General features: G+C 35.4%; 3 protein-coding genes across 5 annotated transcripts; 1 reads left to right on the forward strand and 2 right to left on the reverse strand.

Annotated features, from left to right (window-relative positions):
• Positions 1-15,013: 15,013 nt before the first annotated feature.
• LOC121738293 (roquin-1) lies at positions 15,014-39,278 on the reverse strand. 2 transcript variants are annotated; one of them, XM_042130257.1, is made up of 16 exons: positions 39,199-39,278; positions 37,823-37,985; positions 36,584-36,776; positions 35,363-35,526; positions 29,110-29,247; positions 28,654-28,761; positions 28,075-28,408; positions 27,510-27,665; positions 25,333-25,396; positions 22,411-22,589; positions 20,536-20,623; positions 19,163-19,434; positions 17,820-17,890; positions 17,061-17,117; positions 15,661-15,732; positions 15,014-15,135 (listed from the first exon to the last, which is right to left on the reverse strand). In XM_042130257.1, exons 2-16 carry the CDS (start codon positions 37,982-37,984, stop codon positions 15,070-15,072), a joined length of 2,124 nt encoding a protein of 707 aa, XP_041986191.1. In that variant the 5' UTR covers position 37,985; positions 39,199-39,278; the 3' UTR covers positions 15,014-15,069. The 2 variants fall into 2 exon arrangements, with proteins under 2 accessions (XP_041986191.1, XP_041986190.1); XM_042130256.1 differs by having other exon boundaries at positions 25,333-25,399.
• On the reverse strand, positions 32,799-53,765 carry LOC121738296 (uncharacterized protein CG1161-like). Of its 2 annotated transcripts, XR_006037267.1 has the most exons (6): positions 53,534-53,765; positions 52,896-53,011; positions 51,727-51,841; positions 51,081-51,206; positions 50,591-50,794; positions 32,799-32,821 (listed from the first exon to the last, which is right to left on the reverse strand). XR_006037267.1 is itself a non-coding variant. In XM_042130265.1 (5 exons), exons 1-5 carry the CDS (start codon positions 53,585-53,587, stop codon positions 50,648-50,650), a joined length of 558 nt encoding a protein of 185 aa, XP_041986199.1. In that variant the 5' UTR covers positions 53,588-53,765; the 3' UTR covers positions 49,985-50,647. The 2 variants fall into 2 exon arrangements, 1 of the variants encoding a protein (XP_041986199.1); XM_042130265.1 differs by lacking the exon at positions 32,799-32,821 and having other exon boundaries at positions 49,985-50,794.
• LOC121738297 (uncharacterized protein CG1161-like) lies at positions 43,199-49,022 on the forward strand. Its single transcript, XM_042130266.1, has 5 exons — positions 43,199-43,419; positions 43,760-43,878; positions 44,087-44,201; positions 44,341-44,466; positions 48,886-49,022. Exons 1-5 carry the CDS (start codon positions 43,366-43,368, stop codon positions 48,931-48,933), a joined length of 462 nt encoding a protein of 153 aa, XP_041986200.1. The 5' UTR covers positions 43,199-43,365; the 3' UTR covers positions 48,934-49,022.
• Positions 53,766-72,089: the final 18,324 nt, after the last annotated feature.

A 72,089-nucleotide genomic window follows, 5' to 3' on the forward strand; every position in this document is an offset into this window, starting at 1 on the left:
TCGGCTAAACGATTTACGTAAAAAATAATCACTTGTAGTTATCTACTAATGATCAAATTATAATAAGAAAATACACGACATAGGTTATTTTTATGCAAAAAATAGTAAACATTGAAATAAATCAAGCAAGAAAACTTACTTTTGACAGTTAAAAAGCAATGAAGGCCCCTGATAACGTTATCGTCAAGTGCTGGCGGAAGCATTGCTAGGAGAAGCATTCAGACTTGCAAGACGCGTCTTTCTCTCTTAGCACCCGTCCCCATATTCCGTATAGTTTCGCTGTTATGACGACTGTCACAACCGCACCCTGGCACAACCGTGCCCAGTCTACCCTACTCGGTACACAATTATGTGTAAATATAGGAGTGACAATTTATGTCAACGGCTTTATTTCGTAAATTTGACTGTATGTGTTTCGTTGCTAATTATATCATATTTTAGTGTGCGAAAAGGAACCAAATTCAAAACGGTTAAAGTATGGGAGTAACGTTTCCTTAGTTTTTATTATTCGTAGGTCTATAGACTATAGGCACAGTTCGATGTCTTACGAAAGCTGACTCTACACAAATACAATATTTTGAAACGTTACCTAAATACGACAATGCTCCACGAATCCGTATCCATACTTACTTACCTTCGTATTTAATTGGGGGTGTAAAGTTGAAAAGCATTGAAAAACGTTCAATTTTAATTTTTATTATTGACAAATAGAACCCATTTTCTAGCAAAAAGCCCTTTACATGCGCCCTTTTAAAAATTCGTGTGATATGATCCATCCACTGGTATAGACCCTGGAATCGTATTAGTTTGTATGTTTTGGGAGTTCAAGTTACGTTGGTATTTATAGTTCGAATGTTTTCTTGATCCCTCGCAGTATAGTCATTAAAACCCTTTTCATTTAAGTGTGTTTTCGTGCAATTACAATTAGTAGGTCTTGTCGTATATTTAATGCCCGAATCTTTGAAAATAATATTTTCTGGTTGCATTATTTTAGTAATAAATAATCCATGCTGGTTGTTTGATGGGTTGTTTGTAAATAAACTTGTTTTTGCTCGTCGGCTATGTCGATGTTTTTTGTTTGTTTAAGTATATGGTTTTAATGCCTTGATGCTGTTTTGTGTTACGTAAATTAAAGTTTAGTTCTGTGTTCAAAAATATAAACAGAGTAGCATAAAATAAACTCCTCCTTTTTTGAAGTCGGTTAAAATAAATTGTAAGTTATTTAATTTTAACAATGTTATATTCTTTGAGGAAATAAATGTCTCTACTTTCTAGACCTAAGTTATATTATATTTGCATGGATAAGAAAAATATTGCTCCTTTGAACCGCAGCTGTGATATGAGTTTTAAACATAAAGTTAATATTCCGCTAGGTATATATTAACTTTATGGTTTTAAATCTAGTAATTATTACGAGAAATGCAGGCTGTAAGTATAATATTAATATAATAAAGTTATAAGCACGACGCGGTGCTTATAACTTTATTATATTATGCACATCTACGGTGCATAATATAATAAAGTTATAAGCACCGCGTCGTGCCGGACGGAACCGTATACGTTCTTCCAGGATGAAAAGTATTCTATGAACTTTTCCGGGTTTCCATACCTACCTCTCAGCGAAATCGGTTTACATGTTTGGGCGTAAAGTGGTAACAGACACACTTTCGCATTTGTAATATTAGTATCGATTATACACTGTAAGTATATCTAATAATATACAGATGTTATTATATACTTACAGTATGTTTTGTCCTTGTGTGTTTTATGTTTCGACCTGTCGATGGAGCTACAAATTCATGTTTTTAAACCAAATTTGCTTGCGGTCTGTCTCTACCAGTCCATGCAAATCAAAAGCGCAAATCGCGAATAACAAAGACTGTGCAAATAAAAAACGTATAGCTGCACGTCCTCAGCCAAAGGGCGGTATTATTCGAGTGTACGGTTGAGGACATTCGCAGTGAATAATTTTAAACTTTATTAGACTAGTAATAAGGCCGAAGTACGGAATGCACTCCGGAAATGTTCGCGACTGTACCTACTTGTTACGCATAATAACCTCGAGTGATTGCTTTGACGTTTGACAGAATGTGGGTAGTCTGAAAACACCGGATTATGCGATAAGTCTGCTCGTTTTGTGAGTCGGATAAGTATGTGGGGTATGAATTGTACGGTTTTAAGTGTGGGTATGTAAACAGGGAAAATGTCTATAGGTAATCCTACCAGGGAAATAGTATGGAAAAATGTAAAGACAAAGGTCTCAGCGTTGGGCTATCTATAATTACCGATAGTTATGTGTTTTATCATGATCACCATATTTATTGCGAAGCTATAGAATACATGTGCAATCGATATTACATCTAGGGTTTAAATCAGCTTGCATTGTCCTAATCAAACTTGGAAATTTAACGTTTCCAGCGCAAGAATTGAAGGCACGACCTCCGAGTCAAGACTCGATCCAGCGGTTTAGAGCCTGCAGGCTCTTGACTCAAGACTCAAGAGTCACGCTTGAAGTCACTTTCATTTTTTCTTATAATTTCGGTGTAAATTATCATATCGGTGGTTAAGATGACCACCGATTACACCGATATGAGAGCAGCGAAGTTGGTTACAGATAATGAAGCTTAATCACTTAATACATTCATTAGAACCAAACAACAATTTTAAAACTATTAATTACATTTAAAAATTCAATCACCGATATTATAAAATAATTGCCCGAGAACATTTTAATGGCATACTTATATTGTTGGCACGAATATGCAGCGGTTTGACGAAAATCTGTCTTGACTGCGTGGAAGCACACACTAAGGAGTAAATTAAAATTGGGGTGGGGAGACTGTCCGACTCGTCGATGAAAAGTAATGCTCAAATTTCTTTTATCCAGCGATATGAGGAAAATTCTCAGGACAAGTACATTTGTGCCTCTAAGTAACTATAATCGTTAATTATGTAATAAAATATGGTATATAATAATAGATTAACTAATATTCTACGAAATAATATAAGTTATACCCTTAAATTATTCATATTTTCTAGTATGTAAACATTTTTGTTTGTAAAAAAAGTAGAGGGACAGCACCGATTTGATAAAAATAGATATTCAAGTTATTTATTTCTACCTTTGTAATAGTCCTAGGCATATTATATTTTGCCACAATCCTATAGCTACCCATTGAATAGTAGGTAAAACAAATAATTTACAACAATATTCCCTTTTTTTAATAGTAATTTCAACGAAGACAAAAAAAAGCCGTTTGGGAAATTCACCCATTACCTATTATGACTCTTCCTCTATATTCGTAATCGTTTGACCATCATGGGCTAGTGTCATACGCCAGATAACCGCCGGAAACGTGAGATTTCTATAACTCAAAATTGAAATTTAATACTTCGATATAAAATTGGTAAAAGTACAATAACAAAACTCTTTTTAAACATTGAATCTACCATGAAATAGAAAATATTCAGTATTTTTTTAGCCGCAAACAAAACAGACGCGCCGAAATTAACAAAACCAGAATAATTAACAATATCCTAAAGAAAAACAGCTTATGGTCCTTTACGTGGTTTTGAAAGCATTTAAAGGGAAGTTGTCACGTCGGTCGTTTATCACGAAATTAGTTTGTTTATATTTATGGGCGAAGGTGCGAATACCCTGTTCGTAGTAAGGGGTGTACTGTTGTGATAAGGGAGTGACTCATACTGTGAATCACTGGTATGAATGTTCAAACGATTCGGTAAGGGTTTGCAGGGTTTTTACTAAAATCAATACTTTCAAAGAAAGAATTCTTCTGAAGCAGTTTTCGGAGCCCTCGTAAATATCACCCATATAAAAGTACTGATTTGTGAGTTTTGACTAGATGGTATGGTCAAATGACCATATTTAATCAGAGCGAATGCACAATATTCGAAAGTAGTGCGTATGTTTACACTCATAATCGACAATATTTTATACAATTTTTATACTTTTTTTTAACAAACATGTAACCAATTTAACATTAACATTTACCACGGATGAATCACTGCAAACTGAACGCGAATAAAACTACAGTTATGGTCACGGAAAAAGTCAAGAGAAGAGCAAACAAGAAGCAAGTGGGGTGCAGGGTTTGGTCCTTCGAACTTAGAGATGTTTGCCTACTTACCCCTTGGACTTTTCAATGTCTCATACTCTTCACAAAGTGGCGAAAGTAGTAATATATTTTACTTCAGACAGTATATTTGCATCATCTGAATATATTTGGTAATAAACTGTAAATTAAACTTATTTCATATTACGTAAGTATAAAATATAAATATAATATTCTAACAACAAAACAACGTTCTTTGGTTAAGTGTGAAACACACACACAAGGGCAACGTAAAATAGTGGCTTGTAGCTCAGAATCTACCATCGCCACATAACCGATATGCAATAGCCAAGAAACTAATTGAAACTTTGTGTGGACGCTGACTTCCACAGTAAAACGTCGGGTACGTTACATGCCCTTTTGATTTTACGCACCGCGAACGTTTTGTACGGTTCAGAAGAGTGTCTATAGACGTCGTGATGTCCTTTAACGTGCATGTTAAAAAGTTATTGTGGACGGAAATTTAAAAGCGTCTTCATATATTTTCATACATTTTACTTCTCTATGTTATGGTTTTACCGTGAACGTTCACGATATTACCGCCACGTCCCAAATTATAAAAGCGTACATTCTCTCTCCTTCAAATTCGATTCGATATCTGATCGGATAGTGTAAAAAAACCGGCCAAGTGCCTGTCGTGCCATGCGCAATATAGGATTCCGTAGTACCGCTAGTTTTTGATAATTTTTGTATGGTCAATAAATGCACATTTACAACGTGTTTTACAGGACTAACAACATCATCTTAGTTACGTTTCAAAGGAATTTGAACGAAAAGTTCCTTTGTATTCTACGAATTCATTTTTTAGTTGATCGACTATTACTCAATAACTTATGAAGTCTTCTTGGCCGTGATAGTTTTCTTTTTAAATTCAGTATCTATATTTCCTACTCAAGTTAATTTTTTCACATTTCCAGAAGCAACCGTTTAGCTGGTAGAAGGGGGGGGGGGGGGGGCACTGGACTGTAACGATTTTTTCCACTAATTTAAAACTTCATATTTCACAAATGGATTCCTAAATCAGAAAATGATCTTTGAATACTCGTAATATTTAAAAAAAACCTATCCAACGACACCCCAGTCCCCACACGGTAGTGTGGACGCGAAAAAAATCACCCCCACATTTACATGTATGTACTATGGGAGAAACCGTATTTTTTTTAAAGATTTTATATTATGTAACCATTTTGTCGGCGTCATTAAGATTCATGCCGAATTTCGGCTTTGTAGGCCCTATAGTTCTGAGCAAAACCGCGGTCAGACAGACGGAAGGACGGACAGACCGAAACTATAAGGGTTCCTTGTTGACTACGAAACCCTAAAAACGTTTTGAGGGGGTGCACTGCTTGAGCAGTTAAAACAAGAGACAATAAAACCAAATAACTCCCAAAAAACGTTTTAATTAAAAGGTTTAAACAATCAAGCAACAAAATTATGACGTAGGAAAATGCATCTCTAAGAGGCTAAACACCTTTAAATTAAACGAACTAGTCTAGTTAGGGTGCGTCCAGACTACTGTGACCGTGACCGTAACATTACGAAGAAGAAGCGTGTGTCAGTACAGTGGGTACATAGATATTATGTCACGACATACATCCATCAGGGAAATGTCCGCTGTCCGGTCACTGTCACGTCTAGGGGTCAATTCAGACCGCAACGCGACGCGTAGTTGTATTTCTAAATTTGTATGGATTCGACGGATTTGCAAGACGGTCTCACCCTCACGAAATATCAATTCAGTACAAATTTAGAAATGCATCTACGCGTCGCCTTGCGGTCTGAATTATTGACCCTAATCTGGACGCACCTACAGTTCGCGACAGTCGGGACGTACACACGTCAAAATACGCAACGCGAAAATTAGCAGGCAACACACCGGGTGATATTAATTAAAGACCAAATATGATTTCGGCCGCAAAGGAGAATCATTATTTATAATGACCTTATATTTTCAAGTTAAATTAAGATACATAATAGTTATGCCTATATAACGTTTTGTAAAATGACTGTCAGCTGACTTAGCTGACGATGTGGGGTCAGTGGCATCACCTTTATGGATATAATTTTTATTGACTTTTTACTTTGTTTATTCATAATAAATGACTAAACATAGATATGCCGTATAGTCGAAACTACGAGACAATTCAAAAAAATTCATAGAATTTGTTATAATATTGATATGATCTTTTATGACTCGCCTCGTAACCGTACCCGAGAAGTATAATATAACCCTGCTATTAATCCTACAAAACGTTACATTTCTCGTATACATATTTGATCATCAATTTATATCATTTGGTAGAATTGACGTTAAAATACGCAGCAAATCGAAAAATATCACGTATATCTATATGTATCATAATAAAAAGAGACATAAACATGATATGAAAGGGGTTCAGTTCTTGGCAATGCACTACGTATTTTCGTCCAGTGTGTAGCCTATGAAATAAGATTAAAGGTAAGAGCGCATTAGGCGACATTACGTTGCGGCGGGGCAATGCGACACGGCACGACCAAATATTCTTTCAATGAAATCGTATGACCGAGGTATGACCTAAGCCGCACCATGCGGCAGCGGCGCTACCCGACACAAAACGTCAGTGCTATGGAACGTGAAGTGTCGCGTCGCTCCGCTGCAGCGTAGTGTCGTCCAGTGCGGTCTCGCCTATAATATTTATCCATCATAATACGACTAGCGCTTTCGACGCCAATAAATATATCAAAGGAAAAAATCTCTATGCATTCTTAAACAAATGCAAACATTGACACTCGATCGGGGGCCCGTGCCTCCAATAATTTTATAAAAATAAAACTGAAAGACGCAACCCGCCGCCAGATTTGTCGTGCGTGGAACCAATTGTTGTTCTACTTTAATGAAAATATCATTTACTATAGTCCGGTCGACGCACGCAGACATTTTGATCTCACTCGCATCTTTATTGCTATCGTGATTTCATTAGAGCGAGTGGTCTAAAAAATTCCTCCATGCTGACCGAACTTTACATTATATTGTCAACGAAGCCTAAGTTCGAAGACATTTATTGTAAAAGCTATCATTTCGCACAAACTTCAGAAAATATAATATTTCAGAAAAAGCCAGCGAGACCATTATTTTGAGAGGATTCTAAAAACTTGGTGTTTACATTTCGCTTCACCCAAAATTGCGGCTTTCACATCACAATATACAAGTACCGCTACATATAATGTAAGAGATCCTTTCCATTACTTATTTTAAGGAAGCTATCACAAGATCCACTTGCATGACCATCGACAAATCTAAGCTAAGTTTAAATAAACTAACGGCAAGACGACACTAGTTACGCTATGAACTTTTTAGGTAACTTTCCGATCTTTGCATCTTTGCAACAGGCAAATGTCCCGCAAGTATACGTGTAAATACTAAATACGTAGTTCGATGACGTTCGATGACGTCTGCAGTTGTTGCGATATCTTTCTGGTATAATATATCTACATCTTGCCCTGCTTGTCTTTTGTCAGCGCCTAACAAGTGGACTTTAGTATTTACATTGTTTTACAATAATCATGTTTCTATAAATGAAATAATATTTGTTAAGAGTAATCTTCTACAATACGGACGTCGAACGATTCCACGACACTCACTCTTAATCTAACAATAAATACGTCTAATGCCATAAATACAACGATGCAACTGTACAGTTCGATCACAGTAGATACCTTTAAAATACTCCTGTCCATATCGGCGCACGCGCCAGCGTTTACATATTTTATAAGACCGAACTGTAAGTTCTATCGTCGTGTAGCACGACTAACAAAGCAACACTGCGTCGAATAAATTTCTTACAACACAAATTAATATGAAACAAATCCGAGGTTCGCATTAGGGTCTTTAAACAGACCATTGAGAGTATAATTTTTCCTAGAAAAAACATCTAAAATAATTTAGTATTAAAACTATTTTACAATAACATTACATAGGAGTAACAAACACAGTTCATTTTCAATGGTTTCATTTCAAATTGCCCTTCTATTCGTGTCGTCATCTATTTATAATTGTAAACTGTTAATTTGCCGCCCACTAGCGCCAGCTCAATCCTGCCTTCTCTTTCATAAATATGAGTAACGACTAACGAGGGAGACATGAAACCAGTCTGGCATGTGGGTCTCTTTAGGCCTTCAATATGAGTGAAAATTAAAATTCAAGTAAAATACACTACCATCTATTACTGGAATAGAGCAAGGCACTATTGAAATGTTATACGCAGAAATCAACTTGCCACCTACGTCCATCGGGTTTCCTTAGAACGAGGTGCCTATTTAACTTCTGCGCTTTATATATTGCACAGTATTATTCTACGGAACCAAATTGAGCCATCGAACATGTGATTTCATTGCACAATAAAATACCGAACTAAATATATATCATTTACATAAAACAATTTTCAGCGTCTATTTTTAAGTTATTTAAAAAATAAATAAGAAACAATATTTACATAATGAAGACGGCGTTGAGTCTCTCAGCTATATATTACAGCCTTACTATATTTATACACATTCCTCTATATATAGAATTACAGATGTATCACCAGCCTTATTCGTCGCTGCCCATTACCCAAAAACATTAACACTCTAATGTTATAAGACAAGCGAGTCGATCTAGTCTAGATAATACTAAACTAGTTAATTACATTACCTGCCTAAATAGTCGCATGCGTTGTTGCTATGACTCTGATGGACTAAATATGCTATGTTGCCAGGAAAAATTATAAGTGATGAGTACATATTAAACAGCCCGAATCGGATGCACGCACACATTGGCGTGAATTCAGATAGCTTGAAGTAACAGTATCACAAAACATATCTGTGTTGGGCGAGTTTGATTTAAAAGACACGGCTGAGTTTCTATATAATGAATTTTTTTACTCACTACATGTTGCACCATTTAAAAAATGCAATAGTTACATTTTTAAAGGCTTCTGAAGGCTAAGAAAAATTAACAAGGTGTCACATTTTCCTGGCAACCAAAGTATAATGGGTCCAAACAGTAGAACTACTTTATTATAAACTAGCATGCGTTTCGTGCAGTCTTGGGACTTGATAATTAAACTACTGTTATTGGCCACATGAAACCCACATTCTGCTATTAAAATACAATATTAATACAGCAATGATTCAGACATTAAAATAGTATTATTTCGCGATTCTTACAAACTTGCATCAAAGTTTGACTATAGCCTGTAGTTTGTCAATTTGACTTCAAGTAACATAGACTAAAATAGCATAGTAGAAAACTGACTTTCGCTAACACTGCTAATAGGTTAATAATAATTTATAATTAATAGTAAGTTTATAGTGTAAGTATTATAACAGAATTGGGGTACTCGTGTGTTGCGACTGCGTACAAAATATCACACTGAAAGAGCACAGGGTACTTTGTCAAATTGCGTTCGATAATTTCGAAATCTATTTTAGATATATCACCGATTTGACACACCGCATCGATAAGTGACAACGCATTCGAACACGTTAATTTTTGACATCTAATCTTCTTGTTGGAACTTGGAACTATCGATTTTGACTAAGTACCCAACTTTGAACATGGTAAGGCTCACTCACAATAACTACATCCCTTAGGTCTGCCCGATATCGTCTATATTTAAGGTTCGTCGCATACGCACGTTTTCCGTATTCTGAATTCCGTGAGACGATTCGTTTTTTTCACGCGCGATCGCGTTGGTTTGCACTTGAAACGTACGAGCGGATTTCGTTACGTTCGGAACAAAGCGAACGTGTGCGCCAGTTAATGTATTTTATATTGATTATATGCATTCGGATTTCCGAATACGGAAAACGAATTCAGAATCGTATGCGGAAAACGTGTGTATGCGACCAGCCTTGAACTTCGGTATAATTACAATAACAATAATTGTCAAGAGACATCATAAAGGTAGTTTTAATGCTTATGGTCTGATTGAAATTACATTTTACAGCTAAAATCTATTTCAAACAGACCAAAAATTTATGCAATATTTAGACCCGAAATCCGAATGCTGAATTTTTTCTAAAAAAAAAACCGTCAACCTTACAATAATTCTTTTCTATCATAAAACTATTTGACTATCGACCATCCAGATACATTGAACATCTATGTTACAATAAAGGAAATTTATATAAATAAAGAGTACAAAACTGTGATAACTACATAGCATAGTAAGTTATTTTTTTATGATTTACAATTATAATTTTTGGGAAAATATTCTTACTCTAAATATATCAAAAGAGGCGAAAAGACGCTTTGGATTCAAATCATATGAGATTAAATAAGTAACGTTGTTGTTTTACATAATTTCACAAAGGGCAAGTTCACAATGAAAAGCAAAAAGTACTGTAGGTAATGATCAACAATTCAAATAAAATGCCTCATTATGGCAAAGGCTATAATAGCAGTGCCGGATCTATATTTTTTATGAGTATAGGCGACTACCGCCCCCTAGGACGCTGCTGTCTCCCTAGGAAGCTTCGGCCCCTAGGCCGCAGCCCATGCGGCCTATTCATAAATTCAGGGCTGGTCTACAGGTTTCATTTTGCTCTACGCCACTACGAATCAGTGGCAGCACCGGTCGCTAGACCAATGTCGGTTTGTCATAGAGCGGCATTTTATTCGAATTTTTGTCGGTCGCGGTCGCTTGCAACAAAAAATACAGCGCCCACCAAACCGTTTTGAGACTCAAACAATCGAACGAGAATGCTGCGTCCTGCTCTAACAAACGTAAAACGACATTGTTAGAGCAGGATGCGGCATTCTCGTTCGATCGTTTGAGCCTCAAAACGGTTTCATGGTTGGCCTCCTGTTTCGCTGCGAACTAACCCTTATAGAAAGAAAACTATTTCTGTATCACATCAACTCATAATTTTTACCTATATTTTATAATAAATAACGAACGCTAATTTCTAGACAGAAATTTCATTAAACGTTTTTAGAAAAGATAATTTCTAAAGCTAAACTAATTCTTCGTTTAAACTTTAAAGATTATACTAAAGTATTAGGATACGCAAAAGAATTTAACTAGTCGAAGAAAAGTCTAATAAAGTGTATCTATATTTTATAAATAATATTATGTGACTTAAAATTGATGATTAACAATAATAATTAATAATGAATTAACCGCTTAGTTATTATATGAGTCAATATTTTGCAACGTCTACACATAATATTGTACAAGTAATTATTTCATTTTAATAGCGAATTTCCGCGAGGAAGAAGATAAAAACTTTGACGATTTAAAAACTTATTCGTAAGGGAAGAATGCGTTGGATGGAAGGATATAATAATAAAGTAAAAATGTCTAAATTATAAGCAAGTCTCCGAAGATACATTTATAAAATATTTGGCTAATCAATAATAATAATTTATAGATTATTGTGACCTGTAAAACTTTACAAAAGAATCCATACAAAAAATTAACGTATGTTTTTTTTTGCTCGATATTGTGATATTTTTTATTGCCTTAAAATTTCATTCATTGATATTAGTTAAAACTTTAAATAATAGTATCATAAAATATGACCTTCCCTAATAAAAATGGAAGAAAAAACTAAAACATCAGGTAGGATATAGAAGGAAAAATTACGTTATCTTAGGCCGATTTAGGATTATGTGGGCAGTATTGGCATATAATTATCCCAATTTTGCCATTTTAAACCATAATTAATACATTTTCGATCCTCCTCGGATTTTGTAATGCTAAGTACTCACATACGGTTTTTCTCGATAGTTTTACTCCGAATCCAAGGAAATGACATATTTGACATTAATTCCATCGAGCCTGCTCGAAGCGAGCCTTCGAGCTGTCAGTTTTGCGGTCCACACGGTGGTTATTGCTCGATTTGGAGTAAAACTATCGAGCGAAACCGTATGTGAGTACTTAGCATAAAACAGCAAAATTATATTCTCATACTAGCTGTTGCCCGCGACTTCGTCCGCGCTAACATAGTATAATAACAAAAATGGATAGTCCGCTAATAAATATGAAAAAAGTAAAATATAACCTCCTCTTTTTTGGAAGTCGGTTAAAAAGTAGCCTAAGTTACACCTTACTACATCAGCTATCTACCACAAAAAGTCCCGAAAAAATAGCTCCAGCCGTTTCAGAGATTAGCCGGAACAAACAGACAGACATACAGACAAAAATTAAAAAAAAAATGTTTTGGTGTATGTATCGTATATAGATTCATATGCATGTACTAAAAAACGGTTCTTTCAATATTACAAACAGACACTCCAATTTTATTTATATGTATGTATGTATAGATGTCACACAAACGTCAAATGAATGATAATATAAGAATACAATTAAAAATCTTTATTATACCGAGACTAAACCGAAACTGCATTGATGCTGGTTTAAAAAAGCAAAATCGGAGTACACGTGTACAGTCTGTACAGTCTGAGTCGAATTAGGCTTCACACTTCACAACGTATCTATACTAAATACTGAACTATATTTATAAGCTAATCTTTATGATCGCACAGTTCTGAGAGAAATGTGTAGGTGCCCTTACATGGTCTATGCTATAATCATAAAGTTAATATACCTAGTGGAAAAGAGAAACAAAGGGCTGAGCAAGATAGATGTCACTATCAGTAATACTGCGTGGTAAGAAGAGACGTGTGATACATGACAGCTACACTCTTTTTTTGACGTTCAGTCGGCACGTGCCGCACGTTGACAATTTAATCTCATAGAAATGTTCAATCATTCTTGTGTAAGTGTATACGTACACATATTTTTACACACAGATGAAACCAATTTCGGTTTCGTTTGACAGCTCGAGATTGTTGCTCTATTCCGCTAGGTATATTAACTTTATGGCTATAATCAACACAACGAAGTTTTATAAAGTTTCGTGCCTCGATTCGCCGCCCGATATCACAAAAGTGTCCGGTTTCTAAGATTTTTTTGACAGCAGTTCTACTTCTCAGCAAAATCAAGATGATTCACGATTCGAAGTAAGCCAACTTTCCGTTGCAAGATTTAAGAGACCATGTAAGAGCCTTTAGACCATATATTTAAATATTTCAGCTAACAAAATACTACTTTAAATATAATAATCACGAGTTTTATTGAGTGTTTTTCATAACAGCCGAGTGTGATATGGACGGCAATACTAAATAAACGATTTGAAAGTTATTCCAATTACTCGAATTCTTATTATTCTTTAATAAATTCTTATTAAAAGTGTCATTTAGAAATCCGACTTTCCGTTGGGTATTTATTACACTTATATTTTTCCTAATTAAAAAAAATATTTCAGACGCTAATCCACGTGGCTGTCCTTTTCTGTCAAGTGGTTATTCCAAAGTGTAAGACAAGGACAGCAATATGGACCAACGATGTTGTAATATTTTATTATTTTCGGTGCTTATAAATCTTTAGCAAAAATTGTATTCGAATATATTAATGATGCGTCTTCGTCACACTTAGGAACCGATAGAGTTCTTATATTACATTATAATTGTATTTGTTATACAATCTGTCGCAGAAATATTATATTATATCACATTAATATCTATTTGTAGGTTACCTTGGTGTTTTAGTTTTTCTGTAATAGCACGTTATCACATAGCTTTTGCATTAAATATACTGAAGAATACAAGACTGCATTAACCTGCATCGGAATCGGGCCGTGCGCTCAAAACGCGCTGTCCATATTCAGTACTCACAAAATGCCGATTTATTGAAAACTCACTTTAATCGCTTGTAATAAAGCTCATTTTAATACCTGAAGCTTCCGGATCCAGAATCACGTGGTCGCTACGGATGACGTCCTGCGGGGCTAAAATGGTCGCTTTGTAGAATCATAATATGAATCGTAATATGATTCATTTTCTTAAAATTGCAAAATGGTCACTCTGCTTGCAATTCATGTCTACCGATCGACAAGGCTTTATATGAACGTGGCAAAAAAAGGAACTATAAAGGCCGCTATCATACAAAAACGTCATTTTTGACAGTTCTCCTTTACGTGCAGCTCACGTTCATAAAAAGTCTTGTCGATCTATAGTAAATCGTACTAATTTGACATTTGTCAGTTTGACAGTTTTGACAATTCATTTGCTGAATTGATTGAGAGGAATTGCTAAATGCCACCATTTTAGCCTCGCTGAGCGGAAATACTTATCAACGAATGCTGGCGTTCTAACCGGTCCGATTTCGATGCAAAGGACGCGCAGCTCGAGTGTTACTTTTATTCGTCAGACTGTTTGTTGGACAGCTGACTTATTCTGCATAACTCATATACATTAGCAGCTGTCCACAAATATCCTGTGAATATTTACCCTCTCCAGGGCCCAACTCTCATACCCGACCGAAACAGCGTCACCATACGAAAATTGGGCCCCTGGTAAAATGCAGTCCTAAATATAACATATTGATTTTAATTTAATTGTGTCAAATATAATTTCGTCAATGTCTATTCACAGATAGCATTTCAAACAACAAGTAAAGAACAAATTTTAACAAATTTAACATTCGACATACAAAAAAATAACTTAAATAAAAAATATAATACGCCAAAGTATTCCAAATCTCATGCATTAATTTAAACAAGATTTTATATTGAAAACCTTTGTGGAATAACATTAGGGTTGTCAATGAGAAAAATATTAAACAAATCCTATGCCTTATAGCTTGATTTGCATGTAATAAAATCAAAATTATTGACAACTCTAAAATTATTATAAACCTAAAAAAAGTGTATATTGCAAACTTTCGTCAAAGTAATATTGAGTAATAGTGGTATATATAAATCTTATATGAAAAAACACATTTGTAAATATTTTCATGTACCCATTTGCTTGGAACTTACTTGACTATTTTTAATATTTCATAAGCATTATCTGTACTTTACACATATAATATATATTACTCTATACTTTAAGTAATAGATACATTACTTAATCAGCGCTTTTGAATTCTGTGTCGATTCTTCTCTCCAACGCCTGCAATTCTTCTTCGAGTTCCTATAACGAAACAAATTGGAATATGCATGAAAAACGTAATTTTATTGCAATAATAAACCATGTTACAACATTCCAACCAAAGTGACAGATTGACAGAAGGAAATCTGTTACTTTCACAATTATTTCGCATTTTTTAAGGCTATGGAGATTGAAGAATAAAAGAAATGGCCACAAAATATGCCTTTTTTTTCGAGTACAAGAATTATTTTTTAGAGTCCCGTTATTAAGTCTGGGATTCCTTATTAATATTTTTTCCAGTATATTGTCCAAATGGTAAGTGATGGAATAATAAAAGTTTTCATGGTATGGTACTATGTATTTTTATCTTAGTATGTCCAATGTCCATACCACGCCATTTATTTTTGGCACCTCCAACATTATTAATATAAGGCCATATTTCTTATAATAAAGTAGAAAACGTGGAAAAAACAATCGGCACGGATAAATTGAAGAGAAGAGAAGTAGAGATAGACATAATATATTGAGAGAGAAAGAGAAAGAAAAAAAATAAAAAAGGATCCTTACATCATCCGCTCTATTTGTGACTGCGGTGAGCCTGTCTGCGCCGACAGTCCACCGGTCGGGCACCAAATATACCTGTTCGAAGTGTTATTATGTTTTAATTTTTTTTTCGTTTCTTACAGTTATAAGGTCACAGCACACATATCAACTCGGAAAGGGGTCCGGCACCGTATCGCCTCGAGCCGTTCAATATTGTTTGTATGAAACTCCCTACTGCAACGCACACTAAGTGGAATCGTAACGTAATCGCCTCGCCTCGGAAGGGGACAGCGGTCGGCCAGCCGTAAGCGAGGCGTCGCCTAGCCGTAGCCGAGTTGACGTACAGGCGCTACTGATACGCTTTGTTAATACGTGCACACGTTAGGTTGACGGCGAGGCGAAGCCGATACGGTAACGATCCCTTTCCGAGTTGATATGTGTGCTGTGAGTTGTGACCATTATACGTGACATAATATGGCAGCTGTTTGGAGGGTTTTCAATATTTCATTTGCCACTAGATTGAGCTATGTAGCCGTAGGGGTCTTTCGTGTCAAATAGAAATTATGACAGCTATATCGTGACATAATATGACAGCGGGTTGACACGATAGATCCTAAGGCAACATAGCAGCGGCACCTGGTGGCAAACGGAATATCAAAAATCTTCACATAGACCCGCCAAGTGGCAAGTAGTAGATAGGAAAATATTGGAAAATTCTTATTAACAGTTTTTGAAACCAGGTTTTTGAAACCATGGAATATCGAGAACCCTAATTAATTTATGTATTCTATTTAACTAGATTGATTTTTAGATTAAATTTACTTCAAAAAGCAGCAGCACATATTTGTAAATCATTGAGAAGAAAAACTAATTTGAAATAAAAAAAAAATGTGTTTACATCCCCTATACCAGAAATCCATGAATCCAGAGAAGATCATGGCATCAATTTCATTACTCCGGTTGACTACATGTAAATGAAAATCTTACTGGATTTAAAATGCCTTTATAGCTTACTTAGAAAATAGATAATTGATCGATTTGACACTAGGGTTGACAACATTTTGACAGACACCCTACATTTTGTCCACACTGTGCCTTTTTTTGTGCATGAAGGGCATGCGTTATAGCGAAGTCAACAGCGCACGTGAGTCATGCCCACGACGCATGCGCGTTCTTTTTTTTGTGGGATTTCTTATGACCAAATAAGTCGCACATATTCCACCCAGTAAAATGTTCTCGTCGCACATGTTACAATAATCAGACAGACACTGCAACAGAACAAAAATGACAAAGTTGGCGTTGCGTTCGTTGACGCATACAATTATTGAATGCGCCAAAATGAAAGTTGAATGAAAGAAGATGACGAAAATTGAAGATGAAAGTGCATAGTGTGGACAAGCTCAATAGCTTGTCAACAATCTTACCTCATCTGAGTTAGGCGCTGGCGGCAGGGTGCTCCTAATTTCGTCGAAATTAAATACCTGGAATATATATTTCATATTGTAGTATTATTTTAATACATGCTAAATAATTTCTTTAATGAATATGAAGATTTACAACGACTATGTAGAACTATTTTTTTCATACTGTGGTTTTACATCCATACTAATACTATAAATGCGACCCACTTGGTCTATCTGTTACCTCTTTACGCCGAAACCGCTGAAACGATTTAGCTGAGATTTGGTATATGAGTCCCGGGAAAGCACATAAGATAATTTTAATCCCGGAAAAATTGTACGGTTCCCGTGCGATAAACGAATTTTTGCGCAACAGAGTTGTGGGCGTCACCTAGTTATATATAATACCTGCTGTCCCGGCAAACGTTATTTTGCTATAAAATTATTTTCCCTGTTTTCCTGCTTTTCTCTTGAAGTTTTTCTGATATATTTTTTTCTAAAGAACTCACGGAGCCCGAGACCTTTCCAACGAATGCAAAACCGTGGAAATCGGTTCGTGCGTTCTGGAGTTATAGCGTCGGAAAGGAAAACCCGACTTATTTTTATATGTTTTAGATAAGAATGGCACTTTGTAGTTTCATATAAAGATGCCTGGACCGAACAATGAATGCAAGTCCATTGACGTAGCATAAAATTATTGTAAAATCGAGTACTGGCATGAAATGTCATAGTTCGTGTCTGGTCTCAGAGTTTTGTCTATAGAAGTGACAATAGAAAAGTTACATTATTAGCAGGAGCCCACGTCGGGTCCATGCGCCTCTCGCACGGTGCCGCCGGAAAACCACTGCATGGCACTGCAAACAAAATAAGTCATTATTATAAAAAAAAATAACGGCCAAGTGAGACTCTGACACTCATCGTTCCGTTTATTACGTTTCGAAGTCTCTTTAAATTAGTATTTTCATTATAAGTAATTTATAATTTAGTATTTGTTTTAACAGTTGCAAAAGTAAATACATATTTTGTGAAATAAAAAAGTCAGTACTATACTTTCTGAACTAAGATTTTATACACTTCCATTCGAATATTTAACCCGGCGAGAATGTGGTGAAAAAAAGTTACGCGAAGAATGTGGCAGGGTAAATTATACCCTTATGTAATAATTCATACTGTGATGTAAATTATAGCTGTATTATATAATATATCTATGGACGCTTCACACCACGTCAGTCTGGCCCCGTGCTAAGTACCTAAAGGACTTGTAATAATAATGGACTAGTATTTACTATTTACTATTTTATTCATTTTTAGTATGGCTTTTATATAAGTATAGCATTTATAGTATAGATTTATATAAAAAATATATTGTATATTTGTATGTATACTTATTAATTTTACCGAAAACAAAAAATATAGATTTAACAATCAACAAAATTACTAACTTCGAAAACCAGAAGAAAACTTAAAGTAACTTCTTATTTTTTAGATACTATCACGTTTCACGTAAGTATAAGTAATGAGGTCTTCTTTACTTATACTTACGTTTTAAGTTTTTTTGTTCTAGAACATTGTGCACAATTAAAGCCAAAAATATTGCGTGTTCCTTACAACATGGCTTTTTACAGTGCTTACAACCATGTTTAGTCTTCTAATATTTCTTATAGGGACTATCAAAACGTCTGACAGCTCTTTCAGGAATATTTATTGATGCTGAAGTTGAGGGTTCAGACCCAACTTTAGAGTTGGACTTCTCGAAAAAATCGTTTAGAACTTCATTTATCATAAATTCAAAACGTTCGTCACTCATTTTGAAGGAAAACTACAAAAGACAAAGTGATATTAATATTTAAAAGCGAAATAAAACACATAAAAAAAATTAAAAACACATACACCAGCTATGTGGCAGGGTAAAATTTACCCGAAGTAGGTTAGCAAGCCTATAACTCCCGCGCAGGTACGCGCAACACTAGGATATCGCCACTAACACCCTCCGCACTCCCTTGTCTGCAGCTACTGAAAGTCCCGTTGTTGCTAAGCGCGACATAAAAAAAACTACACGCGTTTTAGTGATGCGCAGGGTGTAAAATACCCTGCCACATCCTCGCCGGGTTAAGTTATATACTTACAATCATCAAAATTATACGGGCTAACGTTTCTCGGCGCTTCGTGTTGCACCGGCATGAACATGTTCGGCATGGGGGATATGGCCTCCTGGGCCGGGTACCTGGGTACCGGGTACACGGGACCCACGAACTCTGGCCTAGGGTACTTCATATTGTCCTCGGGCAGGGACATATCGTTGAAGCGCCCGTAGTAAGGCCGCTCCGGTATGGGCACTATGAGGCCGTTCTGATTCATCGGCGGTGCATTGTGGACGACGTTCGATGATGGGAAGTTTCTGGAACAAAATCATACATTACAGCAAAAGTAAGAAAACGTAAAAATGAAAAGAAGCTATGAATCGCTCTTTGTATAAAAGCCGATGTCGTCTACTTACACAACTACAACTCACTACATTCTAAAATGTTTACTATAAAAAATAAAAATACAAAATTACTTTTAATAAACACCAGTATATTATTATAAGTAAAAAAATAAGTCTAGGTCGGAGGTTGCGGGCAAAGTGCTAATTACACTGGCAGCATTACCTCGTTGTATGGCTAAACTAATACGCTGGCCGAGGTAAGCGCCCGCCCTGGGGTCATTTCATCTGTCGACCAGTCTTTAAACAGGACAATCTTTAAACATAACCTTTGCGCTGGGGCCCCACGGACCCAAGGTTTCAACTACATTCACAATAAAGTCTCAATAGTACACGCACCCATGATCATCGTGTGCCTTTGATGGATAACAAACACTAAAAACAAAAGCGTATGCATTCGCTGAAACCAACTGTTGTTACTACTGAAACAAGTACTTTCTTAGAAAGAATAATCGGCCAAGTACGAGTCGAACTTGCGCACGAAGGGTTCCGTACCATTATAGAGACAAAAGAGGCCAAAAATTGTGTTTTTGTAAGCGAGCCCCCCCTTACATTTTAATTTAATTTTATTATTAAAGGACACATATAATTGAGGATTTTGTGAAAATTTCAAGTGTACCTAGTGCCATTATTGATGCCAAGCAAAAAATGCCCTTTAATATTAAATTTTTAATTATTATTAAATATTAAAGTACAAATATAACTAAGGATTTTGAGAAAAATTCAAGTTCATTCTGTTGCCATTATTGATATAGAATAAAAAAGGCCAAAACATCACGTTTCTTGTATGGGGATTGGGCTCCCCTAAAATATTAATTTTATTTTGTTTTTAATATTTGTTGTTATAGCGGCAACAAAAATACATAATCTGTGAAATTTTCAACTCTCCAGCTTTTACCGTTCTTGAGTTACAGCCTGGAGAGACATCGAAGTCTTAGTAATAGGGTCCCGTTTTTACCATTTGGGTACGGAACCCTAAAAAACTACAGTTAGTATGTAAAACAATTTTACACTCACGCGTTCTGGATACAGTCTGTTCTGTTGTCTGGCGGGAACTCGCTGTACGGTTCCTGCGGGAAACCTTGAGCGGGGTACTGGCGGAGCGCTGGAAATGAAACAAAACCGAACATAAATTTAACCAAAACCACACTTTTTTTAGTTTAATCGCAGTATAGTATAGTATGAAGAGGCAGTCATGCATTTTGATTAATACACATTACTGCCATTATGTGTGTGGTTATTGTAACTGTGATTGTGCACGATAAAGTATATTTCATGTCATTAAGAGGATACCACAGCGGCTAGAGAAATGAAAAAAAGTACGTGTAATATCTATAGCTGTCTCCCTTACCTCAAGCCTATACCGCAGAACGCGATAGAGACAACTGCAGAAAATCCAGAAAATCAACGATTCGTTGTCCCCTGATTCCTTCTCCAAAACTTAACCGATTTAAGTACTTTTTTCATTAAAGATTAAAAAAAGGCTTAAGCTGTGTTCCTATGTTTTGCTTTTTTTGTATAATCTATCCAAATCTGTTTTCTGGACGTTTGAACACAGTGGAAAATCTGGCCATTTTTTTGGGTTTTTGAACGTTCATATCTTATTTAATAATTAAATTATGAAAAAAAAGAAAACATAGGGACATTGTATTAGTGGCCGTAGATATTCAGGAAAAAAATTATAACTCTACTAGCATTATCCAGGGAGGAAACAGGGGACAACGTTTGTATGGAAAAAATGGCGGTGTGGAATCCTCTTAAGGTACAAGTTGGAAGCCGACTACATGAAGTTACAGCAGACGACGTGTCGTCGCGACACTACTGGTTTCTATGTATTTCTATGAAACACCCTGCGCAGCTTGCGACACGAAGCTAGCGACACTTTCATAGAAACAGTATAGCGACGACACGTCGTCTGCTGCAACTTCATGTAGCCTGCTTCCAACTTGTACCTTTACTATGGTATGTCATTAACGCCAACATAATTTTCTTGTGCTATTAGCGACATTAGGGATGTTCCCAAGGTCAAAGATTAGCAGATTTTTTAAAATAGAATAAAGATATAACGGTAAAAAATAAGCATTTCCAAAATTTCAGCTTCATAACTTTTGTATTTTTTTGTTATGACTTATGAGTCTTCCAAGTTGGATGGTAAAGTCGATTTTTTTAAATAAAAATTGAAAAATATATTTGTATACCATTCGATGAATTATGAAATTTATAACAAATTATCTTATAAAATTACTTTCACAAACGCATCATTTAACATGGCTATAAAAGTTTTTCCGCAATGACTACAAACTAGAAACGTGTACGTCATTAGCGTGCTAACATTTTGTATGGAGGTTTTGGGAAGGTTTATTTTATGTGATTTTCGAATTGTTATATCTTGGAGAGTTTTTAGGATATCAGAGTTATTCTTTCGCCGATTTTTGAGAGTTCTTTTAATTACCAATAAGAAAAAGCCTATTACATATTGTATGATATTGTATTGGACCAGTAGGCTTACTACGAAATTGTTTTGAGACTCAACGAGAATGCCGCGTCCTACTTTAACAACGTCATTTCACGTTTGTTATAGGGAGACGCGGCATTCTCGTACGATTGTTTGAGTCTCAAAAAAATTTGTTGTGATACGGCCCCTGGGATGTATTGGAAGTTTCCGTTTGTTATCACGGTATGTCATTAGTAGGGCCCGGATTTATATTTTATTTACAAATTTTGAAAGCAGGCGTTATTCGTGGTCATTTCGTGTCCATATAGCTTCTTATGTCGATGGTATTTACATATAAATCCGGGCCCTAGTCAATAGTATGTACCTAATGAAGCGTATTTTGCAATTCGTCTGTATATTATCTTTCATTAAAAATTTCGAATATAAAAAATACTCACGTGGCACATTCGGCACATTGAAGTTGTCGATATGTGGCGCGGGCGGATATGGCATGGCGGGGTACATCTGTGGCATCATCGGCTGTGGCATCGCCGGTGGCATCGGCATTGATATACCTGGCATGTATTGGAAGTTGCCATTCGTTACCTCCTGTCCACTGTTGTTGGTACCCCGGTACCTAAAGCAGAATGGTTCGTTAATTGTAACCTATAAATATATAGGTAGCCTAGGAATATGGTGGAGGCTACAAAATAAGTTCTTCTGACCGACCGAGGTGTAATGGTCGATGAAGCCAAAGACATAATATATTAATTTCAGCTGTACATATACCGACACATTAAGAAAACTTCGATAGCGCGATGCAGGACTGTGGCGCTAGTTGTACCACAGAATATATTTACAGCGAGACCAAATAATGTTTTCTCAATCCATTAAGTGTCATACAAAGACATCAACATAGGATAAGTTTTTTAACTAAAATAATTGTATTAAAAAGGTAAAGTAAATAGTAAGCGCTAACAAAATAACATTTAACAGCAAACAATAGTAATATAAACAATTTAGCTTATCATAACATACATAAGATTATGTAGATGTGAATTCGCAAATAAGCAGAAAAAAATAAGAAAGTCGATAGGCATTGAAACTAAATGTGGTGACGCCTTACTCAAATATAAACAAAAATATAACTGCTATCTTTACACAAAAGAAAAATAAGGGGATAAACATATTTAATACTATGTTATTAACAAAAGTATGTAAGTAATACTTAAGTGACAGTTATGCACAGAATAAGTCATTTGCTAGCATTTTCAGCATTTTCAAAGTAATAATAAAAAAAAACACTTGGGTTCAGTACGTATCAAATCTTCACATAAGATTTTATATATTAAACTGGAAGACTACTGCGTTGCGCCAAAATTCGTTTATCCGGGATAATGATTATCACGGGAACCGTGCATTCACAATCCTGTGTCCACACAAAAACTATCCTATGTCCTTTCCCGGGACTCAAAGTATCTCCATGTCAAATTTCAACAAAATCGGCTCAGCGGTTTGAGCGTGAAGAGGTAACAGACAGACAGACGGACGGACCGACAGACACCCATACGCAATTTATAATACTAGTAGGATTCTTCTTTTTATTTTGGACCATCGCGATTGCAAAGATAAGCATTCAAGATTTAAGAAATAAACATTGCAATTCGCAAGTCAGATAGGGAATAGACAGACAGCCGTACTGCCGCCGTAGCCGTACGATTATAAAAACTAAGATTTTATTGAAAATAATCAAAAATAAATCTTTCGCTGAACATAAAAGACAAGACAGACATCCAAGATTCCGACAGCCGTAAAACAATGCAAAATTATTATTTGAGATATAATTTCACACGGTAACCATACCTTTACATACTATACCACTATATTCGGTTGTCTGGAAGAAACTGCATTTTTTTTATGAAATAAGGGGGCAAGCGAGCAAACGGGTCACCTGATGGAAATCAACTTCCGTCGACCATGGACACTCGCAGCATCAGAAGAGCTGCAGGTGCGTTGCTGGCCTTCTAAGGGGTAATAGGGGAGGGTAGGGAAGGGAATAGGGGAGGGTACGGAAGGGAATAGGGGAGGGTAGGGAAAGGAAAAGGGTAGGGGATTGGGCCTCCGGTAAACTCACTTACTCGGCGAAACACAGCGGAAGCGCTGTTTCACGCCGGTTTTCTGTGAGGACGTGGTATTTATCTGGTCGAGCCGGCCCATTCGTGCCGAAGCATGGCTCTCCCACGTCAAAAGCAGTAAGACCGCCTTTTTGCACAATTTTGTATTTTTTATACTTTTTTTGTTGTTATTTTTTGAAGAAACAAATGCGAGCATCTTTTAAAAATATTGAGTATAAATCGATATTATTTATTAGAATTCAAAATATTCTAGCAACTAAAAATAAAAATAAATCGCAAAGCTTTAAAAACACAATACGCAATTTTAAATTTAGATGAGACCTCTCTAGAAGATCTACTAGGAGTAAAATGTGAATAATGTTATACAATATTGTTGTTACATATCTGTAAGCAATTGTAGGTACATTTTACATAGGTTATTTCAAAGAAATCGCAAATACGGAATAACACAAATAAAACTAAACGACACAACGAAAATGTAATGAAAAATATAGCAAATAATTTCAAACAAACTTATGTTTTTGAAGAAATTATGCAACCAATGGCAAGCTTTTAAGTTATTGTGCTGAAATCAGTTTATCGCGCGTGAACTGTACATTTTTCCGCAACAAAACTATCCAATGACCATTTCTCGCGTCTTCAAGTATCTCCATTCTCCAAATTTAATTTAAATAGTTGTAGCGGTTTAAACGTGAACACGTGTAACAGGTAGACAGAAAGAAAAACACATTTTATAATATTAGTAAGGATCCTCACACACTGTGACCTTTAACAGCGATGTGCGTCTTCAAACGCGCGACCGCATCGCAAAACCAGCAATTTTTGCATCCATGCTGTCGCGCGTTATTATCCACTAGCTGTTTGACCGAGCTTTGCTCGCTATTAGATAAAACGCGAATAAAATGACGTTTTCTAAAAATTATTCCTACCTAGATCGATTTATCGCCCCCCAAACCCCCTATATACTAAATTTCATGACAATCGTTGATACAAGAATTGCTCGTTTAAGATATAAGATACAGTTGCGCGTTAGCATCGATACACACGCGCGACACCATCGCGACACCAGCAATGAACAGATTTTTGCATTGATTTTGCTTCTGCATCGCGACTGTATCGATGCTTAAAGAAGTGCAAGTGGGTAAAGGTGGACCATTTGCGACTGCATCGATGCTGCATCGCGACTGCATCGCTGATAAATGTCGCAGTGTGTAGCAGCCTTAAGGATCTCAAAATTATAATTACCTGCACATCGTCTTGTATCTCGCGTGCGTTGGAGTCATGGCTGCATTCTGTGGGGACGGCTGACCTGCTTGAAATAAATTGACTCAATTAGTTTCAGGCTTCCAGAAGTTTAAGTTTGTCAAAAGGCCAAAATGGTGCAGTGTATACTGTATAAGACGCGCGGTAATTTAAGATCACAAAAAATAAAATGTTAGAGACTGGCGCAGTGTTTGATTTTAGGTCTCTTTAACATTATTTTAAGCACATTGATTTATATATATCAATGTTTTTCAACCTTTTCATGATGCGACCCCCCGTTATTAAAATATTAAAAATATTAATTCACGACCCTTTGTAAGTTTAATATACCCTATACCCTTAATTATATTCTTTTTATGCGACCCACAGTGTCGCATAGCGACATGGATATGTCACATAGCGACATCTATTAGGCGTCTTTGTTACCTTTACGTCTAATCGATTGCGATCGTTTATTAGCAAATGTTGTAGACTGATTAATTCTCTGCTTAGATATCTGATATTTTTATCAGATATTTTCCTTTTTATTAAACTATTTCTTGATAAATTCAAAGGTATTGTTTTTTTAAATATCTAAAGATATATTTTTTTATAACTTTAATAAAAAAATGTCCTTCCACCTTTGCTCTTTGACAGTAACACTGTCAACTTTAAAAAGTAAACCGGCTCGAGGGTATAAAAACCCTCCAGCCCGGTACATAATCCTTTTTATTCCCTTTTAAAAGGTCCCCGTTATCGGTGAGTGAGTGTTATGTGTGTTTGTGGAATTGTCCAAGGTATTTGTCTTTTAATTTCTTTATTTTTGTAATCCTGCTTTTTCCTGTATTTCGATTTAATTGTGTGGCGAAAAAACATTATGTATTTTGTCAAAATTGTAAAATCTCTTTTGGTGACAGACCACGTGTTCGTCAACTTTCTTTGTTTCAACTTTTTTTGTAATCAGTTCAACTCTTAAACCTTGTAAAAGTACATTTTATTTGAAATATTAACAAATTAAGCTCTTTTACCGTGGTCATAATATTTTTATCTTTTTATTTGTCATAAGAAAATTGACCATGACCTAGTTATGGCTGTCACTGTCAAAAGTTCTTTAACCTTTTGTTGTCGTACGTACTTTAAAGTTTTTTCTAAAATTTGCTAGTATTTTGTGAAATTAATGTTTGTGATGGACTCCGCAACCACGTGCTTGAAGTCTTCGGGTGGAGAACACGTGCTTGCGGGGGTCATCAACAGCGTGAACACTTCTCCAAAGACTCTTGATCGGAACATTCCAGGGGTGCTCTGTCCCGGACTACTTTGCCCTGCTCTGTCCCGCACAACTCTGCTCAGCTCTATCCCGGCTGCTACTGCTGCTCCGTCTGGACCGCTGTGCTCCGTCCGGACCACATTACTTTGCTGTGCTCCCTCTGGACCGCACTACTTTGCCGTCCCGGTTGGACGACTGCTCCGTTTGGAGAAACCACCTTGCTCCGCCTGGAGTCGACCACGCGCTGCTCATGCCGTCTGATTGACGCACCTACCACACACTGAACTAGCTGCCACCGACGGGGTCCCGAACATCTGGCGATCGACACTGCGCCTGTCTCAAGGTCAACGGAGACCTGAGGAGCTGGAGTCCCGCAAGTCGCTGTCTGACCCAGATAAGTGTAGTGTGACCCGTGACTTCCAAAGACTACGAAATAGACTGAGACTAGGCTTCCTACCCGCGTTAAATTCTCTTTTTTTATCTCTTCTCTTTCCTTTATATTGTCCCTGGTCCGGACCAGGTGACAACAGGTTAAAAAAACACTGATAATATACATTATGTGGGAACTATACTAACTAATCTAGTAACTGCTGCCTTGAAATAGCCCGAACGAATTAAGTAGGTCCTCTATCTGCCTACGATTCAATTTCTTAGTGCGTGAGTCGGTAGATCGTCCCCTCCAGCTTCGTCTAGCGATCTTTAAATAATGCGTGGCTTCACTTTAAGGACCCATCCACACTGCGAATTTGGCCGCGCGATATTTATTCTCACGAATTTATTCATATATTTTTTGCATGAGCATAGCGGATACTCCTAAAAGATTCAATGTGTTACAGACTTGACTTGAAAAAAATCCGCGCAGTTAAAATTCGCAGTGCGGACCGCGGTCCTAAAATTTACTATATTGTCTTACTTGTCGACGGCTCCAAAGTTCTGTCTTGTACGTGTTTCTGATTGTGATTGGTGTCACGACAGTTCGCCTGCTGTAGATAATGCACTAGACCTGACACCACTTCCTTGATCGAGTTTATGATTTCCGCCAGTTGTTGCCACGTTGGACTCTCTGCGTCTATAATGTGAAAAAAAATACTTAGTCAAATTCACCAAAAGGCAAAGAAAAATGAAGGTAAAATATATTATAAAATGTGAAAGTTGTCTGTTTGTTACTTTATACTTTAAATACGACTGAATTGATTTTGAACTTACAAATATTGCGAAATAAAACAGTTTTCACAATATGCTAACTACATCAAATCAAAAGGCAAGTGATTTTAAGGGTGCGCAACTCCAATTTTCGCGCGGGAACCGTACATCTGTCCGGCATAAAAAGTATCCTATGTCCTTTCCCGGGACTCAAATTATCTGCATACCAAATTTCAGCAGATATCGGTTCAGCGATTAGGGCGTGAAGAGGGACATGACGAGAGACAGACAGACATACACACTTTCACATTTATAATTTAAAAAAAAACACCAACCGGGACTAGCATCGATATTGGCGAGTCTGTCTAGGTGCATACTCATTGCGATCAGCTGAGCCGGGTCACCCGTTCTCTGCAGCGCTATGAATAGCTCCTGAACCGACTGCGCAAAAGATTGAGGGGTTTGGAGTTTATCTATTATGCTCTGCATGTGGCTTTTGTGTGCAGTGTCCCCGTAGAGTAGGGCGCTCCATTGATCGGGGGCTATTCTGAGTCCCGCTTCTGTGGCGATTTGGACTATCTGAGCGTCGTGTTCTCGCCTCAAAGACTCGTACGTACGAAACTCCTCCTTCAGTTGCATCAACGACGAGTCGCATTCCCGCTTTGATACCTACAAATAATACATTCTGTTGTTATTGTTGTACAATTATACATTCTGATTAAATAAACAAGTAGTCACATCATTATTTGAGTAGACGTATGAATTATGCAAGTATTATTATAGATAAAATATTATTCTGGGTTCATCAAATGCACTTTTATTTCTATCATGGCCATGGTGAAGGAGGCTTTGCATGGTTTAAAAACCAATTCTTCAACTATATATTACACAATTTCCGTTAGTATTATAATTACCTTAAAACAAGAAGCTCTGTACAAAAGCTGGACCACATGGCCTATACTAGTCTTAGAAGCCTGTGGAAAATGAGGCTCTAATCTTTGGACGACAAACATCACTAACACCTGTTGAAGAAAAAAATTACAATGATCCACATCAACATAATTATTATTTTTAAACTGCTTGGAAATATTATGTATGTTCTTAGCTATAATTCGTGATCATTGGCTCACTGCTGGTAAATAGAAGGTTTTATAATTTCTTAATTTATATTGTGACTCCTTCCTATTAGAGACACCATCCCAAGTGAATTGACTAGAGATGTGGTTGGGATTGGTGCCACGAATTTCCTCTTTTAGTAGAGTAGAAGAGTTTCTGCTCTGTAGTAGAGTTAGACAATCAAGGAGGTGCATGGGTGTCTCGTCCTTATCCTCGCAGAATCTGCAAGTCGTAATGCTATTAATTTATAATACCTTTCTCGACAGAGCGGAGCCGTCTTCTAACGCCAGAAGGACCAACTTCAAGACCTCCTCCTGCATAGCTGGGCCGAGGAACTGACAGCCGCGCGCGCGCACTGCCGCCCAAAGGTTCGCGCTCAGTTGTTGAGGGTTCTGGACAGGAATAATAATGATGTTTTAGTGTTCCGTACCTAATTTATATAATAGTTGGGGAGGGGAAGAGGGGATTTCGGGAGTAGCTCGAACGTGTCATATTAAGCTTGCATAGGCTTCCGACATGTGTCTAGTTATTATGGTATAGGAATCAGATTTCTCGCGTGGTGGGTAATTTTTTTTTTTTAATATTTAAAGGTCATCGGATCTGTCAGATTAAGCCCCTATCTTATAGTGTAGTATACCCCAAAGAAGCTTCCATATAAAGCACTGACGATTCAAAGGTTAGGTAAGCCTGTAGGGACATTTTAAAATATAAAAAAATTAAGCTTCATATTTTCTTAACTAAGCTTCGCAGATATTTTGCTCTGAACTAAATGATTGAGTCCTTATTATCTAAAATATATTTATAATTTACCTAAATAAGCAATTTTCTGAAAATATTTTCTTTTTGAAAACTTTAAAATGGCTGCAATTTCTGCACCCACCGCTAAAATAAAAAAACGCTCTTATTATTTTTTTATCGGCTTTACTATTAGGTAATAGTACATTAGTACTATCAGAGAAGTTGATTCCTAGGCAGATGGAAGGCCTACGTTGTTTGGTCGCGTTACGTCAAACTCACAATTTAAGGCTGTCACAGACAGAGCAGGTAATGTATATTAATGTACATTACATCCCGGGATGTATATCTTTACATTATATTAATTTATCACACACACAACAGGTAATGTAATGTATCTTTCCCTACATTTCAATGGTAGCCGCCCCGCTTGACGCACATTTCAGCTGCTGAGGTGTTATACAGGAGTCCTTATTTTTAATGTCATTAATCGTAATACTATAGACCCTTCGAGTTACTTGCTATTATATTTATGTTTATGTTGTGATGATTGTTTTTCCTTTTATGGAATGCACAATTAAATATAACAAACTCTGCATACATTTGAATCGAAAGTGTTTATGATCTATTACCACTATTATTAAAAGTAAAACTATTTTTAAATACTTTTTAGCCCGACAATTGAGCACTGGAGCAATTTTTATGTTGTTTGGCACAGATAAGAAGTAGACCACGTGAAGGATCATAGGTTATCGATTTTAATCATTTTTTCAGTGGCTATATATATTTTATAAACGTGCGACGCCGGGGCGGGTCGCTATAGTACATAATAATATAATCACAGAAATTTTTGAACATCCTATGAAGAGAAAAGATGTATATTTTACACGGAAATGTATTGAGATGTATCAAAATGTAAATGTATATCTTCATATAGCTCTGTATCTTAAGATACGAAGATGTCAAAGTCAAAATTTTTTATTCAGAATAAGTTTTTTCAAACGTTTTCCGAACGTTGTTGCTACTGGGGCCTACCACCGGTTCGGGAACTAACCCGGCGAGAAGAACCGGCGTAAGAAACTCGCACGGGGCCATCTTTTACCAAAAATATGGAAAATTACAATGTCATTATGACTAAATAAGAAATAAAAAAACTAAATACAACCAGTGTACAATATTACAATAAAATAATATACAGAAACAGCTCTGCAGGGGGCGACCTTGTTCCCACGGTGTACTATCATGTACTATTTAATACATTTGGTTTTTTTACTATTGAGTAAAATATTATTAACGCTGAACCAATGTACAATCTTTGAGAGAGCATTATTTACTTCGTCATAACACGCATGCATAACATGAATGTAAGCGATGTATCATCAGCAAATAATACTATCCCATGTTTATCTTTGATTAAGAATGGCAGGTCATTTATATAAATAAGAAATAGGAAGGGTCCTAAAATAGACCCCTGTGGGACCCCCATTTCAATTTTAAAAAACAAGTACGATTTTAGGAGGGCGAGTGCTGTGGCTTTTATGCCGTAGTGACAGAGTTTCCTTTTTTTTTTTTTTTTTTTTTGTAAGTGGCCGCAGCTGTACCCACTAAAACCCGACCGTGTTCCTACTTTCGCGCAGAACGGAGACGCGAGGGCCTATTACATGTCTTCCGTGACTTCAGTGACAGAGTTTCCTGACCAATGTTTTGTGTTGCACGCAGTCAAAAGCCTTTGAGAGATCGCAAAAAACTCTTAGAGCATCCTGCGACGTCTCCCAGGCATTAAAAATACTACTGATCAATTCAACGCCTGCGTCTGTAGTAGACCGTCCCTTTGTAAATCCAAATTGTTTATTATGTAAAATATTATTAATATTAAAGTGCGTTATTAATTGATTCAGTATTATCTTTTCACAAATTTTACTCAATGTGGGTGAGATAGATATAGGTCGGAAATTAGATGGGTCCGACTTACTACCAGATTTAAAAAGAGGTAAAACTTTACTGTGTTTCATTAGATCAGGAAATATGCCACTTTTTATACAATCATTAAAAATAGTCGCTAAGTAGGGCGCGATAACATCGATTATAGATTTAATAACTTTTATTGATAGGCCCCACAAGTTGGTAGTGTTCTTAATATTTAATAAATTAAAAGTTTTTATAATGTCTTGAGGACCTACTTCTTTAAATCTAAAATCGATATCACATTCATTTACATTTTCTTTAAGTAACAATAGAGCATCATCAGGTGAGTCCTTTAAGTTTCTTGTAATCGAAACTGGAATGTCAGCAAAAAATTTCTCAAAAGCAGTCGCAACATCATTGTCGGAAGTTATATTTTTGTTATCTATATTTAATTTAAAATCTGAGTTGTGCCTGGCGACTCTTCCAGTTTCACTTGCTATTATTTGCCATGTTGTCTTTACATAAAGTATTGAAAATATTTTTGAATTCTTAATTTTATTTCTAATTTGAATAGATTTTGCAGCCCTACAAACTTGCTTAAATATTTTAGAATATAATCTTACATAGTTTTTAAAGTGTTCAATTTGATTTACAGTTCTCTCATTATAAAGATCATACAATTTTAAACTGCTTTTCATAATACCTGGTGTAGCCCATAAACTAAATTAACAAAAGGTGAAGGTGGTATCAAAATTGTTTTTAATTAATTTGAAAAATTTACCAAATGTCATATCTGGGCTACTATGATATTCTAAATTTCCAATCTTAGATATAATTTCACCCCTAAACTTCTCAATACGTTTATCATTAATTGGGATATAAGTATGTTTGTTTTTACATACTTTTTTGAAATTTTTATCTGTCCACAGTGATCAGAGCTTAGTATGTTTATCACTTCTTTATTTAAGGGGTCTAAATTGGTAAAAATATTATTAATGCATGTAGCAGAGTTGCCACTGATCCTTGTGGGTTTTAAAAAAACAAGTATGTCTAATTATATGATTTTAACAAAGAAGTAAATCTAAAAGTGGTCGAATTATTGTCTAAAATATTTATATTAAATCTCAGGAGATCACACACAACAGCTATAATGTAAAAATATACATTATAGCTGTTGTGTGTGATCTCCTGAGGATTTCTATCGAGATCGATAGAAATCGTCAGGAGGCCGTATCGAGATGTATCGTGCTATAATATACATCTTTACATTACCTGATCTGTCTGTGACAGCCTTTACATTGAATTGACATGATCCGACCAAATGACGTCGGTCTGTCAACTGCCTAGGAATCAATTTCCCCGATGGTACATACAAAACCTACTAGGTCTCCATGACGCTCGAGTGACTACAAAAATAGCACCATCCCCTCCTCTACTATAAGATCGTGGTAGGTGAATTAAGATTTACTAATTGAAGACTTCAGTGGAAGAACCGAGAAACTAACAGTTAAAAAATTGCCGTTTTTTGCTTTAGGGCTTTAGGGCCGAAAAAATGATTTGAAATTAAATTGTGGATTTTATGTGTAGCCAATTATATTAGCCAGATAATAAAGTAGATAAGTTACAAGGTTTATTCAAACTATAATGGAAAAAAATGAGTAATTGTCCGTATAATTTAAAATATTAGTTTTGTGGTTCATCCACTCTGGTCTTCAATTATGTTCAAAAAGTATGACAATGTACCATAAGTCAATCGAGTTTTACTGAAAGAATTAAGGGCGACCATTATTAAATAGTAGGCTGTAAAGGGCCATATAAATCTATATTAAATCAACAATGTATTTACAGTGTTTAATTGAATAAGGATTAATGCCGTTTTTGTTAAAATCGTTTCGAAAATTAGCCATTATTTGTCGTTAAAAGTAAATGACAAAAAACTGTTGTTCTGGGATATCCATAAGAGATAGACAAATTATACCATCGCGGAATTTTCTGTAGACCTTTTCATTATACTTGGTACATTATTTTGATAAATCTCGTAGGGTTCAACCTGCGTTTGCAATGTAAGCGGAAAATATGTAACTATTGACGACATCACATTGGAAACCCCAACAATAACAGTATTTCTCCACTATTTAACGAATGTTATTATACTTAAAAACCTTTCTCTTGAATCACTCTATCTATTAAAGAAAACCGCATCAAAATCCGTTGCGTAGTTTTAAAGATTAAACAAAGAGACATGAGGGAAAAAAAAGCGACTGTGTTTTATAATATGTATATATTTTATTACAATTATTATGTTTCACACAACCGGTTTCGATATGATCAGGTGTTGATATTTCCGACGCGACGCCGCGCTTTTAGCTCGCAAGCGCGCCGGCCAGCGTCTAAATACCTACTGCCAATGCGCCAACGCCCGTTCTACACATTGGGCCAGTGGCTGGGCCAGCGCACTCGCCAACGCGCTTGCCCATGTGAAGAGCCGGTATTTGGCTGAGACCAAATGTAGTTAAATCGTACGTGGGAGAGCCATGCTTCGGCACGAATGGGCCGGCTCGACCGGAGAAATACCACGTTCTCACAGAAAACCGGCGTGAAACAGTGCTTGCGCTGTGTTTCGGCGAGTGAGTGAGTTTACCGGAGGCCCAATTCCCTTCCCTATCCTCCCCTTTTATCCTCCCCTTTTCCCTTCCCTTCCCATCCCTACCCTCCCCTATTATCCTATTCCCTCTTAAAAGGCCGGCAACGCACCTGCAGCTCTTCTGATGCTGCGAGTGTCCATGGGCGACGGAAATTGCTTTCCATCAGGTGACCCGTTTGCTCGTTTGCCCCCTTATTTCATAAGAAAAAAAAAAATCTCAGGTGATACTTATAACTCACTCTTAGTTACCTGGTGCTGCAGTATCATCTCAGTAATGCGGACTAAGTGACATTTAATGAGATTTAACTAGATTTGGTCTTCGGCTGAGACCAACTCTAGTTGAATCTGTGATACCGTACTTAAAGGCCTGTATTCACTTTGATTAGTGTGAGTGTAGAAGATTAGTGCCGGTGCTTAGTGATTAGGAGAAAATAATAGACTTGTACTTATCAGTTGCTTAATGGCCAGTATTCACATTGATTAGTGATAAGTGCAGGTGATTAGATATTTGAAGAAAGTGTAGACAGCGACTATTTGTGCAATGATTAGTTGGCTGCCTAGTAAAGTGATTAGAAGCGTGTTCTATTTTTTGCGAGTGCAAGTGCGAGTAGTCACGTCCCGCGTTCCTTACCCCTCACTCGCAGCGTGCCTGACACTAAACACGTGTGGACAGGCAGTGTTTGTTTAGTGTTAAGCTAGTGTCGGACGCTCGTGTTGTTTTGCAAAAATGGCAATGTGGACCGAAGACATTACCTATAAATTTGTGCAGGCGTAGGTATTTTAAACATAAATGCCTTTACAACTGTAGAGCCGCTCGCTACCTACAAAATAAAGGGAGCCCAAGATGCGGCACTTTAACGTATAGCACCGCGTTTAATACTTCTTTGAGTACTTATTTAATTGCAAGCTTCTCGATGTCTGTCCATACTCACTGGTTGACAGCTACGAGTACAACTGAATTTACCAAATAGAGCCACTAAACAAGAATTGGACACTACTTGCACTATACACCTACACTCCACATCCTCAAATACTAATCACCTGCACATTCATTAGAGCGTGTGCAGGTGATTAGTGTAAATTATTACTGATTAGGAGAAAATAAAGTACTTGCACTAAACAGTCGCTGTCCATAGTCCACACATACTTTCTCATGATTACTAATTATCTGCACTTATCACTAATCAACCTGAATACAGGCCTTAAGACTCCCTCCTAGTTACCTGGTGTTGCAGTATCAATTCAGTGACAGTCCTCTCGCCCAGGGATCTGGCTGCACGCGCCGCTCTGCCCCTGCCCTCCTCATCGGTGACGGCGCATTGCAGCAGCGTCACCAACTTGCGCTGCATCGGCCGCGACAACCGGTTGCCGGATAAATTGCTGCCCGCTGTGATGAAGAATGTAACATTATAGGGCTTTGTAATGTAAGCAGTAGTTAGAGGAAAGACTCAATTACCCATTCTGTACTAATATTATCTATACTAATATTATAAAGCTGAAGAGTTTGTTTGAACACATTAATCTCAGGAACTAATCTGGTCCAATTTGAAAAATTATTTTAGTGTTAGATAGCACATTTATCGAGGAAGACTAATAGAAGCGAAGAAACAGAGGAAAATGTGGCAAAAACGGGGAAAATTATTTGAGCTTGTCTCACAAACTAGGGAGCAATTTTTATGCTATTTGGCACAGATAAAAAGTAGACCACGTGAAGAATCATAAGCTATTATTTGTGGGCTCATTTGTCTATAAATTTCCACATCTAGATCGGTAGTGAAGAATGTAGTTACAATGCATGGCGACGTACAATGTTGTTATATCGTGACGTACATTTTACGTTAGAGTAGGTTCGCATGGCACAATCCTGCACGTTTTTTTGCAGTATACGTCTTAACATTCATACGCCGATTGTAATGCAACAAATCGTGCAGTACAATCGGTTCTATATTATACATTGTATGCGCTAGTATTTATTCGTTAGGACGTATACAGCAAAGAAAACGTGGGAGAGCCATGCTTCGGCACGACGAACCTTAACGTAAATTTACACGTCACGTCAACGTACCGTACCACGTTACCGCACCGTTCCACGTTGACGACTTCGTGACGTGTTCGTGATTTGTATGTAAAACAACGCAGTTGCGCGCTGCGTCGACGCAACGCTGACGCAACGCGCCGTGTGGACAGGCTCTTATTGCGCAATGAGGGTTTTTGATATTCCGTTTGCGTTTGCTTAGGGTCTATCGTGTCAATCAGTTGTCGTATATCACGATATAGCTGTCATATTCACGATATAGGTGTCATAATATGTATATTTGACATGAAAGACCTCTGCGGCTTAAGAGCTCCATCTAGTGGCAAATGAAATATTGAAAGCCCTCACTGCGCACGATTCGGCGAGGCGTTCCACACCCCCATATATGTTATTTTTAGGTGGAGCTTACCATTGCTGCAGAGCTTGAGGTATATGGCGAGGTGTTCAAGGCATCGTACTATGACGTCGTAGGCCTGCCGCTCGTGTTCCGGCAGCGCCTGTATGCAGGGCGGGTGGTAGGGCTGCGCCGGCGGCGTGTACCCGACGAGCTTTAGCAACGCCGTGTTAACCACCAGCTCTTCGGGCTCCGATTGTATCACTGTCTGTAACGACACATCACATTTAAGTTGACATAAAATGAATTACATTGAAGTTGGCATGACTCATGCCAACTTTCATTTAAGGTAATCCATAATACGTTTTATGACGTAATTTCGCCATGGTGTGTTATCACTCATCAGTAATTTAAAATACATTGCAGGCGTATAAGTGTCTAAACACACTAGGCTGAAAAAATGCAGCCGATGTTTGGCATACGTCAGCAATGCGCTATGCGTTATATTGTATGCGTAACGCATTGCGAGCGTAATCATGCCGAACTTCGGCAGCGTATTTTCGGCCTAGTGTGTTTAGACCATAAACCTACAGTATATATTAAGTCTATGGTTTAGACACTGACTAGGAACATCTGACACTTCATTGTCAATCGCGGTTTATATAGAAAATGACAAGTTTTTTGACAGGGAGTCAATGACCACTACTGTCATGAATCATGATGCCCTGAGTACACCTTAGTCTTTTTTACTTGTGCAAAACATTGCTATCAAGTAAGATGTGGTAAAGACAGAAGCTGTAGGTATTAATATATAGTATACTAGCTATTTTACCGAGCTTTGCTCGGTATTTGATAAGACATGAATAAAATGACATTTCTAAAAATGATTCCTAGCTAGATCGATTTATCGCCCCCGAAACCCCCTGTATACTTTAGTATACAGGGGGTTAGGAATCGGCTCCAATGATTTTCATGAAATTTATTTCATGAAAATCATTGGAGCCGATTCCGAGATTTCAATTATATATATTACAAGAATTGCTTGTTTAAAGATATAAGATTATGTAGGATTTTTTATTTACAGAACACTACACATTAAAATATGAAGGGATGTATTGTTATAATACAAAACTTGTTATAAATTATAATAAAGTCCTCATACTGCTGTAAAAATTACTTTGTTACAATAATTTTATTTCTTAAATATATATCATTATTAATACTTCGATGCGGATTCCAGGAAATGCTATTGTATTCTATTGTTGTCGTGATCACCTGTGCTCTTATGAGGCTTGAAGAATTAAATATATGTACCTGGTCGAAAGGGCATTGTTTTCTGTGGAGGTGTTTAAGACAATGGCCGCAGAGCGTGTGGCCACATCCAAGGCTGATAGGACTCCGGGGTGGTGGACCAAACTCTCGGCAGCACACTGGACAATTGAGATAGTCCGTCCATTGCGGCGCCTGAATTGGCATTCTGCAACAGCACAATTCTTTTCAGTTGAATTCAGTTTCTTATGCAAAATATAAAATATGAAATTTATTTTTATTAGATTGATTTTCAATTTGTCAACTTGTTGTCAACAGACTTGAACCATAAATTAATATAAAAGAATATAATTCGTGTGTACAGGCTTGACACACAAAAATCTGTCATCTTGCCTAGTGTTTGTGTTGTAGTGTGTGTAATGATTTATTTGTTAAAAAAAATGTGTAATAAAATAACTGTGCAAAATTTCATTCACCTACGTTTCCCAATTTTTCGTCAAAAGGGATACAACGTTTTTCGTTCACATTTTAATATTATGATGATAAGAATAGCAAGAATGTCTTGGGAAATAACATTATTATTTAATCAATAATGAATTATGGCCCAGACTGGCACAAGCTAAAAATATTTTCTTCATCAATGAAGTCCTTATATTACATTTCCCCTAAATATTAGTAAGTATGTTACAATTATTTTTGTAGTATCATTGTCATGATTTTTCCATCTTCACTTATTTCATCAGTCTTTACAAACACTTCTTACATATAGAAATTTTGATCAAAGGCATGCCAGTTAATTAGGCTTTGGATTACCCAAAAAGGTTAATGTATACCCTGTAACCACTATATTATTTTATCCAAGTAAAAGCTAGTGTCCCGAGAGAGCTTATCAATATTTTGAAATAAAACCATCACAGGTGTATTAATTATACACAATAATATTATGCGATACTATTCTACCACCATGACACATTAATTAATGTTTTTAATACATTCACGTTCTAAACATTTTAAATCAAATATTTTTCCTTTGTTGTTTAAGCACATACAACACGAGAGGTGTATTTTAAGATTGCGATAACTGGCGAGTTTACTGCACGTAATGTAAATATGTAAAATGTATTATTGTCCCGTCATTGATGCTCTATGTGTCATGGTGGTAGAATAGTATCGCATAATATTTATTTAGAATATAATTTTAGCACCACAGAGATAACAGGACGACAGTTTATATTGTTATTAATAAAATAAAAATAGATTTAACAACAACTTATCTAGATTAGTCTAAAATTCTGACGTGCAAAAATTGCCACCTAGGCAGTCGATACGGACTAGATAAGCCCCGCAGCTGAAAGTGGACATCAAATATATTTTTATATTTTTAATAACACTAATGGCTGGTGCACTTTTTATTAAATTACCTTATTAATAACACGAACACTCATCACAAAAATAACACATTTATTTTCTTCCCACTTCAAATCATGATCCGTCAGCAGCAGTAAACATAGACTAGAATACCATAGACTTTTTTTTTATTCGTCCCGGTCGGGACAGGCAAAAGGAGATAGACTATAGAGCATAAAATTTTGGGCACAGCCGCAGAAAATATAAAGTTAGAAGAGTTTTAACTTTTAATCTGTGGTTTTGACTTTTGACTCTCTAGTCCCGTGGTCGTCAAATTGCGGGCCGCGGGCCGCATGCAGCCCGTGGCCGTTATTTGTGCGGCCCGCGACAAGGCGGTAGTTGATTCCCTGGTACATTTTTATTTCTGCATATGTTTTTAAATTGACAATAACCGCATATTATTCATAAGAGAATTATAAAAATAATTATCTATTTGGGCCCTTTTTCACTTCACAATTTTAGAAAATATTTTGATTTGTACTTTTCTAACCTAGGGAATCAACAAAGCTGATAGAAAAAAGCTTTTTCAGTTATATAAACATGTTCAATTTAAATATAAACATGTGTAAAATTGACTGCAAACTAAACTTGTTCGTTAAAAGTTTAATTAAAACCAAATACAATTAATGGAAAATGAATTGATTTGAAATATTTTGACTTTAAGAAAATGAGGGATTTTCCTATATTTTTAATTTGATTGTCAAACAGTTTCTAATTCAGTAACTAGATGGTGTATGGGTAGACAACTATCGATAATAACAGGGAATACCAACAATAATTGCTACAAAACAGAACAGATTTTGTGACCTCCTTCCATGATGTTTAGAGGGCTACCGAACCTCCCACCCTGCGCACCCGCAATCACGTGCTTCTTATAACTAGGGAGGTACGAGCCTCCAAGTGGAATATAGGGAATTACTATGTGAGCCAGGATAAATCTTAAAATGACTTTTTCTATTTATATAACGAAATGTATATTAATTTACAACTTTTTTATAAATATTTTGTTCATGCTCTAACGATTTAATTACTTTTAAATTAGAATTTCATCGTATTTGTGATATTTTTTTGGGAATTTATGGTGAATTCTGGGGACAGGGCATGACTAGGTAATCAATTTTGGAATCTTTAAATTTATTTTAATTATACTTACAATTAAGTTTTTCTGAAAAACCATGGAAAAACCTAAGTGGCCCAGTTAGATCACACCTTATAATATTACAATAAAAAAAATACAGAAGTCTATTTATGTAACTCTGCGGGTACTTTATAAGTTTAAAATACGTCCGGACAACTAAATTTTGCGGTTTGGAGAAATAGCCTTAAGGGGGGTATTACATTATCATTTATATAATATGATCATTTGATCATATCTGCATATTACATTATCATATTTCATTGATCCTATTTTACGTCATATGTGGTTTCAATAGCCAATGGAGAGCGCTAAAGTCAGGGTTACTAGATCTCAGAGAATTCGATTTGTCAAAAGACATCGTCATTTTTAATATGGCTTGTTTTTTGTTATTTCAGCAAGATTATCCAAGTATATAATTAGAAAAATAATCACATTACATTATTTGAAACATATTAACGAACAAAAAATGAAAAATTCTTTTTTATATTAAATAATTACTAGCAACAACTATTTCTATGACCGTATTGGATCCAATCATAGATAAAGTATTATAGTAGTAGATGTAGTCTTAGCCCGTAATCGCGTGGCCATTTTGTGCTTATTTTCATACAAGTAGTGTGCGTTTATTTTCTTGAATATTTTTATTTGTCGATCATTTCGAAGCACATTATGATACAGGAAAGAAAGTCAATTAGTTCATGATATCGATAAACTATAGTTCAAGTGATGAGAATCCGTAAACACACGTAAAAAGCTATGCAATTTTTATAGCCAAATTCTTAATTGATGTGACATTTTTAGCACTAATGCCTTATATAGCACGAATAAGGGGATAATAAACTTATAAATTATCTTTTTAATTTACAAAAATACCGATTGCAAAGCCCAAAAAACGTCGTTGAAAACTTACGTATTTAATGTTAAATCCACGTGTTTGAGGCATTCTTAGGCCATTCTTATGGTTTATTATTTAGCGGAACCACAAAACTCAACAATATCTAGGATTAAATATTCACTAAAAACCTTTATTAACACTTTTATTACATGCAATCAATGAGTTTCGAATATCATTGCATGCAATATGCAGACCGACTCCTTTGTTATGTCCTAGTAAGTAGGACATAACATTGCACGCTTTTGACGCTTATACACCGATATAAGGCTCTCTCCAGTCTATAGTACCTCAATGGATCCAATCTCTCAGCAAATGTCAAAAATCTATGATCAAGGAAGAAATGAATCATATGTCTATATTACATTATCCAATATCATTGACTTAATGATCTCGGATCCAATATATATGATAATCTAATATCCTCCTAAATGAACGTGGCGAAAATAGGAGCTAATGCTGCCATCATACAAAAAAAGCATTTTTGACAGTTCTCGTTTACCAGCCTCCGCCCTCGTTCTTATAAAGATGTTTTAAAGCCTTGTCGCACTTTAGTGTGGAGCTTCTCTTGAAACGCCCTTCACTGTTCACCAGTATTTATTATGTAACCTATATGCACAGTTTTTGTACGTGACCTCAGGAAAAACTATATTTTTATCATTTTTATTGATTCTCTGTACATCCTTTTTATTTTATGAACGTGGCGACTGGCGAGACCACGGTATACCCGTAGGCTGTAGGTGCATATTTATTTTAAAAAAATTAATTGTCAACTTCAAATTAGAGAAATCGAATTTGGAAAACAAAAAGAAGATGAAGAAGAAGGGAGTTTTTGGGAGAATGTGAAAGAGTGATGTTGTGTTTTTATATTATTTTCCTAAAATTGTGTTATCTGGGTTTTTAATGTGTAATATTGGTAGGATATTAACCATTAAATATTCGTTATCGTGCACAAGTGTGGGAAAGTGATGTAGTAACCAGAAACGTGCTCTTTTGTGTTCCCTCCAAAACTCCATCAAAAGTTTCAGTAAAGCGTCCTACCACTTTACTGAATCGACCGACTTGACTTCTTGACTGTATTGACTTTATACTTAGACTTTGACTAGACTTTGGACCTGACTGACCTGACGATAATATATAAAAAATTGTAATAAAGAATATTGTTTTCCCGCCATAATATTATACTCGACACTGGCCATGGTTATAGCCGAAGTGCCATTATATGAAAAAAAAAAAAAAAGATGAAGAAGAAGTTGACTCTAAGTTAACCTCCGCCAGGAGTAAATGTCAAAGGGAATGTCATATACTACGTAACAAGAGGTCGGACTTATAAGAAAAAAAATTAACATTTATTATTTTTTTAAATTGAAACTAAAGTTAAAATTTTTAAGAGCAAAGCCTTCCACTCTAAACATACCAAAAATGAAAAAAAAAAGAAATGAGCTCAAATAAATGTTTTATTTCAATAAAAAATATTGTACATAGCTAAATAAACACAAAACAATAAAACAGATTTAATCTACAAGGTTTAGGCAACAAATTTATTTTTATTTATTATTTATTTATACAAATATGCAAATAATCACTATGACATACTTTGTATTAGAACACGGTATGACATAGTTATGTTTTGCTTCAATTTATCAATATAAGGTTATATTTACATTTTACAATGGCTTACCTTTTTTTTTCAATAATTAATCCACTAATTTACAATTTTTGAAAGAGTTGCTACAAAATAATTTTCACTAACTAAAAATCGAATTTTGAGTTTTAAACTTCTTCTTCGTCTTTTTTATCAACCAATCACAGTCGATCTTGCTTAAAAATTGTACAGATTATCCAACTTAATTTAGTTGCTACGTTTAAATTTGGAACCCAATTTTTTTTTGTTCGAAAGTTTCACCCACCTGGTAAATGTGTTCTGTGAAGTTAACCAACGTCACTCACTAGTAAAATATGTTCGTATTTCGTAAACATAACCAAGATATAACCCTAAAATTTGTTTTTAATCTTTAATTAATTCAATATTGCTGATCAACTTGGAGTTTATTTGTGATATAGTAATGATTCATAAAATATTTCATAAGACCGAAAAATAAATTATGCCATAAAATATTTTTCTACGACTGCGTACATGAAAGATTCAGAATGAAAAGAAAGTTATTTCTTATATACTTTTTCTACTTGCATTCTTGTGTTTTGGTAATTACTTTGCACCCCTTTTCTCACTTTTTACAACATTTGATTTCTGACTATATGTACTATAGTTGAAAGTTGAAACAGTCTATAGTCATAATAATATTTAAGTTTCATTATGAAATAGAATGTATCTCAACAATTATTATTATAGTTTGTTTACATGATAGAACGCCAAGTTGTGGCGCATCATCTTGTTTGAATGTTTAAAATATTTAAAAAATCACGAGCTACCAATTTGTAATTACAATAAACTTTTGTACAAAATATTCACCAAGTTACAAAATTTATCATCAACTGACTTGAACACAGGCAAAATTTTAATTTAATTTAATTAATATTTTAGGCTCAAATGTATGAGGATAAACGATGCCGTTGTGTATGCCCAAATCCCAGTTCCATTATAAATAGTACAATCAAGACTGACCGGACACTTTATATTGCATATGTGCCTCCCAATCAGTGGTAAGCTTAAACATTTTTGAAGTTTGTCCTGTTACATCAATTATTACATGGGAGAAGTATCTATCAATTATTAATTTATATTACAAAATACTTAATACTTTTGCTATTTTTACTTGAAATTATAAGTACCTATTTATGATTTGTTTTGCTTGAACTATCATGAACAGGATGTTTCTTCAAAAGTTAATGTTTCTCTACAATTTTTTAGTAACTGTGATGGTGTTATATTGCCTAGAGTTAGTAACAAAGTCAAGGATAATGCTGAAATTTTCTGTCCAAGATGTGAATGTAAATACGAAACTAGAAACACTACTATTATAATGGTAACTATTATTTACATTTTATACCACATTGCTTTTATTTTAATTTGTTCCTAATATTTTAAATAATTACTACTTGACTCTAGTCCTGTAGCTGTTCCAGTTATATAAAACTTGTATTTGAATTTTAAAAATGTTACAGGTTGTGGTAATATTAGTTGTGTGGGTGCTAATGTTACTCTCTGGATATTTGGTGTTTCTTGTGATATTGGAAATGCTGGTAAATAAAAAGAAGTCCAAAATGTATCATGTTCAAACTACTGATGAAGTGAGTATAAAGTACTGGCCACAAAATAGTTGCAGCCACTGGAGGCTGGTGCTGAACTGGCACTGTATCAATGCAAATAGCCTATATCTATTATTTACATTGATATAGTCCTGGCGCAGCTCTGTAATTCAGGAGTGCTGGCACCAGCATTGCCAGATTTTTTTTGTGCCAACTTTGGAACTTTTTGAGTAAAAAAAGTGGGATTCTTCCGTTGAAAGCGGGACATAGTAAGAAAACATATGAAATCAAAAAAAATCGAATATTTATCTTTATTTGACTTAAAATTACATTTACGTGACAATAAATAGCAATAGTAGCCATAGAAAATCCATGCGACTATCTTCCACACTCTTAAGGTTCGCGCTCACTTTGTCGGCGCGTGCCGGGGCTTGCCGGGGCGGATCGGGCTCAGCGCAGCGCAAAATGCGCTATAGCACACTATTGCCGGGCCGGGCCGCATCGCATTGTGGGATTTTGAATACTTTGGATAGCACCATGTGACCACTCTTAAATCACTAATGACTCGATATACAAAAAACGCTGCTATATTCTACTAAAATCTACTGGACCGTGTTTTAGATTCTACCGAAAATCTACATTTATTAATCAATGTATTCTACGTAGTTGAAACTAAAATATATATATTTTTTTAAATTTAATTAAAGGACTTTATCGTAAACGATAATGCCGTCCTTATAGGTATTCAATACAAATTATAAAAATTGAAAATCAACAAATCAGCCTCATTCCAAACATACTATGTGGTCTAGATATATCTCTTAAACATCTCTGGGGTGTTTAAGAGATATATCTAAAATCTTATATAATATTTTAGCAGCCTCAGAAGATGGATCAGCCAAGATACTGTTAATACTGCCTACATTATAATAATCACTATTGAGACGTGACCTCAAGTCTGCGCCCCGGACACACTCCGTCAGTATATGGACAATGTCATCTTGTATATTGCAGATCTCACATAAAGGATTGGGAGCTTTACCCATAAGAAAAGCAAACTTCTTTGACGGAATGTGCCCGGCGCGCGGCGCGCAGTCGTAATGCCAAAGTTAGGTAGATCCTTTCTATTCAACCCGCATTGACCGATCCACGTCCTGTAGGTGCTTAATTGTGGTTTGATAGTTGCGTACCAAATACGTTTTTCTTTAGATCTTTGATTGAAGTACTCCCGCCAATCTTCAAATCATTTCTTTTTAATATATGGAAAGAAGTCGCTATACAATGGTTCCACGTCAATCGGAGTACCGTCAGCGATGGCTTCTCTGGCCAACCTGTCTACAATTTCATTAGCCTCGATATTAATATGCGATGGAATCCATTGTATGGCGACTTCTTTCCCATTCCTTCTCAAGTTTAGATTGTCCTCCAATATAGAATATCGGTGTACCTCGTGAAGACGAGGTGCATCGAGCCAAATGTTGTAAAGAACTTTTTGAATCCGTAAATATAACAAACTTTGATTGATTTATCGAATGAATGTAAGAAATAGCTTTCGATATAGCGGTTAACTCGATCGTCATAATAGACAAAACATTGGAAGCAATTCTAAACTTAAAATGGCAATTAATATGACAGTCGAAAAAGGCTGCGCCCGAACCGGCCTGGCTTTTTGAGCCATCCGTGTAAATTTTATAATGCGAAGAGTAATCACTCAAAATATACCTGGTACACAATTGTTTTAAACTATAAATATATATATGAAATATATTCTTTGTTATATTTAAATTACTAGGCCAGGTACTCATCGAAAACATTTCAAGTGTTTCTGAATAATTATAAATGTGAAGACCTCTTAGTTCTTTATGTAGATTAATTAAGTTAGGCTCCTTCCTCACCGACCAATAAGAAGAACGCCTACTCGTACATATCTCTTCTAAAATATTTAGTGTTTTAATATTACAAATTGATTTCGATCTAAGCCAATACTTTCCAGCTAAATATTTTCTTCTTATACCTAGGTAAAAGTGAAAATGTTTAGATAATGAAAAACGGCTTAATGTAGAAAGTTGACAATACTTTTATTGTTTTTAGAAGTAATCTCCGTTTCTCTCTACACATCGTCGCATTCGATGGAACCACCGAAAAAAAACAGTGGGCCCAGTCTTCCTTAGGGATCTCTTTTGTGGCATTTTCGTACGTTTTCATCGCATCTTCAGGGCTCGTAAAGCGAGTACCTCGAATTTTATCTTTATTTCTTGAGAATAAATTAAAGCCGCAGGGCGCCAGGCCAGGACTACATGGCGTATGACTCAATATCTCAACACGTGCCATAGTCAAATATTCAACAGTCCGTCTCGCGGAGTGCGCTGAAGCATTGTTGTGGTGAAGGAGTGTCCTGCTTCGAGGGCGCTGCTGTCGAAAATTTTCCAAGACGACAGGCATATAGCGATTGACATACCATTTTGCAGTAACTGTCCTTTCATTTTCTAGCACAACTGTCGCAAAATTACATTTCCGACCAAAGAATGAGGCAATCATCTTTTTGCCTTGACTTCTTCCTTTCTTTACCTTAGTTGGCCAAACCTCGAAAGGAAATACCCCTTGAGCTAGATTGTCTTTTGGTTTCGGATTCGTAGCAATATATCCAGCTTTCATCACCTGTGAGGTTGTCAAATACAGCATTTGAGTCACCGCCGTTGAACTTATCCAACATTTGGCGACACATTTTGTCAGTATGTTCCGGTTGTCTTCTTTTGTTGAGTCTCATTAGGTACCTATTTTATTTTAACATCACTCCTAACGTTGGCCAATAATTCTTCTGTCGAAATTTCTTCCTCGATTCCCTTAATCACTCCATAGGAAGTTTCGACCTCAGAGGTTCGTTGGTGTTTCCAACCCAACTTCCCGCTCACAGGGCACGAAGTAAATTTTTGTAGTGAAGCTTCATTTTCAAAAGATAATATCACCTTATAAAAGTTAACATACTTCACACGAGAAATCCCCATTATATTGTATTGCTTCAAAATTTTAGCAAATGCAAATTATCTAGGCATTTTTCTTTGCAAGTTATCGTTAAGCCTAATGAATACGCCTCACTATCAGAACTTTCTTTGTACCCAACTCTACGCTGTTTTACTGTCGTCCATTCATTTGTAGTTCCGTCATCTTCCTCTCTCATCCTCTTTTTACTCGACATCGATCTATGTGTATTTTCCGTCTCCTCATTTTGTATAGTACTTCTCAGCTGCATCGTATCCTCATCTTCCTCAATACTTTCATTCAAGTATTCAATCTCCTCGTGATTACACTCGCTATTAGTTGCCATATCAATCACAAAATATATCGGGCAACGCGGCCACAGAAGCGAGCTGTGACCGCGCCGAAGTAATCGCAATAGGTACTAATCGAATATTATCGAACACCGATATGCGCACACGTCTAACACTCACGAACTGAACTAAAATAAAATTAAAATGTTTATATGGACTGTCTTCACTATGCATTTTAATTTTTTATATCATTTGTTATATAATATTGATCTTCTATTAAAATTAACAAGGATTTTGGACTACTAAATCGTCATTCATTTGACCTCAAATCTACCAAAAAGTGGAAATCTATGTGAAGTGTGGTCGCACTGTTGCCGGGGCGCAGCGGGTTTGTCGGGCCTTGCCGGGCGTTGTCGCATTGACGGAAATCCGCTGCGCCCCGACACAGTGTGCGATACGCACATCCGCTTCCATACAAATTGTATGGAGGCGGATTTTTGCGATGAGCCCCGGCACGGCCTGTCTCAATGGGCTCACTCCTTTAAGGCGTGGATCCACCGCAGCGCACGGAGAGACTACGCACGTGCGTCAAGCTTCGATTTGCAAGAAAATATATGTGACTGTGTCCACGCACGCACGGACACGCTAGGTATCAATTGACGTGGCTTACTCGAATATGGTGCACACGTAGCTCAACGCTGGCTACTCTATACATGCTGTACACAGGATGCACGGAAGCTAAGAGCATGTAAACTACGTAACAACAAGTACATAGTCGTGAGGAACGTGTTTGTATAGCGTGTGCTGCAGTGGAAACGTTGACCCACGTAGTCAAAGAAATAAATACGTGCACCGTTTGGCTCACAGCGTGTGCCGCGGTGGATCCGCGCCTTTACCTTCATTACGCACCTATCTTTCTCAACACACTGAGTGTACGTTCGAGTTACCCCGAAAAGCGGGACTTAGCCTGTCCCGCGCGGGACATTTAATTTTGATGTAAAAATCGGGACGTCCCGCCAATATCGGGACGTCTGGCAACGCTGGCTGGCACCCTCTTTGCATCAATGTAAAAGCATTATTAGTTTAAATTTATAAAGAATAAATGAAAAAGAACAATAATCTTTTTAATTTTTATTAAAAAACAGTTTAACAATACAAGTATGATTTTGCTTAACTAAAACTTACATTTCAGGCTCAAAACCCTCTTATACATGGTGAGGATTTAGAAGATAATTTATGATTATTTTAAACAAGGTATTAATTATTGTTATCTAGTATTATTACTTACTAATAGGTGTTGTGTCAAATAATGATATTTTCATTACAATAATATATTAAAGATCTCATGTAAAATATATCTTTATAAAAAGTATATAAAACAATACTTTTATTATGTAAAAATTATAATGCAGGAGAATAAATTATGTTACTCATTACATTTTTTTCTTCTTGAACCCCTATTATACCGTTTTAATTCCTTCTATAAACAATAAGGTATATCGGAAAAGAAATCAAGGCAACATTGAAGATGGACTGAGTGAGAAGAAAATGAGCAGGGTTGCCAATGCTAATTATCATATTTCCCCAAAAAATCATGGTCTAATTCCCCAAATTGGGGACAAAATTTTACTGATTCCTCACACATTTGTTGCTAATTATTGAAAAAGATGTCAAAATGTTAAAATCCCCGCATTTTCCTCACATAATGCCAATCCCCAATTAATCCCCAATCAACTTGAAATTCCAGTTTGGGATTTTCCCCACAAAACAACACTGAAAATGAGAAATATTTTATTGCTGTAATGTACCTTAATTACAAGATAACTCTAACCGCCGTAGTCAGGGACATTTAAGATTAGGCTTCAATTTAATAAAGAGTTTCACATATAATATTGTATGGGCTTATTTAATTTTTTTGAATTAATTACATTTAAGTAATTAATGTTCCACTCTGAGTGTGGCACACGGCAGTTAGCATAACTACAGTCTGTCAAAAAAGTCATGAAATTAAAAAGTGGCAACATCGTAGTGTCATCCCTTTCAAATCAATCTAAGAAAAAAGGGATGACACTACAATGTTGCCACTTATTAATTCATGACTTTTTTGACAGACTGTAACTGCCACATTCAGAGACAAATAATTATATTAAAACTGTAATTAAATGAAGATTTTGACATAAGTCATACATTATTTGTCAATTTACTCATTACACTGATGAATAATTAAATGTCTCTCTTACGGCCGTAATATTTTATTGTAATTTTGGATTGATAAATGTTCATCACAATAATTGTATTTTTATGATAACTATTGTAGTATTTTTAAAAATGATAGAAGGCCAGTTAAAATTCGAACCTATCTCGAATTGAAATCAATATATCCCCCAGTTTTTGAGATCTTATATTGGCCAAGCAGTTCTTCATATTTTTTATTTTTGTAATATTGCCCATCAATACAAAAGCTTAGCTACCAATCTGACTTTAAAATATACTTACATCAATAATGTATCATTTATGATTTAAAACTAAAATATATTTTTTGGGATTCATACATAATTCTCAATTTTAAATATTCCCATTGATTTTTGAAAATCACAAAGTATTTGGTTAGGGAATTGTTGTTCTGTATTAATTTACTAGTCATTACAATATACCATAAGAGAAATATCATAGGCTTTAGGACCTACTTTATCTGGATTGTGTCGGATTATGTCAATTATTGTCAACTGTTAACATGAACCGATTAAATAATGTGAGTTCAATATTAGCCTATGTATCAATTTCTCTGAAAGTACTATCAGAGAAGTTGATTCATGGGGGACCTACGTAGTTTGTTCGCGGTATGTCAAACCTGGCCAACAGATCACTATTAACATTGAATTGACATGATCCGACATGTGGGTCTGTCAACTGCCTGTGAATCAATTTCCTCCATGGTACATATTACAAGAGCTCTAGTTTAACATTGTGTGTCTATCATATATGTTACGCCGCTGTTCCCGTACCTGTCTCTTCCACTTATCTTGTTGATGAGTCACACGATTGAGAACATTTCCTCGAGAGCCCATTTGCTGCGAAGGTCCACTTATAGAACCCTCATCCTGTGAAGAGAATAATATGATTTGATTGTATAGTCTGTCATATTTGTGATACTGAATTGTAATCTAAATAAATTAATGCGACACTAATGCATCATCAATCGTCATCTAACTATAACTAAATTGATAGTAAAAAATAATTTGTAAAAATACAGTCCCTTAAATTGTACAAAATTTGATATTGGCCTATAATCATTTCTTGATACTGGGTATGCAGATTAGATACAATTTATATTTAAAGTATCATTTGATCATAGCGTTGTGTGAAAATAGGTACATTCATACTCACATCTTCATTGGTGTGCTCTTGGTAAGAAGCTTTAGCCCTTTTGTTGATGAGTGGATCGAGGCAAATCAGGAATCCCATGTACGCCACAAGCAGCATGATTACCCAGATGACAATAATTACAACTACCTGTAAAAATAACAATTGTCAAGCTAAGAGGAGGAAAATATAAGTTTTTGGTTTATATTTTACTAGGTGACCCGTGACACCCAAAACTCCATGGAGACAGTTGTTTATCACACAAGAAGTGTAAATTTTTTCAGAATAAAAGTATCCTTTCTCCTTTCCCCCAACTATTATATATTTATATATTTCCATATATAAATATATAATAGTTGGAGTTATAATGGTATGGAAATATATAAATATATTTATATATTCAGCAAAATCAGTTCAGCCGTTTGAGCAGGAAGAGGTAACAGCCTGACAGACACCCTTTCACATTTATAATATAAGTATGGATGGACACCATCAATATTTTGTTTTTTTCTTCTAAATGTTATTAGGACACAACATTTTAATTTTTAGAATGGAGCTATTATAATTTTTTTTATTGCATGCTACAACTCTTAAGTCGCAATGGGCCTACAAGCACTTCGGCCTAATTATACAATACAATAAACCTTATGTTGTTGAAACTTTGACAAACCTTGATTATAGTTGTATTCCTATTTTCATATTTGCACTCACATCTGGGACAAAACTCTTGTTCTCTGCCATTTATGATTTCACCCACACGAGGCAAAATTACTCCATCACAGTTGCTGAAATGAATTTACTTTTAGTTCAAGTGATTTTCCTACCTTATAAAAAGAACAAAAATGCACTTGTGTCAAATCTTGCTTTTGGCTTTTTTTCACAATGATAATAATATGAAAAACTAAGTTTTTCAGGATAAAAACTACAATACTATGTAATATGTACCATTGCAGAAATTGATTCATATTATGGTCAGGCTAAGTCAAATCAATGCCCATGGACACTCTCAGTATCAGAAGAGCTGCAGGTGCGTTGCCGGCCTTTTAAGAGGGAATAGGGTAATAGGGGAAGGTAGGGAAGGGAAGGAAATAGGGGAGGGTAGGTAAGGGAATAGGCGCCGATAAACTCACTCACTCGGCGAAACACAGCACAAGCGCTGTTTCACGCCGGTTTTCTGCGAGAACGTGGTATTTCTCCGGTCGAGCCGGCCCATTCGTGCCAAAGCATGGCTCGGGAGAGCGGTTGGATTATATCAATTACACGGGGGAACGTGTAATTGATATAATCCAACCAAATGACATACATAGGTATGACATACATAGGTTTGTCATCTGCCTATGAATCAATTTCTCTGATGCTACCTCTGACTTAAATTATTTCCATACCAAATTTCATCTAATACAGTGTTTCCCAACCTTTTTCAGCCACGGACCCCCAGGAAGTCAAGCACAGTTTTCACGGACCCCCTTAATAAAATAAACAGCAAAAATTGGATTACGTATGGTCCAGACATGACACCATGGACCACAGGTTGGGTAACACTGATCTAATAGATCAGTGGTTAAAGTGGGGAAAGACATACAGATTCATAATATTGGTATGTATGGATAAGAAAAATATAGGTCTACCAGAATCTGATGGCAAATTTTGACAGCAGATTTTCAAAAAATATCCTTGATCATTGGATACATTTTTATATTTGCATGTTTCACATACAGAATAAGCCGCTAAAGGAAACAAAGGATCAAATTGTTTTATTCCTATTACCCCGGTATTGCTAGTCAATTTATTTTCCCACTTTTTGCCATCAGATTCTGGTAGACCTATAATAACACTAACCATTTGTTTGGAGGCACATTACCAATGTACAATTTACGATCTGAACCAACTGTATTGTTTAATACGGCTGCTGGACTAGGGCAGACACATTTACATCTCTTGTCTTCATAAGAAGCCTGAAAGAAATTTATTTTAGTAATTATCATATCAAGTTTCAGTTTTTGTGGTTTATGGAGAGAGTATATTTTTAATGACATGTGTGATTTATGAAAACAAATAAATAAAAGTGTATGTATTGTATGATGTAATAGATAATCATACAAAGTTGTATTATAATCTAAATTCATGACGTCCGTTGAGACAAGGGCACAAGTTCTTTTGAAAGTGTTGAGTTGATTAAATTTAGAATAATTAGTATACTTTATTAAATTATGTTTTCACATATTGCCTAGCTATTTTTTTGGAAAAATAATCATAGAAAGGGCTCTGACAGTAATAACATTACATAGTTAAATGCTTGTTATATTATTATCAATTACATATAATTGCAGACCCACAAATTGCATGTTAACTCTTGACACAGAAGAAGAGTTTGCAACCATTGTTGTTACAACAATATGTTTGTTGGTGACCTTAGTTTCATTAAGATCATTCAGCATTGTATTGTAAGATGTAAATTCAACACAATATATACATACCGAGACTAATGTCGAGCCAATAACAAAAACAAGAAAAATAAACTTCAAATACATGATGAAAACTTTGGATAAAATCTATAATATTAATTAATACGTTGCACCAATTTTAGCACAAATGGAAAAACATTCCGAGGTCCGAAATTATTTTTTGATTACACAATACTTATACAAGTATAGAACTCAAAATATCTATGTTCAATTTTCAAATGCAAGTCGCCATCACGAAATTCGTAAATAAAATGTCACGACGCCATTTCCTATAATTCCTATACGTCAGATGTCAGAAGTGACAGAAGTCGTTGTCTATGGTATTTTGGCTGTATGGGCAACGCTCTCTTTGCCTGAATTAAAAAAAATATATGTCTATGGTATTTGTTTTTTTTTATCTAATATACATTTAAAAATAAGTCGGGTTTTCCTTCCTGACGCTATAGGCTATAACTCCAGAACGTACGAACATGGAAACAGGGAAAATCATTTTATGGCAAAACAACATTTGCTGGGACAGCTAGTATAATAATATTATGATAACAGTTTTGGATCATCTATGATATAATTAAAGGAAGAGTGAGGAAGAGAGAGGAATAGAGGATTCCTATTTCCTATTATATGCATTTAAATAATATTAATAAAACGTGGTGTTTTTACAAGTTTTGTAATAAATTTGTCAATGGACTGCCATGGGACTGCCAATTAAAAAGTTGACACTAGATCTAACTAGATGGCAGCACCGAATCAATTTCGTAATGTAATTGTTGAGATTTTATTTTCGGAAAGATGAATCACGTACGCCAGTGAGCCTTGCGGGGCTAAAATGGTCACATTTAGTTCCTCTCAATCAATTCAGCAAATGAATTGTCAAAACTGACAAATTTCAAATTAGTACGAATTACTAGATATGAATTGCAAGCAGACTTGCATTTTGCGATTTTAAAAAGAATTAATCATAACATGATTCATTATATGATTCTTTATAGCCTGAAACGCCTGAAACGGCTGAACTAGTTACATAATATATATTATATAGTTCAGCCGTTTTCGAGTTTTAGCGTTACTAACATAATTGAAAATCCATTTTTATCTATATATATAAAAATGGATTTTCAATTGTGTTAGTAACGCTATAACTCGAAAACGGCTGAACGGATTGGGCTAATTTTAGTCTTAAAATATTCGTAGAAGTCCAGGGAAGGTTTTAAAGTGAAACGAAGTTCACCGGGACAGCTAGTATTATATAAGTATATACGTAAAACTCGAAAACGGCTGAACGGATTGGGCTAATTTTAGTCTTAAAATATTTGTAGGGAAGGTTTTAAAGTGGTCACGAAGACAAAAAAACAAAGACGCTTTTTTTCCCTCATGTCTTTTTGTTCCCATTAATCTTTAAAACTACGCAACGGATTTTGATGCGGTTTTCTTTAATAGATAAAGTGATTCAAGAGGAAAGTTTATAAGTATAATAACATCGATTAAATAGTGGAGAAATACTGTTATTGTTGGGGTTTCTAATGTAAATAATTACATTTTTTTCCGCTTATATTGCAAACGCAAGCTGAAACCTACGAGATTTATCAAAATAATGATGTACCCTTTTTTTACGTCTGTGGATGTACCAAGTATAATTGTACACATTGAAAAGGTCTACAAAACTCCGCGATGGTTTAAGTCTATCTCGGATATCCCACAATAACATTTTTTGTCATTTACTTTTTACGACAAATAATGGCTAAATTTTTAAGAAATTTTAATAAATACAGCAATCCTGATCCAATTTAACACCTTAATTAATACAATATTGTTGATTTAATGTAGATCTATATGGCCCTTTGCAGCTTATGATTTACTTAAATGAATATTTTCGAAGATATTACAGATTTAAAAATTGCGGGACGTAGCTTTTGCTTTGGCGACGGGTAGTAATGAATCTTACTTAAAAATCAAAACTACTGAATCGATTTTTAATTGTCGCAAGATTGGTCGCAAGCATGTCGCAAGATAGGTTAGGTTAGCATTTAGCAATAATATTGTAAGTATTTTTTTTTTAATTTGGTCCTTTACTTTGCTAATTGATAGTCATTACCATAGACTTAATATATACTTGGTCATTACTGCGAGTATGGTAACAGGTACCTACCTAAGTTGTAATCTGTACCAACAACAACGAATTCGATACACTGTCAAATAAAAATTAAAATATTTATTTAAAATTTTAGAGTAGTTTATTTTCAGAAAATATAATTTTATTTTCTCAGAAACAGTAATAAAAGTTTCCTGTAAGCCTGTTTACAGGTTCACTTATTTACTATTTATGTATTGTAAACATCGTACAAAGGAAGCGGTCACACAGGAGCAGACCGCTGCTATTCAAACTTGGGCTTGTGTTCAAAATATGACAATGCTTCGGCATACACCGATGTGAGCATACCTTTAGGTACAACGAGGAGCGCTAAAATGCCGCAAAATTCAAGAAATGGGTAGGTTTGGTGTGGTCATAGAATGCATACGTAAGATTGATATAATTAAATAATAATAATAATTAATGGTTTTTTTCTGTTTAGAGGAAAATGTGGAAAAAAACGAGGAAAATTATTTGAAAGGGAAAAGATAAGAAGTAGACCACGTGAAGGATCATAGGCTATTTTTGTGGACTAATTTGTCTGTGAAATATCTAATTTACGCGGGCGAAGCCGCGCGGAACGTTATATTTCGGGTGGTCACGACATCACGCGTAAACGCCTGGACCCATTTTGCTGAAATTTGGTATAAAGATACTTTGAGTCCCGAAAAAGAACATAGGATACGTTTTGTCCCGAAAAAATGCACGGTTCCCGCACAATATACTTTTATGATTTGCGCGTAAACTATTCAATCTATTTGGATGGAATTTGGTATGGAGATACTTTGAGTCTCGGGAAAGGACAAGGAATACTTATTTTGTCCCGGTAAATGTACGGTTTCCGCCCAATAAACTTTTATGATTCTCGCCTAAACTATTTAATCTATTTTGATGAAATTTGGCACGGAGATTGGAGATACTAATTTGAATCTGGGACAAGGAATGTTTTTTGTCCTGGAAAAATACGCGGTTCCCACACAATATACTTTTCTGATTTGCGTGCAAACGATTCAATCTATGTACGGGTAACGGGAACAACTATATAAACTAAAGTCCACGCGGATGAAGTCGCGGGCAACAGCTAGTTTTATTATAAAAAAAACATCATTAATTTCGCCAATATTATTTTATTTTATTGGAGTGACTAAATAAGTACGTCACCATGGCAACGTCCATCGCTATCCCGTCGCACAAACAATGGTCGCCGTCAGTCACGAGTTGTAATAATTTACTATTATTTATTCAACAAATGCACTTATCAATATAATAAGTACCCAGTAGCCAGTAGATTCTCAGACCCACTGAATATGCATATAAAATTTGGTTAAAATCAGTAAAGCCGTTTCGGCGGAGTACGCGGCCTAACATTGTGACACGAGAATTTTATATAATATATGACTAATTATAGTGCGTCAAGAATGTCTAGGAGGCGAAACTTTTTTTTAAGCAATAGCAACACTCTTTTGACATTTGTCCCTTTGTTGCAATGTTGCCATATTTCCACATTTCTCCGTATTTATACAGATTTTTGGTGAGTAATACAGATAAGTACTGGATACAGATATTTATACAGAATTACATAATTTTTTGAATATTATTAATTTTGTAAAAATTCAACAAGGAAACAGGCTAAATCGGGCACCATTGAAGGTCTTTTGCATACAAAGTAACTGATTGGTGCGAAACAATGCTATAATCTAGAGATTGATGAGCAGTTGCTGTCGAAATTTAATAAAAGAAATTACAAATGAAATTAATATTTCTATGTTTTTTTATCACTTCCTGATAAGTGCCGGTTACTTAACTTTCTCAACATGTAAGTATGGAAAATCTGTCAAAAAGTTGTGGATAGCCTATCCGCCTATATAGTGGTGAAACAGGCCCTTAGTGTGTTTAATTTTTTTCTATTAGATTTTAAATTTTTATAAATAAAAAGTTACCAATTTATGTACGAGTATATTTTTATTAAATAAACGATTATCACCTTTTCACGTCAATACATATCCCTTTTTTTCATAAAAAAGCGTGGATAATGATTAATAGGTATTTTTATGTTGACTTTAATACAGATTTTATACAGAAAATTGAGACAATATGACATACAGATTTTATACAGATTTTAGCAGTTCCCAGTACAGATAAAAGGTCGAAACCATCTGGCAACACTGCTTTGTTGTATCAATACTCTATGACATAAAATTTACAAAACAAAGATTTTCAATTTGCTTAAATTTAGTTTTACAATGTGAAAACTACATGTTACTGTGATTAATATGAATAATTAAAGTGAAATACGTGTCTGTGCTGAAAATTTGGAGATTTTCATTGAAGAAAAATAGTAATACGCGAAAATATCACTGAAATTCTCGCGTCCACATTTCCGATTCTGATCCCACAATCGCCATAGTAGCGGCTAATTAAGCGTTTGTTTTATCAATTTTATTTGTTTATTTTATAGTAAGTATAATGCAATTCTAAGTAGCCTGAGTAAGTATTATGTGGTATAATAAAACAACAATTTTACTTAAACCTTATGTTTACGCAAACAATGAACTGTCAAAGAAATCTATCATATAACGCGCCTAACAATGATTGATACTTTGACTTAGGTGCTTTGCGTTTTTAGACGTAGGTATATAAAATTCTCGTGTCACAGTGTATGTGCTTAACTCCTTTAACACTTTGATGCAGCGTAATATAATATTATAATTATTACGTTTTATGTTTACAGGTAGCAGAAAAAGCGTTTAACGAAATAACCGAAATGACTGGGAGAATTTATGCTATCATTTTGAAACACTGAAAATAAATACAAGGAGTGGGAATTAACCCTTTATTAGGATATCCTAAATTCAATATTGAAGAGTTGAGTATTGAAGATGAAAGTGCCTGTGACACCACTGCTGTAACTACATGGACCTAGAAAGTGGCGATGATTCTGTTTCCGACTGCATTGTAGAATATTATTTGGATGTTCATATTTTATTAAAATAACAAAACCCTGTTTTTCACTTATTTATTTTTTGTATTTTCTTAAATAAGTAGTTCCATAATAAAAAAGGAGTGAGCTTCTCTCAGCTCTCACTGGTCATCAAAGTAGCTCTGCAGCTCTCAGGGAGAGGGTACTTAAATAACAGGTGTTATAAATTCATAATAATATGTAGCACTAGTGACTAGATGTCCCGGTGAACTTCGTGTCACTTATAAACCTTCCCTGAACTCCCAGGAATATTTAAAGACTAAAATTAGCCACATCAGTTCAACCGTTTAATCGAGTTATTGCACTTTTTATATAGTCCGTCAAGAAAGTGAAGAAATTAAAAAGTGGCAAGATCGTAGTGTCATTTCTTTTTAGGGTTCCGTACCCAAATGGTATAAACGGAACCCTATTACTGAGACTTCGATTTCTGTTCGTCTGTCCGTCTGTCTCCAGGCTGTAACTCAAGAACGGTAATAGCTAGAGAGTTGAAATTTTCACAGACTATGTATTTCTGTTGCCGCTATAACAATAAATACTAAAAACAAAATAAATTAAATATTTGAGGGGGGCTTCGATACAACAAATATAATTTTTCAAACTTTTTTTGCTCGGTAACAATGATGACAACAAGTAGGCACTTGAAATTTTAATAAAGGCCATAATTATAATATGTGTTATTTAATAATTATTAATAATATTTAAATAAAATAAAAATTTAATTTTTCATACAAAAACACAATTTTGGCTGATTTTTGCGTACGGTACGGAATCCTTCGTGCGCAAGTCCGACTCGCACTTGACCGATTATTTCTTAGATTGATTTGAAAGGGATGACACTACGATGTTGCCACTTTTTAATTTCTTCACTTTCTTGACAGAGACAGACTATGACATATAATACAAAGATTATAATAGGTAGGAGCTTTACATAGATTAGATTGTTTCTTGTAATGTCGTAAATTAAACACACAATATAACTAAATCATAATTATTTCAAATTTTCTCTACATAATATATATAAATCATAATATTTACAACGTGTTTTTAAACTGTATTTAATATAAAGTATCAAAATCTTTTATAGTGACTGGATACAGTGTGGCCATAAGAGGCCACACCGGAAACAAGTGGCGACTCTATTAATGTCGTGACTTTTTTCACGGGCTATTCGGAACGTGCACGTCAGGAGTGACATATTTCAAACGAAGTTTTAGGGGCATGTGTCAAAAAGTAAACAACAAGAAATTGTTTATTTTGTAAATAATATAGCAAATAAAATATATTTAGAACAATAATTAATGGTATTTGGGTTAGATTTAGTTAAAAACTACTTGTGGAAAATCAATATAATCATAAAAAGCTGGGTTTAAAGGAAAAAACACTCAATAAGTTTCAAGGCCCAATCTATGCTAAAAGGAAATAAATTGGTGTTAGCAGGACATGTAAGGGATGTAGAAGAGCTAAGAACTAATGGCAGTGTTATTTAATACGTGCCAATATAATTCGTTGAACATCGGTGACTTTAGCATCCTATAAAACAAGTTCAAACGTAAGTAATGAACCAACCAAAAACGTAACTAAGCATTTAGATAAAGGTAGTCTAAACATTTTTATTCATTCTTACAGATATATAATAATGATCGATTGTTGCTGGAGTAAAATGCATAACCAGAGCGGCAAGTGCAAACATATTGCTGCTTTAATCAGTAACAAAAATACAAGCAAATTTATACTTGAAAAAAATAAATGTAATGTTTTTAAAAATCTTGTTTTTATTTATTTTTTACAATATTAATACTCTGTAAGAAAATCGGAGTCTATAAATTTACAAAAACACTGATACTTTGGATTTGTAGCAGTACCAACGTTCGTTCGCCGATTGAAACAAAGAAAACTACGCTCTGAAAAGAACGCACGCCGTCTTTGTATACGTTCGTTAAAGAAGATGAAACACAGAAGAAAATCGTTCTGCAAAGAACGTACGTTCGCAATGACAAGAGAAACAGCTGTCCGTGTAATAATACCGGACATGAACCGGCCCTGAAAAGGGCGTTTTTCTAATAAGAATTCTTCGCAACAACACTACGCGTCTTCACATCGAGGCTACGTCGAGCGAGGGATCTTCGCAGCGTGGCTACGGTCTTCATGGCGTTTGCAGAGCTTCAGAACATCTTCACAAAATGGCGGCACTACAATTATTACCGGCACGGCGGCGACCGGCAGCGAGACGAGGTCGGTATGGAATGCGCGCGCGGACTGAATTCGGCATTCGCGGCCCGCGAGAGCCCATATTTATACCCGGGCGATGCCAGCGCCGCGAGCCGCGGCGCGGCCAGTTTCTCGCGCGGCAATCATAATTACCTTGTAAATATTTCTTATTCATTTTTTTTCCTTTCTAATTTTTGTAAATGTTTTTATCCCTTTCTGCACATCTCTTTCTAATTGTAATAGCCAATGAAAATCAACCTTTTAACTTCGTGTACATTTTGTAATAATAATAATTATCTCATTTTTTGTATATAAGCAGCACATATTTGAAAATAAATCACTTCAGTTCACCACAGTATATCGAGTTTTACTCTATACTCCTCCGACCTCTAGTGAACTCTTAGAGAGACCAACCGGTCCTCTAAAGATTTAAATAAAATAGGTATTCTATGAAACTATCACTGCAAGTTTTGTCGTCGGGTTTTTGAGAACATGGTGGTCCATCATTCATCAACACTAAAACGATAGTTAGGTACTCAATTAATATCTTTATAAAATGCAACTTAAATAAAATTGACTTGACTGATAATGCAATTTTAGGTTATATCGAATTACCAAATACTTTTTCATTTTTACAGCAGCTATCTGATCTAATTTCCTAGTGGATTTAGGAAAAACATTAAATTTGTATACTGACTACCTATTTTTGGTGTTATTTTTGCAGTCTACGATACAAAAACCATAAAAACCAATTTCTAAAAATTTCAAAACAAGATTGACAAGTTTGTTTGACTACTAACTGAGCCCCTTTGGTTGCATATTTTTGCCACGGCAAGCGCGGCAATCGCTTTCTTTATCCCCTCCACCCACTTCGCACGCTCCGTATACTGTCCCGGCAAACGTTTCTTTGCCATATAAAGTATTTCGGCCGTATTATTTTATTGAAGTGACTAAATAAGTGTGTCACCATGGCAACGTCCATCGACGCTATCCCGTCGCACAAACAATTGTCGCCGTCAGTCTCGAGTTGTAATAATTTACTATTATTTATTCAACAAATGCACTTATCAATATAAAAAGTACCCAGTAGTCGATTCTCAGACCTACTGAATATGCATATAGGTAAAAATCAGTAAAGCCGTTTCGGAGGAGTACGGTGACTATCATTGTGACACGAGAATTTTATATATTATAATATTTCAATTTTTACCAGTACCAAAATATGAGAAATGTACGCCTACTTGAATTTAATAAAATTGAGTTTAGTAAAAACTAAAAAGCGTCATTTTAGAGCTATCGCCAACCGTTATTGTTCCCAACGGAGCGGCGCGCGAAATTCAGCGGAAAGACTACCTACGTACACCTCCAAAGTTTATTGCGCACAAATTGTATGCATTATTTATTTAATTTAAAAGCGAAGAAACCCAAGCGCGATCATACGGCTACACGACGAAATGAGAACGAGAAAGAGTGCAAAATATAAATAAGGCGGGAAAATAAGAGTACCTATACCTTTCTAGTACTACGAATCGGTTTTAGTATTGGAAACGCTATAGAAAAAAAATAACGTCTCAATTTGTGATCGATTTTATTATATCATAGGTTCTCATACCTATGACTGTTTTGTATTATTGTATAGATTTATCATTTAACTGTAGAGTACGGGTAACATTATGTTATCCGCAATTTCGTTAAGGCGAATCACGCGGTAATAGTGTATTTTGTCACAATCTATAGTTAAATCAGTTTTTTACCGACAAGTAGTTTCTTTCTTCTTTTTCAATTCAATTCTAATCCTTGCTGAAATTGTAAACGCGAGAGATGTCTGTCTGTTACCTGATTACACTAAAGCAGTGGTTCCCAATTAGTTTTTGCTGCGTACCACTTCAAAAAAGACCTCAAACCTGCGTACCCCTTATTGTAGCAATCACATTAAAAATGCGAAAGTTTGTGAGTGTGTGTATGTTCGTTACTTTTTCATTCTCAAACGCCTGGACCAATTTTGATGAAATTACCAATACAGGTAGTAAGTTGACACCCTGGATTAACATCCGGAAATTGTTCTTGTTTTTACTGATAGCCGCACGTACCCCTTGATGCAATTTCACGTACCCCTGGGGGTACGCGTACCACTAATTGGGAAACACTGCACTAAAGCATAAAGTTAATTTATCTAGCGGAATAGAGCAACAATCTCGAGCTGTCAAACGAAACCGAAATTGGTTTCATCTGTGTGTAAAAATATGTGTACGTATACAGTATACACTTACACAAGCATGATTGAACATAATTTCTATGAGATTAAATTGTCTACGAACCGTACGTGCCGACTCGACGTCAAAGAAAGAGTGCTGCTGTCATGTATCCCACGTTTTTTTTTACCACGCAGTGTTACTGATAGTGACATATCTCTTGCTCTGGCCTTTGTTTCTCTATTCCGCTAGGTATATTAACTTTATGCACTGAAGTTGGTATCAGACTACGCTATAATATTATAATATAATATTATACGCGATATTCTTGTGCTATGAGCTATACTATACTATATTCTATTATATTAAAGAGTAGTCTGAAACCAGCTATATACGGTTGAACGGAATGTGTGGAGTGAAGATACTTTGTGAGACGAAAAAAGATAGGTAAATAATATAAAGATAGTTTCGAAAATTGTACGGTTTCCGCGCGGAATAGAGTTAAGGAATAGCTCACATTAGACATTAGAGACATATATTTTATGTCAATTGTGAGTTATTCCTATCTCTAGTAGGGCAAAACCAGAGATAGATCAAATATTGGGAACGGCCATAAGACTACTTGATGCCCTAACGGCCGTTCCCAATATTTTATCTATCTCTGGTTTTGCCCTACTAGAGATAGGAATAGCTCACATTAGACATTAGAGACATATATTTTATGTCAATTGTGAGTTATTCCTATCTCTAGTAGGGCAAAACCAGAGATAGATCAAATATTGGGAACGGCCGTAAGACTACTTGATGCCCTAACGGCCGTTCCCAATATTTTATCTATCTCTAGTTTTGCCCTACTAGAGATAGGAGTAGCTCACATTAGACATTAGAGACATATATTTTATGTCAATTGTGAGCTATTCCTATCTCTAGTAGGGCAAAACCAGAGATAGATCAATTATTGGGAATGGCCGTAAGCAATCCATGTCTATGTCCCTATCCGTATGTCAACTAGAATCGGTCTTTAAACCTTTACCGCCTAAAAACATTAGTTTTTTTGTAAAATAAGATGACTTCACACGCTACCGTGAGTCTAGTGAGATGTAACGTATTTATAAATTAGAGTCACGAGACTTGATGCCCTAATGACGGATTTATTTGTGCTTCTTCCGGTGACGTGATGGCCAGGCAATTGCTTAATTTGATTAACTAGACTCTAGATAATGAGATGTAACGTACTTTAGATAGCGTAGGGAGACTTGATGCCCTAATGATGGATTTATTCGTGCTTCTTCCAATGACGTGATGCCCTAGGCAATTGCTTAATTTGATTAAGGGTTAATCCGTCTCTGGTCAACTATAGTAATAATAATTATTAGAAATAAGATGCCTGCTACACCTATCTATATAGCCAAGGTAAAATGCTTAGCAGAAATTATAGTTAAACGCGTGAACCCAATTTTTAAAAACTACCATATATATTACGGAGAAAAAAACTAAGTCTATTAAGACATTTTGTTCACGCATCCAAACCACGTTCGCATGTGGAATAGCCAGATGACAAAATGTCGTATAAAATACAGGCGCGAGTTGTGTTTTGCATGTTTCATGCACTATGAGAAATATGTGTTTAGTATTGTAATACGGAGAGCTCGTCATGTAACTTCTATGTATGCCTTGCTTTTTAAGCCTTGGTTTTACATTTTGTCCTATTTTTACTTTTATGTAAATAAAATTACTAATATCTAGATTTAGAATGCAAACATTTGAAGAAATATTTACCGTCTTGTGAGCGTATTGCTTTGCATTAAATACTTGAATAAGTATACAGAAAAGAGTATGACCTATTTAGGCCAGTTAAAGTAGGAACGATATAAAACCTTAATCTTATCCACAACATGCAAGTCTTTCCGAAAATTAAATTACCCCCAAAAACATTCAAACCTAATTCAAACCAACTTTGAAAACATAAAAGATGAAAAATCCGCCTTCATTAGTCGTAGTTGTATCAAACGCTTTGTCCACAAACGATTCACAAAGGAACATAAATAAACATCACGTAATAATTTATGTCGGAGTTGGTTCGAAAATTTGCTAACAATATACAAACCCACAAAATTGACACTGAAAATAATGCTACATCTATTAATTCCCTCGACAACCTATTAACAAGGGGTAGCGCTCGTATTAAAATGATAAATGATTGTAATCATTATTTCCCGGTAACCAGTATTAGTGGAGCTGTCCCTCTTCTGGAGCTGAACAAACGTGGTTGGGGCAAGACGGAGCCGGTTCGGCCTTGCAGATCTTCCTGGGCTGGTTACTCTTACCCCAAGTCGGTCGTTCCATGCGTTAACTTTAACAAATTACAGCGGCAATGAGAGTAGTCGAGTTGTACAATTCAGTTTCGTCTCCCGGAGACGGCTAAGATAAATTGTTCTTTTGACCCTTTTGTAAAAATTATTACGCTCATTTGTAATAGAGGTGAGCAACCGAAATGAGGATATAACGAGAGAATTAATAGAACCATCGAAACTTTTACCAATTTGCGGAACGACCCTGGAATTCCTTTTTACCTTTATTAAATTTGGGCTGTATTTTGTTTAATAGAATTGGGGCTTTATTTGTTATGAATTGAATTAACATTGTAAATTCAATTGTGTACCAAAACATGGCAATGCAAAGTATTATAATGACGCAATGTAGTAATAATAATTAAATTTATTTTAGCATGAAATTAATAATGAATATTATTTGCGGTTTGCCATATTCAAGTGGTAGTTTTTCATAATATTTGACCAATCATAATATTATTTATATCATGTTTAATAATATTTTGATAACTTTCTGTTTTTTTGTATTGGCGTAGAGCTCGTAGACCTTCGTAGAAGCGCGTAGCAAACAAAAAAAAGTAGAAAATTTATTTTAATTACTCGGTTTTTATTTAGCAAAGACTATAAAGTTTTATTTATAGAAACCTAGAAACTAAAAGATACCTACTAGGAGCAGTAGGAGCTGTATTCGTCTCGCTTTACACGTTTTAAACTTTAGAGAACAATAATTATTATAGATTTCCAAGAATCCGCGATCGAAGGGTTAATATTATAACGGCGGATGCATATGAATATCTTTGGGCGGATAATAATTTTTGTTATAAATACTTTTGACTTTAAAGTAGTACAAATCTTTTACTACTCTATTTTTGTTACTTTTTATATATTATATAGTTTATAACAGCTATTAGGAAGTATACTGACTTTTTTAGTCAGATTTGATATTTATTATAAATAAAGTTATCTTAAATTTTTATCGTACATAATACGATTAAATAAAATCGACAAAAATTATGTAACCTCCAGAATTATTCGATTATAATTTATTCGAACGCGTTGCATTCATTCATCACCTAGAAAAGTATACATTTCTAGGAGATGAATGAATGATAATACGAAAATAGTCATTTCTGCATTACAAAATAGCGTGTTAACTGGATAGGTCACTATTAGATCTAATGGGGATAAAATAAAAACGTTGGATTTTATACTTCTGTATGGTATTATTTAAAGAAAAAAGAGTTGAAAGTTTTTGTATTAACGAAACCGATAACGACGTCGATACCAGCTAAGAATCGTGAGTTCTATGACAAAATATTTTTAAATTTTGGGACTGGTACCGACTTCAAAACTATGAAGATAGGTTACAAAAAAGTTGAGGTTTAGAAGAATTCTGGAAAAAGTACCATAATTATTTAATATACTTTTCAGTTCATTAAAGAATAAGTAATAATGTTGTTTCCACTTGGAAGTCGGTTTAAGTTTTTTGTTAAAATTGACTAATTTGTTCTGCTTAGTGACTTTGGATCCAGAATAGGCCACACGCAGAATACAGCGCACTAGCGGCTAGGCCGCAGCGGCCAGGTCGCGGCGGCCATCGACATAGATACCTTAGTATGAAATCGCCATAGACCACGCGCACCTTTTTTAAAATCGCTCGACAAACTCGAGTTTCTATCTTAAAGACGATGAAAAGTACCAATAATAGGGTCATAAATCATAATGTGACGATGCATGTTGTGGTGGTAGTGATGATGATGATGATTATGATTAATGTAATTTGCATAGTAGCATATGCTTTCAGTTATTAAAACAACACCGAAACCTCCAAACTTGTATCTATAAGGAATCCGGAGTTCTCTTAGAACCTTCGAAACCATGACATATCTTGGTGCAAAATCTTACTTTTTTAGCTTAGGATACTTCTCATTAAACCGAAATCACTATTATATGTTTCCATATAAATTTTGAGGAGTTCCCTCGATTACTCATGGATCCCATCATCAGGTCACCACTTTTGTGAACATGCTACCAAATTGGGGTAAAACCCTATACAACAAAAGAAAAAGATTCAAAATCAGTTCACAAACGGTGGAGTAATCGTTGTACATACAAAAATAAAAATAAAAAAATATCCACAGCCGAATATTACATAACCTCCTCCTTTTTGGAAGTTGGTTAAAAACTTATAAGTCTATAGCCTAGATATATCCCTAAAAGTCTATTGTGCCTCAGAACAATAACTGCAAGTCTAATAAAGGATGCTGGAATTACGAGTACGACATAGGTATTTAATTTCAGTACTGAAAACTAGAACAATTTTAGAAAAAATCGAAGTGGCAAAGGTATTCTATATAATATTATTGTAACACACAGCAGGTCATGGCTTATTATATCGATTCCGAGATATATATATATATATATATATATATATATATATATATATATATACAGAGAAAGTGCCCAGACGCACTCTTCATTTAACGCACCCTTTTACCATCATGATGAACATAAGCTGGGAGTAGGTACGGTACCGAAACTGATTACAAAGGATCTTCAAAGCCGTAACAGTTATCCGTGTTGGCAGCCTCTTAACGAACGCTAATAAAGCCAACCGCTAAAAACGGAAATTCAAAAGTTGCTCTCTCGAAAGGGTTGCCATTATTAAAATTAAAATTAGATTACGTTTTTCGGTTAATGCCGTTATTTTGTGAGGTAATTATCTCGAGGGGAGCGGGGAGGAGGGCGGGTGAGCGGGTGCAGAGTATGATCTAATTCGATAGCTGTTGTAATATTAACAAGTATTTCGCAGAAGCAGTTTTTGGTACGTTTTTGATTGCAGTTTAGTCCCGATGATAATTACTTTTGGGAAAGGGTTGTGAGAGAGTTTGTACAGGGTGTTTGGGATTCGATGCCTCCATTGTGTATGGAGTTCTTTGTGTGTGTTATGTTACGTGCATTATTCTTAGTGAATCGATTATCTTATGCTGATTTGCAGCTAACGGAATCTTGAATAAATTATAATATTAACGAGATATTACTTCTTGTTATTTAAATGTTTTATACACCTGACTTATTTATTGGACTTTTACATTTTTAAATTTTATTGGACTATCGATATGCATGACTTAATTGATGTTGACATAGTTAACGGTTTGTGGCAAGTACTCTTTTGTTTTCGGTTACATTTTTTGGCAGATTGATTGCCTCTATTAATAACATAAGTAAACAACATTTTTATGACATAAGAAATAAAATATTTAAATAAATAAAAATCTTATAACCTCACCCCACCTATCCGTGCGGGAATATCCTCGAAACATGCGTATAACCTGCGTATAACCTACGTATAACATCACTTTGAGGACATCCTGTAGATCTCGCTCGGTTGTTACTGTTATTGTGATTATGTTCAGGCAACTTAACTGGGTAGAATATGACAGTGTTCCACGGGAGTACATTAATAATGAAATTACAAGTTGTGTCTGCGTACTTGCTCGTATCAGCTAAATTACATAAGAAACTTGGCATAGAGATTATTATTAATTAGTTTGTCTGTATTGCCTATTATTTATGTATGATTTATTTACTGGTTACTAAAGTTAAGTTATTTTGAGATGGTAGTGGCACACTATCACAGAGTACTTTATTGTAGTGTAACAAATACTGTCTAGAATTATCTAGGAAATAATAATCGTCTTGTATTTTAAACATTCTTAAGATGATAAGCTTTATCCTCTTTATTTGATTCTTTTGTGCCATATTTCACATTATTCGATACGCACAAATCACAATTCATATAAAAGTAAAAGATACTCAAGCCAAGCACTGTTGACAGATCAAGTATATAATTATTACAAAATTAAAAACTGTTATGACATTCTAATAACCTCCTCCCCTTTTTAAGTTGGTTAAAAAGTAAAAGAGACAAAATTCGTAGCATTTCATAAGTTTCCAATTACAGATGGTGTTTTTGGCGGGAAATCTGTGGAAATCAAACGTCGGACTTGTTGTTTTGCAGCTCCCCATCTCCACGGCTTTAGCTCCAAACTAAATCCGGTCACTTAGCTACTCTTTGATGGGATCAGCTATTTATATACGAGGGAAGATTCGAGATGAGATTATGCTTAAAAATATGTTATATGGGAAGCAAATAGCAATGAACTTAGTGGTAATTATCTATCTTCTAACATAATATTATGACGACCTCTGGAGCTCAGTTGGCGAGTTTGTAGCTCAAGCCGGGGGTCGCGGGTTCGAATCCGGACGGCACAAAAAGTCAAAAAGGTTCCAAAGTTCCTGGGTCATGGATGTGTATTAAATATGTGTATATAATATTATAACAAAAATCTTACACCAAAAATTGTGTTTTTTATATGGGAGCCCCCTTATTTTTTATTTTATTTTAATATTATTAATATATATTAAAGTACACATATATGATATAACTAAAGATTTTGTGGAAAATTCAAGTACTTACCTACCTGTTGCCATTATTGATATAGAGCAAAAAAGGCTAAAAATCACGTTTGTTGTATGGGAGCCCCCTTAAATATTTATTTTATTTTGTTTTTAGTCTTTGTTGTTATAGCGGCAATAGGTATACACAATCTGTGAAAATTTAAACTCTCTAGCTCTTATCATTCTTGAGTTACAGCCTGAAGACAGGCAGACGGACAGACATCAAAGTCTTAGTAATAGGGTCCCGTTTTTACCCTTTGGGTACGGAACCCTAAAAATGGTTTAACTTCACGCCGGCCACTGATGAAGTCCAGGCAAGCCACAGGTTGAGTATAGCTCTTGTAGATAGACAACCAAGCCGAACTGTAGGGCAGTGTCTTTGCTCTCAAATGGAAACCAACTAGATTTTAGTTAAAGTACCAAGATATTTTTTTTATACTTAAGTGATTACGGTAAAGCTTTGCTAAAGATTAAAGTTGATGGACTCTGACCGCCTATCAACACTCAACGATCAGCGGGCAACTAAGTAATCATTCTAAAAGCCTACGCTCCACGTGAAGTACATTTTAGTTGTTTATTAAACTTTTTTGTAGTATCCAAAAGTTTTAAAGCAACATCAATTTTAAAAAGCCGCTCTTCTGAGTATATTGCAAGGATTTTTGTTGGGTTCTAATGGGTTTCCGTTACGGTACATTATTTAAAAATATTGAAAAATCATATCCAAAATATGCTTTTGATAAATTTTTCCTACATATTCCTAGTTTATAAAAACCATAAAGTTAATATACCTAGCGGAATAGAGCAACAATCTCGAGCTGTCAAACCAATACGATCTGAATTTAAGAGTGAAAATGCTATAGGTTGAATTTCCCTACGCTTCTACGACTCTTCGCTATAGTTTTAGGTACGAATTGATTCTGCGATATTGAATCGTCACAAAACACTTGTCTTAATATCAAATTATCAAGTAAATGCATTAAAAGTGCACTTGGTTACATTAATGATGAAGTAAACTCGGTAATAATGGTAAAATAAATTGGAAATTTAAAGGTAAAGATTATAAATTTTTCAGTTTTTGCCCCCAGCTAAAAAAAATCAAGCCTCGTGGCTGCCTCTCAAGTCTTAGAAAAAAATACTTAGGGCGATTACAAATAATAAAGAAACATGGAGTTTTGTAAAAATTAAATTACCACAGTATGAGCGGAGGCCGAGTATACTCCCCCTAGTAGCACCATCTAATCGCTATCCTATGGTCTCTATAAAATCACATTAGGGCCCACTGTGTTCGCCTTGGGGCCGCTAAGGGCTAAAGTAAACAAAAATAGCACCAGCTACTAGATACGGCTTCGTTGCATGAACTTTGTTGTTTAAAGAAATTAGATGTGCTGTGAGTAAAAATTTGAGGAAAGTTTTTATTTCGAGTTAAATTTAGAAATTGGTTTTAATTTCTAATTTTAACTTAACGAACTCTGTGGCTGAGTTGGTGAGCGCGTTGGTAGCTCAAGCCGGGGGTCGCGGCTTCGAATCCCGCCGACGGAAGAAAAAGTTTTCAAAAGTTCTTTTAAAAGAATCTTAAATATATTATGTATACTTCGTATAAAAGTATTCATTATATTTCTGGTACCCGTAACACAAGTCCTTCAGGTACTTAGCGCGGGGCCAGACTGATGTGGTGTGAAGCGTCCATAGATATTATTATTATTAATTCTTACTTTGTTAATTTTTTTTTTTATGAAACAAGGGGGCAAACGAGCAAACGGGTCACCTGATGGAAAGCAACTTCCGTCGCCCATGGACACAGCATCAGAAGAGCTGCAGGTGCGTTGCCGTCCTTTTAAGAGGGAATAGGGTAATAGGGGAGGGTATGGATGGGAAGGGAAGGGAATAGGGTAGGGGATTGGGCCTCCGGTAAACTCACTCACTCGGCGAAACACAGCGCAAGCGCTGTTTCACGCCGGTTTTCTGTGAGAACGTGGTATTTCTCCGGTCGAGCCGGCCCATTCGTGCCGAAGCATGGCTCTCCCACGTGTGAAACGTTAATATTGTATTTTTGAAATATAAACATAAGACTTGTTGCTTCATACTTTATTTTTTCTGGTGTCTTGATAAGAAAAACCAATCATGTTACTTTGAGTAAATACTTTGATAATAGATAGTATTTTAATAAAAAGATAAAACGGACTTCAAATTGTACGTAGCTAATTAATAATTAAAATTCCCTATCTCAAAAACTACTTAATCGATTTTGATGAAACTTGCAGCATTCAAA

The sequence above is a fragment of the Aricia agestis genome, chromosome Z, assembly GCF_905147365.1.
Source record: "Aricia agestis chromosome Z, ilAriAges1.1, whole genome shotgun sequence".
Taxonomy (NCBI): Eukaryota; Metazoa; Arthropoda; class Insecta; order Lepidoptera; family Lycaenidae; genus Aricia; species Aricia agestis.

Excerpts from the sequence above, each read along its gene's own strand:
- LOC121738297 (XM_042130266.1), top strand. The coding sequence starts at position 43,366 with ATGAAAAGAAAGTTATTTCTTATATACTTTTTCTACTTGCATTCTTGT. Across the intron at positions 43,879-44,086 it reads TATGTGCCTCCCAATCAGTG|TAACTGTGATGGTGTTATAT; the intron begins GTAAGCTTAAAC and ends ACAATTTTTTAG. Across the intron at positions 44,202-44,340 it reads GAAACACTACTATTATAATG|GTTGTGGTAATATTAGTTGT; the intron begins GTAACTATTATT and ends AAAATGTTACAG.
- LOC121738293 (XM_042130256.1), bottom strand. The coding sequence starts at position 37,984 with ATGCCAATTCAGGCGCCGCAATGGACGGACTATCTCAATTGTCCAGTG. Across the intron at positions 19,435-20,535 it reads ACAGACTGTATCCAGAACGC|AAACTTCCCATCATCGAACG; the intron begins GTGAGTGTAAAA and ends ATTTTGTTCCAG. Across the intron at positions 17,891-19,162 it reads CCCGTATAATTTTGATGATT|TGCCATGCAGTGGTTTTCCG; the intron begins GTAAGTATATAA and ends TTTTGTTTGCAG.
- LOC121738296 (XM_042130265.1), bottom strand. The coding sequence starts at position 53,587 with ATGTATTTGAAGTTTATTTTTCTTGTTTTTGTTATTGGCTCGACATTA. Across the intron at positions 51,207-51,726 it reads GGAATACAACTATAATCAAG|GTAGTTGTAATTATTGTCAT; the intron begins GTTTGTCAAAGT and ends TTATTTTTACAG. Across the intron at positions 50,795-51,080 it reads AAGAGCACACCAATGAAGAT|GATGAGGGTTCTATAAGTGG; the intron begins GTGAGTATGAAT and ends TTCTCTTCACAG.